Genomic DNA, 72,089 nt, shown 5'->3' on the forward strand with positions numbered 1-72,089 from the left:
ACCGATTTTGATAAACAATGTCTTATTTTAAAAGATAAAGATTTAAGCGAGGAAATAACTTTTTGAATTTTGGAGAAAGCTTTATTAACCCAACTGTAATATTACTGTTATATCCCACGGGCCTCAAAAAAAATATATAAGTTATTGAACTTATCTGAGGTGCTCTTACTCTTGTGAAATTTGTATCCTTTTTGACCGTTACTTGCTATGTGCAGTTCTTGGCACGGGACGGACACCAATACGAGCTTCCATTCCTACGATCTCCTTCGTAATGTAGATCGGTGTTAAGCGATATGGAATTGCTTGGATGAGCTTCACATGAGGATCGGACGGCGATAGTCGATTCGGATAGTAAGTCTTCTTCTCGACCGTGATAGGTCGGTATGAATATTGTTGAAATATAATGAATTATTATTAAAATTTTTTTTAATTTTAATTTTATGAAAATTATGTAATAAACTAGGATAATAAATGTATAAATATTATAGAAGAAATTAAATGATAAATCATTAAATTTAAAAGATTCGACAGTATTTAAGATTTAGACGATAGTATATTTGTATAGTAATTGATAATCCACGATAAGATATACTTAGTTTTAAATTTATTAATATATGTTTTTAATATTTAATTAAGTTAGATAGAATATAATTTATAAAATTTAATAAAGTAAAATAATTCAAATCAAAATATAGTTTAATTAAGATTAATATGGGTTACAGTTAGTTTAATTATTGAATTAAAAAATTTAATTTTTCTATGAAAATGCATTTAAAAGTAAATTTAATAAATTAATTAAATTGAATAATAAATTAAATATGTACAAATTGCCCGTCATTTTCAATAAAATGGAATAAGTCGTAACAAAATCGTGACTTTGATATGAGGCAGGTAAGGTACGGCCTTGTGTTGGTCAGTAGTTACCGTTGGAACAATTCTCAAATCTTTGTGATAACGAACCGAATCGTAAAGCGACGCGAGTAGGTGTAAATGGTACTTTTTACCACCGCGTCATGTTCTCGGCATAAATAAAGGTAAGATTCCAAAATAGGATATATTAACTCGTGCGATTCGTACGCACCACCTAGTAAAAGAATAACTTAAGGTTAAGGATTCACGTCTTATGGAAGGATATCTTTTATTAGCTTTCAACTTGTCGTCTGCACGGTAGAAAGTTCTTGAGACTCGCGAGAATAATTAATGTAACTTGAAAATAGTTTAGAAAAGTTTTCGCGAGGTTTTGTTGGAAGCGCAGCCGAGATTATTTAAGATACATTGACTTTAACTTAACAATATTAATTTATTAATAACTCATAATAAATGTCGGAAATAACTTTCAAAAAAATAACCGAGAATAACCGTCGAAAAAAATATATATATTGAGCAACGAGTGGCGTCATATGTAACGTTAACGTGGTGATAGCGTAACGTTGTCGGTGGTGGGGATAAAGCTACCTACGGGAGCTCTGCCGTGGGGATGAGGCGTTGCCTCGACCTACCGACAATATGGACGTTTGGTGCGTTACATATGGCGTATGTTATGGCTTCCATCCAGTGCGTCACGTGTGTCACGTATCATGGGCTCCGTCCGGTGCGCTACAGATTATGTATTGTAAAAATATTTGATTGTAGATATTTAATAATAATAAATTTAATCTTTCTATTATCATGACTAAGTTCATGTTCGTGCTACATAAGTTACTTGCAATTTTTCTATGAAACTTCTATAATTTCGAAGATGGTGAATGACAAATATTTCATTCCATTCAGGAATACCAACGTCGACTTTCTTCGAATATTTCAAAAAAATATAAGATTATAAGATTGAATCTATCGTCATATGGTCTCACATTTGTGAGATTTATTATATACGATATTGTATCGAATTTGTTGTCATGACACTTAAAATATTAACGTCCCTGTTGTAAGATAATAATGATAATAATGATTCTTTTGATTTTCTTAATAATAATCATATCATAAATTAAAAAAATAAAAAACAAAAAAAATGAAAGAAATAGTAAAATGCTTTCTGTAAACATGGTAGACAGTCACTCAATCATATTGACTTAATTTATTATAATATATGTAAATTTAAAAGAAAATAACAATAATTATTTTATACTAAGCTCCCTTCTTGTTATAACTAAAAGTTTTTGTAATTGTGTAATTGTATAATGTCTGCAAGCGTCCAACGATAATATATCCTAAAGAAATATGTAATTTTACAATAGAAATTCTTGGCGAACAATTTCAATTCAATATTAGTAAATAATTCTTTCTAATTGATTTACTTTAATGATCGTTGAAATATTATTACATTTTTCAGTAAAAGTTATAAAATAGTTATTATCATAGAAAATTTTACCGGCTGCAAATATATAACTTCCCTCGATAATTTTGACTTGCACAACCTAGTACAAAATAGAAAAATGTTTGAATATTTAATTTTTAATGTTATTGAATAAATCATCTAATCAATAATCGTTTCTATTATTACTTTGTATTAATGTGCACGTTATAAATTTATTTTCTAAAATTATTAATAAAGAATGTATTGCATATGAATATCTTCAATAGAAAAAATAAATCTACATTATTTGATATAGATATAAAAGCAATGTAATTTATCGACAGTTGTTATATACTTTTATTTGATAATATAAAACTTGAATTAAAATCTTTGAAATATATCTGTCAAATATATACACTTATCGATTTATATAATATGTATAATATTTTAATGTAATCTAATGAGAAGTCTACAAGAATTTATTAATTACCAAATTTGGTTTCTCCATTTTTCTTATACATTGAAGAATTATCTTATACTTCAATTCGTTAATACGGTCAGTAAAAAAAGGAACTTTAATTAACTATGACACACAATAAATATTAAAAATATCCACATACAAATGGTAATTGCGCTACACTTCTTTACTAACATTCGTAGTTTTTGATTCTCGATGTTATCATAAAGCAAGAATCATGCAGGATTATACGTAGTGGCTTCTGGCCGTTAGTATATTAGATTTGTTAATAAATTTGTATCAAAAGTTACGACCAATCGCGATATAAATAAGCGTCGAAGACAAAAGAGAAGGAGATTATTATTGAGTATTTATATATTGAGTAAGAGTAATGTAAAGAATTAAAATATCGAAACTGTTTCTGATGGAACAATTTGGGAGGAAATAGACGAAGGTTCTAAACCTGAAAGGATACCAGTTCATAATATTTTTAGGGAAGTATCTGATCCGGCAGGATATACTAAACGACATATCATAAAAAGAAAAATAAAGACTGCATTTTCTTTGATCATTGATTACCGTATAATGGAACATATAAGAATGCGTATAGAAGAAGAAGATTTAGAGTATTGGGAATTAAATGAGAACTAAATACAATAAAATAAGATGCATTCATTGTTCTGGTATATGCTCGAAGCGCACATGAACCAACAAATTTAGATCTCATATTAATAGAATAAAAAATGGAATCCCGCATTTTTTTCAAAAACCATGATCAGGAATACATTTACTGGGATTATGAAGTTTATACGATTTGATAAGAGAAGCGAAATTAGTGTTTAGAAACTAATAAATTTGCTATATCTAAAATATGAGACCGATTTATTGAGAATAATCAAAATTCTTATAAACCAGGTGCATACATTATTATTGATGAGCAGTTGTTTCCATTTAAGACTAGGTGTAGATTTACACAGTACATGCAAATCAAACCAGATAAGTTAGGAATAAAATTCTGATTAGCATCTGATAACAGCAAGTATGTAATAAATGGATTTTTTTATTTGGGAAAGGATGAGAGAAGAGAATATTGAATTCCACTTGGAGAGTTCGTTGTTCTCAAGCTGATGAAACCATTCACAAGGTGCGGAAGGAACGAAACAATAGATAGTTTTTTAATAAGTATTTCACTGGCCACAAAATTATTTGCAAAAAGGACTACTATTGTTGGAACCAACCGTGGAAATAAATGAGAATTCCCTAAATTTGCCAAACAACGGAAAAATAATATGACATATTTCTCAAGCAAACTATAAAAATCAAACTATATTTCTCTTATGTAAACTAATCTTTCTTATAGTTTCATTAAAAAATTATTTTTTATATAAATAATTACATAATAAATAATGTAATAATTATATTTGCAGATAGTTAATAAATAACCATCATAATTTAGAATGGAAAGATGAATTTGTTCATTATAATTTACAATATAATATTATTGAGAAACACTTGATACCTTTAAATGGTATTATAAAAATGTACACAACAAATACTGAAAAAATTCATTGATTGTATGAATTTCTGTCAGAGTGACATAACATATTCTTAATAAATAAACGAATAAATATAATAAACATAGAAGATCAAATGCAAAATTTTCAACGAATTAAACAATAATAATTTCCCAAAATGTTTCTTGCATAAAACCGAAAAAGATTTTGTGAATCATGGAAATATTAAAGAAAAATCTAAAGACTTATCAAGAAACACATACAACGGAATAATTTCATTTGTAGCATACCTTCATTTGACCTAAAAAAATGAAAACAATTGTAAATAAATGTTATTGTGTAACTTTTTGGAATTTGATTTCAATAATCTGGAAAAATATAGAATTACCAGTGCAATTTCTAGTTCCAATGCCGAATCGTAAAAAATTGTAAGAATGAACATTGCAGGATAGAAACCCATCTGAATCGAATTTCAATGATTTGTTCCAATATTTCTGATTCCAATGAATTTTAGAGGTTCAAAATATGACAGAACATCTTTTTGGTATCGCCCAATTTTCTTCCACTTTATATATTACTATTTATTCATAAATAAATATTGATATTAATTAATATTAATACTATCAATGATAAAAAAAATACAATATTATCATTTCATATATAGAGATAGCACTTATATCCTTCGTTGCTTTAGGACCGATGATTGGGCCTAATGGAAAAAGCCGTAACATTTTCTTGATCACTTGGTTCAAAAGATTCATATTTTTAATATCATCATGTATTATTGGAACATATTTCGGATCGCTCGAGCCGTAAATTTGATTCAGTACTATAGAATAGTACAATTCAATTAGTATTATTATAATAATAATCAATGATGCAACAAATATCATGATGAATTGAATCAATTGAAAATTATAGACGTAATTCAATTTTTTTAAAAATACTTTTATAATTGTAATAATAATTCTTAAAATTTACGGATACTATGTTGGCAAAGTACAACGACTTCTATTATTCTTGTCTCTTACCAGAAAATGAGGGAGGAAGAAGAAAACGAGGGTTATTTAAAGTATATACGAAGTACGGACTTTGCAGATGTGGTCAGAGCTTATTATTTTACAGAAGCAACAAAAAATTTATCCTGGTAGTACTTCTTTACAAAAAATGCAAAAAAAAAAAATATATATATATATATATAACAGTAAGTAAGATGAGTTTTATCATAGATTGAAAAAGATACTTAAAAAAATTTTCAACTTAATATTCGTACCAGATTCCTCCTATAATTTCCTTTCCACAATAGATAATTGGAAAATAATCGAAAGAGATTTTTTGAACCATTACAGATACCAATCTTATATATATATATATATATATAAGATAACCATTACAGATACCAATCTTCTCTGCTGAAATAATCATGAACGTTATATTCTTCATAATATATGGTTTCATCATTCCATAGTTCAGTCTCACATATTTAAATTCGATAAGATCGTACTGTATTCAATCTTTTTTAGTTTGATCAATTGAATTTCGGATCATTACTTAACACTGATTTTTCCTGCAAATGATTATATTTGAGGTTTCTTTTAACCAAGTTCGAAATCAAATTTTCTTCCCCGACCATCTATATCACATCTCTCCATATTATGTATACGGGCATAGTCATTTGTCTGATTACAAATACAACTGATTACGGTGTATTTCAAGAAGAGGAAAAATACGATTATGACTGAACTTTAAACAAAAGAGATTAATTTAATATAAATGCTGAAACTCATGAATCCAAGATAAAGATGAAACAGCCAAAAGAATTTTTTAATGATTGCCAAATTCGATGATAAATATTTTCTCGGCGTTTAATGTACTAATTGTCGGCAAACCTCACAACGTTGACTTACGTGATTAGAGATCAGTGATCGACCACCAAACTTGTTAATAACATTTTGTTATCATGTTAATAACATGATAATCAATTAGCTAATGAATAAGCTTATACTTTAACATTACAATAAATCAATTCACTCATTCCTTGCAATCGTTTAATTTATCACCATATAAACATCTCGAAGGTGATGTCTGCGTTTCCTACTATAGTTATTATCTATATCAATCCGTTGAATCTTCGATCATCCTTTTGTATGTGAATTCTTTGTTCTTTTAAATTACAAATTTGGTGAAATAAACACCAGAAGCTTTGAGAGTATTAAAATTAATTTTGATCTACAAAGAGCCATCATGTATTCGGATCACTTCATCAGCACAATTTGGAAACTGTAACTGATGGATCCCTAAGATCATTATCTTGTTTTATAGATACTCACATATGCACTGCTCAACGATACATTTACTTGTCGGAGCATCTGCCGCTAAAAGTGAACCATTCAATAGACAAATATCCATTTGAGGATAAATTAGAAAATTGATACAAGAACGTGGTCTACATCTCAAACTTATTCTTCTCTCATCAACAATTGTTCTACCATAATAAAACAAAGCATTTTCCCCATTCAATTAGCAGATCTAAATAATTTCCTTCTAACGAAATTTATCCATAATATGACTAAAAAGTATGATTGCTGGAACAAAAATCCATGACCATTAACAAACAAGCTTCCTTACCACTACTTTCCACAAAATCTTCAACTGCAATTTTCCTTAAGTACCATTTGTAATAAACTGCTTTTCTTCTCCTCTACAATTGTTATTAGGCTATCAGATTCGATAGATAAATTTACTCTGTTTTCATCTCTACATATTTATTGCACCCATATTCATCAGAATGATAAATGTTCTTCGAATGATTCTGATGATCTTTTGAATAGTTCTCTTGTTTTTTTCAATCATTGCATGTACAATGAATCTTCCAATATGACGTATAGACGAGAAACCATCGACTAACTGATGGATACGTACTATCAAACGATATTCCTGAATCCTTAGATATTTTTCTTCCCGATTCTCATACGAATAACAATTTCTTATTCAATGAAAATCCAGTAGTCATGGAGTTTTCTTTGTGAGGACCTAGTTGTTATCAGGGAGAATATAAATCAGAATTAAAATGAAAAAACAGACTCTCGTGACACATAACATTCAAATGCCAGAAAAGATAAAAGGACTTTTATTTTTTAATGAAATTAAATTTAAAAACAAATATTTTACAATGTTAGCTAGTTTAAATAACTTTTTAATCTATTTTATTATTCATTAAACAAATTGGGAGAAACAAAATAATATTTCTTACTTTTTCAGTCAATGTTCCATCTTTGAAAACTAATTCGAACATAGTTCTATTAATAAAAGTGCAGCAGGCTACTTTCACTCTTTTCCAAAATGTGAGCAGTCTTGGAAACTTAAATAGAAAACAAATCCATCTGTAAAAGTAAATGAGATGAACAGCAGCATAGTAATACATTTTTGGATCGACTTCTTTTTGTGTACTTAATTGATCTAACAGATTTTTGATCATCGACGGTTGGACAATTCTGAAACATTGGACATAATATTTATACATTAGCATAAATTGAAAATAAAGAAATATATTTTCTTTAGAAATATTTTACTTGGCATTGTTCTCACTTGATATTTTCTTGTATGGAATAAAAAAAAATTTGAAATTTATAAAAATAATACCACAGGATTATCTTTTTGATAGACATTTATTAAATTTTATCTTGCTTGCTAATAAACTATCTATGAACGCTAATATAATACCAATTAATATGATACTCCTTTCAAAACATTTTCTCAATTCCCTGTACGAATGTAACTCAGATCCATTATCTTTCTTTCTAGAATTATTCTCATGTTCCAAGATTTTAACAATGTCGTCTTCTGGACATTATTCTGATACTCTTTCAATGATGAATATAATTCATTCTCTTGTAACGCTCCTTCATAACAAGAAACCATCATACTAAATGTCCACCTGAAAGACAATTTGTGCTTTGGAAATAATATCTAATAAAAATAATTATTAACAGTAAGTAGTATTATTAAACACAATCAATTAGAATCAATAACATGATAAAAAGCTTCTGATACTTTAGTATCAACTTCTCCAAGTTAATATGCTTTACTGTCAAAATAATTTAAATCGGTTAAGTTTTTGATACGTTAAAAGTTTTCGATTAAACTCATGTTTAGAGGTTAATTTTTAGTATTTATCAACGAATATCTTAATAAATTTTCCATGTGTTAATTTTGGTTTCTAAAGGAAAAACCTATTAGAAGGTTTAGCAAATGAATGACACAAATAAAACATAATATGATATATAAGAAGCATTTACTATATTAATTAAAAATTTTGTTAGAAAACAACACATCATTTTTAAATATTAAAAAAAAACTAACCTAAAAACTACACATCACCTTTCGCCGGAAACGTTTGTGATTTGAGCGACTGGTATGGACAAAATATAAACTACAAGCATAAAACGATCCCCACCAACGGTACAAGATGATGACTGTCCCCACCATGCCGTTTGTGGTATCGATGAAATATGCTTGTTTTATACCTCTCTCTCGCGCATTTTACAATTGGCTTCGAGTAGGTTAGTGTAAATAAAGCTAATTAGCTGTGAACTTTCATATAGATATATTGTGATACTCAGTGGACTTTCATATAGATATATTTTTTTGATGGTAACATGTATCTTGGAGTGTTCTGTGCTAAATACGATGTCGGTACATATTTGTTTCATGCCAAATAATAATAATAAGAATAATAAATATAATTGACGCGTGTAATAACTAGTATATAAAATTGCGACAAAAAACAAAATTTTGTCTAATGTTCTGTTCAACATATAATATTATTTTAATATAAATTAAAATATGAATTCTTTTCCACATTAGAGATAGAAATCCTTTCTTTTTTACGTCTTTTCTTTTACATGGGAAATTTCCATTCTGTACTACTTCAAGTATTACTACTTCAACTATAATTATTACTACTATTACTACTACTACTACTGATAATAATAATAACAATAATAATAATAATAATAATAATAATAATAATAATAATAATAATAATAATAATAATAATAATAATAATAATAATAATAATAATAATAATAATAATAATAATAATAATAATAATAATAATAATAATAATAATAATAATAATAATAAAATAATAATAATAATAATAACAATAATAATAATAATAATAATAATAATAATAATAATAATAATAATAAAATAATAATAATAATAATAACAATAATAATAATAATAATAATAATAAAAACATACTTAAATATTATATACATTATGTATATTATACATTATAATAGTAAAGATAATGATAAGCATGTTGTGTTTTTAAAATACCTGCCGATTCTCAAATTGGAAGATTACGATCTTTACAGGATTTAACACTTTCGGGCAGAAGACATTTGTAATAAATATAAATATGAAAACGACATCAATTATCAGTGAAGGAAATAAATATAAGAAATTGAATAGCAACACTTTATTAAATTATTAAATAAGAAAGAAAAAGAATAAATTTTCATTGTGTGGTTGATTTGTATTTTATGTTAATACAAATATATATATAATAAATAATATAGTATACTATTACTAAACTGATTAATATTAATTATTATTTCAGATCTTTATATTAGAAAATTTTAACACAGGAGACATATAAATTAGTGTTCAATGTAGTTTTTTGTTATTAATAATTAAAATTTATTAATTTATATCTTTATTTAGTTTTTATTAAGAATTTAGTAGTTAATTATAATTGATAATTAAAGCTAGAATTTAAGAAAATTAATCTTATAATATTGTAAAGGAAATATTTTAAGAAAATTCGGCTGTAGTTCCAAAAAGCACAGATGGCTGATCGAATGAATGAAAAATACTAAAAGTATTTTGTTGAAATGAATATTGGTGTGCATTGACGTTGATCATTGAAGCATGTAACTTGTCGATAGAGTTATTAAAAAGAGATATATTGGTCTATCTATTAAACTTTATGTATTCGATATAAGTATTCTGATTTCGAAAGCGAGAAAGAGAAAAAATACAACCATTCATAATTACATTATCTCAAGACAAGTTTCCACAAGTAATAGGTACTATACTCATAGCCAGGAACCCTTAGAAGAAACAAAAATGGATATCAATCATCGATTATTATATATATAATTATAACAATTTTTATATGCTGATCGTATGGACGTCTCTCTTTTCCTGTTCCTCTTATTTCATGTCTCTTCCTCTCTTTCTCATTCTGTCTTTCTCTTTTCCTCTCTTTCTCACTTTGTCTCTCTTCCTCACCACTATCATCTTTCTTTTCCTCACATTTTTTCCCGTTCTTTAACTGCAATGGAACATTTATATAAAAAATATATCTATATTAGCGAGTACCGATAAAACAGTAGTTTAACCTATCGTTCATTGAGAATGTACTTCTATTTAAAGATATAAGTATTAATTTAAATTAAAATCATGATAATGTATCTATCAATTATATACGCCTTTCAGCACACACACACAAGTAAACTAAGAAAATATTCAAGGTACGACGACGCTCACAACCAGAAGCATCGAGAAAGAAAACAGCTCAATAATAAACATAACTTATTGTATACATAATTGAAACAATTTTGATATGCTGATAATATGTATCTCCTTTTTTCCTGTCAATTTTTTTTTAAATCACTCTCTCTCTCTCTCTCTCTCTCTCTCTCTCTCTCTCTCTCTCTTTTGCCTACCTACCTCATCAACCTTCTCTTCCTGTTTCTTTCTCTTTTTCTCCTTTTCATTCTTCAATTGAGCAATTAAACTTATTAGTGTTGCCAAATTTACAGGATGACTTTATTAAATCATTAGGTTTCTTTTTAATGATCTCTCTAATTCTCTGTTAAAAATTATAATATATAATATAGAATATTATTAAAAGTATAATATACAATATTATACCATATTGTATAATATATAATACGAGGTTTTTTTTTCACAAATAGTTTCTGTTGTATCGATTTCAATATCTTTTTATGGACCATATACTATTTGAAAAAAAGATCAATATCCAGATATTATAATATTAAGATATCGCCATTCACGTTGTATTCGATAGTATAATGCTAATGTCTCATTACGAATTGAATGCTAGTATTGCTCTTTCAGTTAATGATCATTTAGATCGTTTGATTTCAGTCATTCCAATATTCCTTATATCAATACCAGAAAATTAATACATTGCCCCACGGCATATCGTACGTAGAAAAACGTAATTAAAAGAAGAGTACAGAAAAGAATACTTAGATGGATACATTTTTTAATTTTTACTAATCTATAAAAATATTAATTTATAAGAATTTTGAAGTCAGCAATAAGAATTATCTTCAAGTTGTTTAATAACTATGTATTAATTATATCAAATTATATGATATAATGAGATCCTAGTAGACTATGTTTGTAGAGTTTTTATTTTTACAGGCAATAAATTGTTTCTGCTGCGGATTGTATAATATTACTCATAGAATACGTATATTTTAGTTATAATATTTATACATAATCCATAGATATGCTTTAATTAATTTCTTTTTTCAAATTTTGTTTTTATTGATCCCGCCGGTTTTAGAAAATTAATCGAATTATTTTTCTTTGGTGAAAACCTATCCGGATCGAATTCTAAAGTCGGTGGTCAATATTTCCAATTCCGATGAAAAATTCTACCAATTTTTCTTTACGTATAATATAACTTTTTGTTACTTCATATAATTAATAAATAAATATTACTATTAAATAATATATTAATATTATTAATTATTATAAATATAAAAGTATTGACGAGTACGAGGGCGAAACCGATGACGCGATTCGGGCGCTCGTCGGCAACAGTCGCTGGGTGATTACTCGTTCAGAGTCGATTAGTCACTTCAATAATTCGGAGATAGATAATAATTCTTCCTAATTGATTACCAATAAATGTCAAAATAAATTTCACTCGTTTGAAAAACTGTAAAGAAAATAATATCACTGAAAATTTTACCGGCAAAAGATACATAATCTCAATCGTTAGTACTGAATTATACCATGTAGTACAAAGTAGTGAAGGTCTCAATAATTAATTATTACTGTTCCTATGTGAATTATATAATCTATAATTGTTTCTATTATTACTTTGCATGAATAGTATATGCATATTATGAATTTTTTTCTTATAATTATTAAAAACGAATATTCTGCGTAAACACGCAACTTTATTATTTAATATGCACGTTAGCTTAATAAATAATTAAAATTATCTGTTATAGACGCAACAGACTTCTATCCTATCAATAGTTGTTGAATGTATCTCAGTTTAAATATATGAATATTAACTTGAATAAAAATCCTTGTAATATATTTGTCGAATAAACACCTCTTGATATATACGAACATACCACACACACACCCAACAATATCGTATTAATGAAATCTGGAATCAATTTATGAGTATTTAATTTCCAAAATTGGTTTTCCATTTTTCTTATACGATGCAAAATTGTCTTATATTTTAATTTGATAATATCTGCATTCTATTGTAACTACATATAAATATTCTTCTGCAAATCTGAAATTCATGATAAGAAAAACGTTAACTAACGATGAAACCAATAAAAATTAATAGGATTCATCTACTTCGTAGTTACCTTGCAAATCATCGGTATGAGCTATTATCTCAAAAAATATTGATATATTGGAGAATGATATATTGAAATGAAAAGGTTTGGATATGAATGAATTTATTAATTGAATAAGATTTTTAATTTGGTTTTAGGATGATCTTGCAAAGACCTGTTAAGGTCATCAAAAAAATCTTAAATGAAAACACCAGTTTCTTAAACGAAAATATCAATAGCCGAAATCATGATATTTCCATAGTACTGTAATAAAATATTTTTTCGTTACTCATTTTTCTATTTATAAGATTTTACAGTAACACCGGCATTAATATTACAAACGACGTTCGAACATAGAAGTTGCACAATCGATTTTTCTACATAGCGGCCCGTCAACATTGATTTAGGCATGAAAGTAATGAGTTAGTATCATTTTGGAAATATATTCTATTCAACTACAAAAATATAAGATATTATATGAGGGATTCCGTATATGACATTGATCGGTCTTTTCAAACACGTGTTTAATATGCTGATATTTTCTGAGATTTGTTTTTTTGATGAATTTATGAGAATCTTTTGGACTGTTTCGGAATTTTATCCACTTACTATATAAAAGAATTTTTTTTGTCATCATCGCCTTTTTCTAACACTTATCTTATGCATATTTTATCTTACATACATGTTTCTCTTTCTCTTTCTCTCTCTCTCTCTCTCTCTCTCTCTCTCTCTCTCTCTCTCTCTCTTTTCTGTCTCTCTCTATCACTCTTATACTTACATCTTTCTCACCCGCTCCATCATTACCTCAATCTTTCTTTTTTTCCCTCTTTGTTTCTCACTTTTTCATTCTACCAATGATCGATTAGATTTGGATGATGTTGCGCACATACTTCTAGCAAAACTTCATTAATTCATCAGGTTACTTCTTAACGATTTCTTTAATTGACCATTAAAAAGAAAAGTATATAAACAAGACGAAATTCTTTTTTACAGACGGATTCTGTTGTATCGGTCACAATAAATATAAAATAATGTTATGGGCCATATACTTTTTAAAAAAACGTTTTTATGGAGATTTTATATTATAAATTTATCGTCAAACGCATCGAATATAGTAGCTTTAACGTAACATTCATTCTTAACAAAATTTCTTCAATTGTTTTTGACTGATCTATTTTAATAATAAATCTTCTTATCAAAGCAGCTATTATTACCTTCGTTTCTTGCATAACGAATATTTGACCTAAAAAAATAAAATCAATGTTTATATGCATTTTATATAACTTTATGGAATGCAATTTCAATAAAGTGCGAGAAAGCACATCAGTTCTTTTACTTCGGCAATATCGACCATCGAGTGTCGAGCGAATGAACAGATGAAAGTTTGTGTGGTCCATTACGATATAAATAAATTGAGAGTTGTTCACCGTTGAACTGTACGACATTGAACGTGTAATTAAAAAATAATTTTTTAAAGGTACGTTAAACACTTCCTACCGTATGCAAGTATTTTCATTTCTTATACTATAGGTAGATAAAGTTTTAACCTGTCAAGATATTGATACTGGAGGATTTGGCGATAGACGTAATGGTATCGCTGATACTATTTATACATTATTTGGACTTGCTACATTATTGTTAATGCATACTGATTATCCATTGAATGAAGTAGATCCGATTTATTGTTTACCACAATATATAGTAAATCGTTTAGGACTGTAGTAACACGAGAGGACATAAGATTCCATACGTATATACATTATACAATTTAGAAATAAGTTTAAATTATGAAACATTTAATTATATTACATTTATGTATTACAAATCATAATGGAATATGAAATATAATATTTTGTGTACGATATTATCTTTTCTCTTTCCTATAGAATAATAAATTTTATTCAAAGAAAAGAGAAATGAAGTAGATTATTAATAAAACGAGTTTATGTCATGAATTATACAATATTTGTCCGATTTTGGTTAACAAAGACTCATTCGAAAGATAAGGTTATTTTACACGAGATTATTTCATCAGATTTTTGGAAAATGTTTTATTCTTTGCAAAAATCATGTGTGATAATAAATAATTTTCCAGAGTAGTTTTATTATACTTATCTAAATCTTTCAAGTGCATGCACTACTTATTTGGGATTGATCGCTTCCATAATTAAATGGATAGATTTAAGCATATTCTGTTTTAGTAGTTTAAAATAATATATTATTATCTTTTATTATCTGTGCGAACACTAAAATGGTTTTCTATAATTATCAAATATATGTACTTGTTAATAAAAAATTATAGTTATTTTATCCCGTCACCTGCTCAAAAAATAAAACGAAGGAAAATTAAACAGATCCTACAGTGACAGACTTTTCTCACACCTAATAAAAGAGTTATCTTAATATAGAATGATGGCAAAACAAGAATTTACATCAACGATTTATGGTATGAAGTAAACTACTTAACCGAAGGTCACCAAAAAAATCTTCAGTACAGGTTGGTGGTTAAATAGGGATCTACTTTGCTGACTGTTGATAAAGTAAGTATCTAATTAACCATTAGTCAGTAGCAAAGGGCTGTGATTACGACCATCGTTCAAAAGGAGACTTCTTGGTTGTTGATTGATACTTTATCATCAATCGATAACGAATAACTGTTTCATCATTACTCTATTATAAAAAAAAAAAAAAAAGAGATCTACTTCATCGAGAATCGGTAAATAATAATCTTCATTAGTGACCCCTGGTATAACGGGTAACCATTATACAGATTGTCGGTTAACGGCAGGCATTTAATTAGAGACATTTTTGCGATTATTAGAACGGCCAGTGATGACTGTCGATTTCCGCGAAATATCACTCAACGCGTAATAATCAACGCGTAATTAATGGAAGAACACAATTCCTTGGAAGGATCCTGTAGAGATCATAAGATAAATGCGCGCTAAAATTTACTTCGTGATTTTAATCTGTAACGATGTATTTCATGTAATTTAATAATTTATAACGATGTATTGAGATGAAAAGGTTGCGATATACGTGTTTCATTCTTGTGATAGCTGCCTCCGAGTGAGGAGGCATGAACAGCGTTGCTACTAACACTTGATTATCTTAATATATTGCAGGCGGGTTAAATATCAGCCACCTAAAGCCTGAATGCCTTTCTCACTTGCTTGTCTCTAAAAAATTCAAGTGAGAAAGCGCAGGTAAAGGAAAGTAATGATGTTTATTGATTGTAAGCGTGTTAGGATAGTTCATATATACATGTATATATAACAATATTGTATTAGTGGAATCTGGAATCAGCCTATGAAGATATAATTTCCGAATTTGGTTTTCCATTTTTCTGATAAATTGTAGAATTATCTTATGCTTCAGTTCGCTTATTAACGCAAATTCGATTAAATAAACGAAAAAGGCGTTGCATTCTGTTTATTGAATGAACTTTAGCACGACGATAATATCGTATCATCGATCATACAAAATGTGCAAAAAAGATGGTTCAATTTGAATGAAAACATTAAAAAAGGTTATATAGACATTAAAGATAACTGAAATATGTGAGACAATGCAAAATGAACGATTATCAGTACAACTTGAACAAAAAACCAATAATTTATGTGATGCGGCAAAGTATCAATCGTTACATTCATTCACTGGTTAACTTATCAATTAATTATTAATTATATCAAATCATATCAAATAATGAGATCTTGGTGAATGGTTTCGCTCTTATAGACTTTCTGCGTATTTATTTTAGCTACATATTATCTATTATTACGCACAAAATTCGTTATTATTAATAGAAATATAAAATATAAAAAATATTCAATAGAAGAATAAAAATTTTAAAATATATGATTATGCTTATAAAACTGAAAACTTTCTTATAACGTAGTTATGTCCAATATTACTATCTACGATTCTAGTTCTATAATTTAGAAGCATTTTTTTATTACAACCGGTTTTAAACTGATAGCCCTCTGCGTGCCATTGAGCCATAGCAATTAATAAAAAACTTGAGGTGATTTTCAAATCATTCGATGGACAAGCCTTCCAGAATGTTTTAATGGCAGTTTCATATAATTAATATGGGTAAAAGAATTAATAAAAATATATGATTTGTTTTTTAAATTCTTTATTCAAATTTTTCCATTTATTAATGTTATATTTGTTAACAATGCGCTCTGATCAATAAAAGAAGCTATCGAATAAAGCAATCGGAAGGAGAAATCACTTATGTCACGAACGAGAAAGAATGACAAGGAGAAAGGGAGAATGGTTGATGATAGGAAAAAGTGGTAGTGAAAGAAGGAAAGAGAAGAGAAGAGAGAGAAAGAGAGAGAGAGAGAGAGAGAGAGAGAGAGAGAGAGAGAGAGAGAGAACGAAGATGTGCGTATCCAAGTATGTGGATTCCATTTGTTAAATAGTCGACTAGAATTTTGGATTTGGATATACGTATTACGAGTGCAACATGTAACGCTATTTGTTACTTTTGCTCGTTTCCTTTTATTGATTTTCTTTTATCATAAATATTCCAACAAGGAAAAAGGATAATTTTTGAAAATTAAAAAGTTTTAATTGTATTCCCTACCGGTATTGTATCGTATCTTAATAAAGTCAACTTTTTATTTTTCTAATATTTTAACGATTGACAATTTTGGTTTCAACCCAGTAAATGGTTTATTTCGCAATATGTTATGAAACTACGCACTGTTTATGCCGCAATGCTGTCGTTATTTTTGAAATGGTAATAGAGTTGATTTTATATCGTTCCTGCGAACAAGCTCTATGATCTCAGAGATTGATGATATCAGAGATCAGTAAGTAAGGCCAGAATAATTTGATTAGTACAATCGAAGAATTTATAGTTTACTGAAGTATATTCAAGTAAATTCAATAAATATCTCACGAAAAGATATAAATTTATATATGTTTAACGTGTAAATAAAAATATATTTTCTTAATAAACATTTATATAACAGTTTAAGAAAAGTCCTCAAAGTAATATGACGTAACAGTATATATGATATTAGCATTGTGACAATTACTTTTTTGTATTTTTGTGAATAATTCATTACAACGAATATACGTGAGAAAAAAGACATCGTATAGGAATACTATCGTTTCTCTACACTGTATATAATATAAAATTATAATAATGGAAATTGTTAATAATAATATTACTCTATTCATTTCCAAAATTCTTTTTACGATAAAAATAATGGTATTCGAACTTATTTGCTATTGTAGATATATGGTATTAGCTTTACTCATATCGAACTGTGCGTACACAAATATAACGATGCTATAATTTAAATACATTAGTCAATATAAATAATTCTGTTATTTATATCTAAAAAATATTGCGTACAAGTGACATTGTTTATTAACTTCATTTACTTTTATCAACTAAAATTCATCTCGTTCTAGTTCGATGAAAATTAAGTTATGAAAAATAATCTATCTAATAGTATTTAGACCAATCAAAAAGTAAGATCGAATATTCATGATATTCATAAAATTCAAAGTTTCTACTTTAAAGTAGATTGATTGATAAACAGTCTTGTAGATAAGACAAAAAAATTTTAATTTATTTAAAGAAATAAGTAAAACTAGCTAGGATGAATGAATTAATTTTAATTAAAGACGCAATGCATAGAATTTTCATCCGATACGCAACAGGATTAATTGCAAGAAAATATTGACAGTGATGTGAAATTTACGCACCATAAACGAAAAATGACCTTTGATAAGTATAAAATTTTAGTAATTTTCAACAAATTTATTACTACTTGACTGATGAGATCACAGAGAGCATATTTAATGCATCAGTGTATTTTTGGCAATCTATGTTAATCATTACCGGACCTATATTTTTCTACATATATTTTTAATATTTTTAATAACAGCATTTATTAGAAATATATATATATATATATATATATATATATATATATATATATATACACACACATATTACATATATAATGTGTGTGTGTGTGTGCGTACTATAAATAATATATACCGAAGAACTTTCAATTCGACATCGCTTTGAACAATCAATTTAGAAATGAATTTATCGAAATCAAGAATTTGGACACAATTTGAATCACGTAAATTGACGGAAGTTAAGAAAAACTACATTTCCAAAAAAATATCTGTCCAAAAAAATCTTTGTCATTTATTATTGTAAATATTTACATTTTACTATTCAAAATAAAACGATAATCATGTTATTACCTATCCATAAAAAAGAAATCTCATTTTTTATTTATTCATTACTTCTAACACCAACTAAAGAGATCGTTAAGAAGAAAACTGATGAATTAATAAAATGCTTCTATAAGAATCATTTCGAATTATTTTTCTTACATTAGTTATTTATATCGATTCGACGTATTACAGGTTGTAATTCAACAGATTTATGCAATAATGAATCCTTGTCTACTTACTATTATAATAATATTGTTATCTTACGCATCCTTTTCCTTTCTCTCAAAAATCGGTGTGAAGACGAATTGCACAACAAAACTATTGCAAATCATAAACATCCAGGACGACTAATTTATCTCATTTTAATAATTCTATCGACGCGTTATACATTATATATTGTATTTACTAATCGTTAAAATAAAATACTTTTAATAACAGAAAAAGATCATACATAAGGACACAAAAACAAGAAGAAAAATAAAATGATAAAAATGGAAAGATATCGGTCATCCTATGTAACCTAAATACATACACAGAGTGTTCAAACGAAAAGTGTCCACTAGGATTATTATAAAATCTAATGACCTTTTCAAAAAACATCAGATCTGGTCAATATTGGTCCTGATCATAATCAATTCATTTTTCTTTAGTCTAACTCCCAAGGGAATGACAACCACCTGAAAAATCTTAAATAGCAAAAAGAGCCGAGAGGCAAATCATTTGAAATCAGAGTCGTATCATTTTCTTCATTTTAAGTCGATAGATATTGAAGAAATGCGATTTTAAGCTTCTGGTTGATAACAACTTTTATTTTATTAAATGTTAAAAAGGTTCAAATGTTAATAAAACTAATTCTTATTTTGTTCCTAACGACTGGACAAATCATACACGTTAAATTGAACCTTCAGCTGACTCTTTAATTCATACTTCCTTCAAACATTTGAGAATACAATCCGGCAATCATCTATTCGCTTACTTCTTTTAATTCGAAAAAAATAATTGTCGAATTCGCTGATGAAAATTTTCTCAGCGTTTAATGCTATAGATATTATAACGATGACTTACGTATTCAGTGATCGAACTTTTATTCATAATATGATAAATAATTAGTTAATGAAAAACCTGACAATAAATTTAATCACTTTTTAGTTCCAATCGTTCAATTTATCGCCAAATAAAAATTTCAAATAAGCCAATGCTTTGGTTTACGCTTCCTACTATCGTTATTGTAGATATCAATCTCTCGAACCTTCGATGATGCTATAGCATGTGGACTTTTTGTTCTTTTCCATAAAAAGCTTGGAAACTGAAAATACAGAAACTTTAACTGATGGATCCCTAAGATGATTATTTTCTTTTTCAGATATCCACATATTTGCACTGCTCGACGATACATTTACTTACCGAAGCGTCTACTGCTAAATTGATCCATTGAATAGATAAACGTACGTGTGAGGATAAATTGCCATAGCAAGATTGATACAAGAACGTGGTCGACATCTTATCCTTCTTTCATCAACGATCATTCTTCTACCACCATGAAACAAACCAATTTCCACATTCAATTACCAGAAAATATGTTCCGTATGATAGATAAAACAAAATTCCATGACAGTTAATCAATATGAGCTATCTTATCATTGGTTTCCGCACAATCTTCAGTGACATTTTCTTTAAGCATCATTTGTAATAAACTGCTTTTCTCCTCTTCTACGATTGTTATAAGGCTAGCAAATTCGATAAATAAATTTACTCTGTCTTCATCTGTATGTTCTTCAATATCCTTTCAGATGATTCCGATGATCTCTTGGATAGTTCTCTTGCTTTTCTCAATCTTCGCATACATAATGAATCTTTCGGTAGAGAATATAATGAATCTTTCGACGAGAAACCATCGATTAACTGACGAATACATATTATCGAATAATATCCCTGAACCTTAAGATATTTTTCTTTTCTATTTTCATACAAATAATAATCGTTCTTATTCAATGAAAATCTAGTAGTCATGGAGGATTGAACAGTTTGTTGAGGCATGATCTTATCGTGGCGACATTCTTGTTCAGGATCTAATAATTACCAGCGAGAACAGAATCGAGATGAAAATACAGATTCTTGGTATATACCAATTGAAAGCCAATCCAAACTATTGCACAATGGAATATTCCTTTGTTGCGTTCATTTCCTTAGCATAGTAATAATCCAGTGCATAATGATACATTTCTGGATCGACGTCATCATCTTTTATTCTTAAATGAAGTAACAGATTGCTGAGCATCAATGGTTGGCCAATTCTGGAACGTTGTACATTATATTAGTCATACATTGACATAATTTGAAAGTAAAGAAAAAATACACTTTTGATGCAAATATTTCATTTAATAATAATAATAATAAAGTCATTATCATCTCATATTTTCTTACCAGGAATGAAAGAAAAAACTTGCGGTTTACAAAAATCATAACAGAATTATTTATTTGATGGAATATTTATTAAATTCTATTTTGCTTCCTGATAAACTGTATACCAATACTATAATATTATCAATTAACAGAATACTTCTTTTAAAATATTTTGTCAATTCTCTGATTGACGATTGTGACTCAGATCCGTTATTATTCTTTCTAAAAATCTTCTGTCCTTCCCACATTTTAACAATATGGTCTTCCAGACTTTATTTTTATCCTCTTTCAATGATAAATATAGTATATTCCCTTGTAAGACACTGCTTCATACCAAGTAAAAACGTCTTATTAAATGTCGATCTGAAATAAAATGTATTTTGGATATAATAATAGCTAATAAAAATAATTGTTAAGAATAAGTAGTACTATTAATAAAACCAATTAATTACAACGAATAATATAACGGAAAGGTTCCAGTATCAACTTCTTCAAGTTATTATGCTTTACTTTAAAAATAATTTGATCCACTTTATTTCTTGACGCGTTAAAATCTTTCAATTAAACTCATATTTAGAGGTTAGTTTTTAATTTCTACAAACGAATATCATTTAATAAACTTTCAACGTGCTAATTTTGGTTTCAAGGCCGAAAATTTATTGAAAGATTCATTAAATGAATGGCATAAATAATGCATAATATGACATATAAGAAGCAATTAGTACCTTAACTAAAGACTTTGTAAGAATACGCCATTCGACAAATATAAAAAGAAATACTAACCTTAAAAACCTATCTCATCTTTCTCAAGAGCGTGCGTGATTGCGGCGACAAGTATGGACAAAATATCAACTACAAGTGAAAACGACTGTCCCCACCATGCATCCAATAATTGTATAAGCTTGCATTGGTCATAACATATCAATGGGTTTCGTTTGGGTGGAGTAGGTAATATTAGTTAAAAATGTGTCCTCATATTTTTCAGTCTCTCATATGTAGATCTTTTTTACATGGTCATAGAGGTCTCACAGTGATCCGAATTAAATACGATGTTGATACACATTTGTCTCAAAATTGCATAAAGAATAATAAATATAATTGATACATATAATAATTAGTATATAAATATACGATAAAAAATAAGATTTTGTGGAATATTTTGTCAAAAATAATTGATGAAGACTTATATATTATATTATTTTAATATACATTAAAACATGAATTCATTTTCGCACTACTTATGAGCGTTATCTTTTCACGTGGTTTCCCTTTCACGGTTATTCCACTATATACTATTTCAACTGTACTTCTACTGCTACTACTACTACTGATTATATAATAATAAAAATATTTCGTACATTATTTTATATTATAATAGTAAAAGCAATGATAACACGTTGCTATTTCAAAATACTTGATTGAACGTCGTAAGCGTGTTAATCGCTAATAAAATATACGCCGAATTACGAATCGGAAGATAACAAACTTTACGGGAATAAACTATTTCGGACGGAGAACACACATAGTAAATATATATATATATATTCTTTTATTTTTTCTTCCTCTTATTATTATATTTTTATATTATGTATATTTATGTATATTATGTATATTATATAGATATATTTATATGTACACATATAATTAATTTGCCATTTATAAGATTTGACTTTTACGGTAACATTGGCATTAATATTACAAGCGGTGTTCGAATATAGAAGTTGCACGGTTGATTATTCTACATAACGGCCCATCTACTTTGATTTGAGCAATAGAGTAGCGAGTTCGTATCATTTTGGAAATATCTTCTATTTACCTACAAGAATATGAGATATTAAATGTGGAATTTCATATATGACATTGACCGGTCTTTTCGAACACGCTTTTAATATACCGATATTTTCTTATATAAGATAATCTTTTTGACTCTTTCAGAATTTTATCCACTTATTTTGTAAGAGACATTTATCTTTGTCTTCGTCGCCTTCTAGCATTTATCTTTTACATAATATATTTTCTACATATTTCTCTTTCTCTCCCTCTCTCTCTTCCTCTAACTTTCTCGTTCTTCCCTGATATACCGCTATACTTTTTTTCACTCTTCTACGTGTCTCACCTACGTGTTCATGTATGTGTACATCAATCAGTAGACATTACTATGATTCGTTTGCATTGATTTTGATAGTAAAATTAACGGCTAATTCCGATTCTATGAACGTGATACGAAATTTACGTTAAATAAAATATGATCGTTAGTGAATATCCAAAGTGAACTAGTACCTAAGTTTCGGTTACTTTATAGTAAAAAACGCAATTACGAAGCAAATATATGAATATTTGCTAATTTTCCATTATCAATGTTTAGAGTACTCAATTGAGTATCAAAGATGTATATTTACGTGCCCTTGCTTCAGTCGTATCATTATGAAAAAATATAGACTGGAAAAAGTTGCGAAAGCGTAAACAATATTTCATAGCCATGTCAAAGTGACGAAAAGGATTACGCCGAACAATCCTATGATTTGCATGATTTTCATATATTTCAATCCGATATTGGTTTCGATTGATGACGCACTTATTGAATTCTTTCATTAAATCTTCTAATAGAATCACTTATTAGATCAAGTATTTAATAAACACGAATATCCAATAAAAAAATCTAGATGATGATCGATGCATTGGGCTTGTGCCAAATGTATAATGTAAAATATTATTTTCAATGTAATGGTCAGTTTGTAGGAATGTCTGTTTCGGCAAATAAAAAAATTTAATCTGCTGCTATGAGTGTGAGAGAGAAATAGAATGAGGGAGATATGAAATAAGAAGAAGAAGAAGCAATGATACCATGATAATTAAATATGCAATTACCGACGATTGCAACAAATCATATCGAATAGTTTCTCTTTTCGTGGATTTTGTTTATTGCAGTATAGCTTTCACACAAATGGCAGCTGTAATCGATCTATCAGAAGCTTAATACGCGGCTGTTTCATTCAGGATTTACCGACCCGTCCAGTTCAAAGAATTATATAATTTAATTGTTCACAAAATTTAACCACTATCTAATAACGAATGCTTAGCATTCTATCTCTTTTTTTATTGCGATGATCGAAATACTGAAATAGCATATGCGGAATTATTTTAGAAAACATAAAAATCATGTTGACCAATTTATCTGATTTTAATTATGGTATACATACGTTCTATATTTTAATGAATTGTATGTAGAATGCAACATAAAACGATAATTATTTCCTATAATTCTTTAAACTGGACGGACCGATAAATCCTAAATGAAATAGTTGCGTATTAAGCTTCTGATAGATTGATTACAGTAGCCATTTGCGACAGTCAATTGTTGACATAGAAGGTTCATTATATAAGTCATTTTTAAGGCTTCCTCCGACTTTTGCCCGAAGAGTGTTGTGGCAACCTGAAATTCTTGAATTTAATCACGATCCGATCAAATCATTACCGTATGAATTTGTCTATTTTTTTTCGATTCGTTTCGTTAACTGGACTATTTGTAATTATATTTTTCCATACTAAAAGTATTTTGTCGACATAAATTTTGGTAAATATTATAATATAATATAAATGAATATTATAATTATAGCAACATCTAAAATGTGGTTAGATCCAAAAAAAAGATATAGTGATCATATTACCTATGTGTTTCAATAAAAAAATTTATGTATTCGACCTGAGTGTTCTGATTTGAGAGAGAGAGAGAAACAAAGAAAGAGAGAAATAATACAAAAATTCAGAATTATTTTAATTCAAGACAAGTTTCCACGAATAATAGGCACTACTCTCATTGCCAGAATCCCTGACAAGGAAAACAACTAGATATCAATCATTGATACATAATTGTAATTATTTTGATATTCTGGTCATTTGTACATCTTTTTTTTTTATTATTCTTATTTCATCACTCTCTCTCTCTCTCTCTCTCTCACTCTCTCCCTCTCCCTCGCTCTCTCTCTCTCTCTTCCTTGCTCTCTCCCTCTCCCACGCTCTCTCTCTCTCCCTCGTTCACTCCCTCTCCCTCGCTCTCTCCCTCGCCTCTCTTTTTCTCTCTCTCTCTCTCTCTCAGTTTCACTCTCTCTATCATTCCCACTACCTCACTCAATCGCTTCATCATCACCTAAGTCTTTCTCTTTCTCCCTCTTTATCTCACTCTATTCTTCGATTGCGCGATTAGAGTTGTATAACGTTGCGCATATTTTTACTGAGATTTTAATGAGATTCATTAATTCATCAGATTTCTGCTTAATGACTTTTTTAACCGGCGGTTAAAAAGTAAGATATGTAAACATGACGAAATCTTTTTTATAAACGAATTTAGTTGTATCGTTCACAATAAATATGAAATAACCTTGTGGAACGTATACTTCTTAAAAAAAGTCTTTATGGAGATATTTTAATATAAATTTACCAACAATAACATCAAATGTAGTATTATAAGGTTGAAATATCAGCTCGTACTAATACTTTAAGGCTTGCTTCAATTTCTGCCCGAAGAGTGAATTAAAATATATAATCCATGGTAAACGCGGCTTCTACAATTTATGGCATATAATTTATATAATATACATATAAATACAAGAAAATTCAAGGCATATAATTTGTATAATATATAAATATAAATATAAGAAATAAATGAAAACTGGTCCATTGCAATATACATAAATTGAGAGTTATTCACCGTTAAACTGTACAGCATTGAATGTATAATTAAAAAATAATTTTTTAAAGGTACGTTGCATTTCTCCTACCGTGACCAGTGATGACGGACAATTTGCATAGAGAATATTTTCTTAATTCTACATGTAATTATTATATATAGTTTTTCATATATATTGTTATTATTTCCAAAATCAGTGTTATAACTATGTATATAAAAAATATATTTATGAATGAAAATAGAAAATAATTGCTTTTTTCATAATGAACGTTTTAATTATTGTTTATTACGCCAAAATTAGAAATTAAAGTAGAAATATATATTCAAATATCAAGCTAACAGAAAAGATGATTTTCATAGCATATTCGTATAATTTATAATATATTCTCTATTCTAATAAAGAATTAATTAACAATCGGTTTATAAAACAATATTCAGTTACAGCATTTTTTGTGAAAGTAAGAGGAGGCGACAAGGAGGATATAATTCATTTTTGGATCCCCTCCTATTTCCTCCTCGCCTAATTGAATAAGAATTTTCTTACGTAAGCACTGATCACGTGAGCATAGTCCGTACTGCGTATAAATATCCCTCGTTGTCATCTTCCGTCCTCACTTTCCATTAAGACACGAGGATAGTAAGAGTTGTACTGTGTAAGCGGAGTGTTTGTAAATCACAAAAATTATTGCTACAATCATTAAACTACTTTTATTTTAATTAAATTATTTCTATAGCTTTCAATAGCTGCAAATCATTATAAAATTCACTGCAATATTAACTATTATTACAATAATACTAGTTGAATTATTCTATAATATATTACAATATATTTTAAATAAATTACACCAATATAATACGATCAAGAGTATACCGGTTCCGAAATCATACCCAATAATTGGAAATGCTCATTTGTTTCTTGGCGATAACGAAGGTATATTTGTAATTGATATATTTTATATTTAAACGCTTTACCCAGTTTTCATTTATAATTTCTTTTTTTTAGATTTAATAGCTCAACTTTCAAACATAGATATAATACTCCAATATTTCATAAATATTGGTTGAAATTATGAATCATTGTGACGTATATGGCTAGGAACGAAATTACTTGTAATCGTACATAATCCAAAATACATCAAGGTAAGATCTATTAATTATATTTTAATCATTCGTAGTAAATTTATATTTTTTTCTTTACTTTTCTAGGAGGTATTAAATAATCCAAATATTAATGAGAAGAGCGAGGAATATAAATGACATGAATATATGGAATCGATTATCGGCAGTGGATTGTTTTCTGCTTTAGGTAAAGTATACATATTTTACATTGTTTAACCCTTTCGCTCCGGAGCGCTTGCGCCACAATGTGGTCGCTGTGAACGAACCGCATTACTGAGTAGTTGATACTGAAGTACAGAATACTACAAAGTAATTAGAAATCGTTTCTTATTCTCTAAATTTTACAATGACATTTATTATATTCAGTAATATCATCTTACTTTCTAAAATATAAAAATGTATAATTAAAATTTATTTTTTTTTAATATTTTATTATAATGTTCATGTAATATTTTTAATACAACGAAATTACTAAAGTATTTAAAGCCGAACATAAATCATGTCTCCTCTCACTCGCGAAAAATATTCTCTTAAATTTTCTTTTCCCCATGTTTTGATAATGGGTCTAAAAAATTAAATATTTTAAAACTCAACATATTATCACAAAAGCAGAAATTGAATATTTATGGTATATATTCGTCGCTGGCAATGTTCTAAAGAAGACTGAAACTGTGAATCGTTAAAACGAAACACAATATCGTTTTGTCGTTAGTGTTTTATTTCATGATAGTTAATTGCTTTTAAGGCATGCAGCGTTGACAGATACTCGATTAACAAAAGTATCTCATGTAAAGTATGAAATCAAAGTATATATGGTATGAACGTATATGTACGCTCTTCGTACCCGAGCGCCCACTTTTTCAGAGCGTATATATATGCTTTTCGTACATGAATGGTCATTCTTCGAAGGCGTATATATACGCCCGTCGGAGCGAAAGGGTTAATATTGTGTAATTATTTATATTACGAATTATATATAGATACATATATATATTCATTCGAATATTAACTTATGCAAAATTAAAAGATAAAATATTTTTTCTTCTGGATAGATATATACAAATTAATGTATTATAAAAAAGTGTAGCGAATCTTCTCTCGCTCTTCCTCTCATTTTCTTTTTAAAGAGAAAAATAAATAAAAAATATAAATTAAGTCTTGCTTTCCTTACAATTTGCAGCAAAATTGTGGAATTATCATAGAAAAATATTAAATGAAGTCTTTCTTAAAAAATATCTAATGTTCCATATGGATGTATTCGTTAATCATTTTGTCGCTTTAATGGAAAAATTGGAAACTTTAGTTGGAGAAGAAATAGACGTTTGCCATGACGCCTTTCGTTGTACATTGGACATAATATATGGTAATATTTCGAAATTTCTAAACGTTTATAAAACTTATATTCATTTCTATGAATTTATAATATTTTTGTTACATTGCTTATTCAAAGATTGTCTGCATCAAACTCCACTAAATTCGCAGACCGATGAGAATTACAAACTAGATGAATTTATTCTTTGATAATATTATTGAATTTTATACTATATCAAATACTTTATTTTTCATTTATAATTCGTGTTTTGTTTCCTTCCTCAGTTTGATGGATATAGCTGCGCGAAGGATATTCAAAACATGGTTACATCCGAATATAATTTTTTGTAATACTGCTATGGGGAGGAAATTTCAAACATGTTCATCCTACCTGAATAACGTTACAAGGAATGTATATTTAAAAGATATATTTCGTTAATTCATCTTATTTCTTTTTAACAATTTAAAATTTAAGTATTATGTTGTCTTTATTAATATATATCATTTTTTGTTTGGAAAGACAATCAAAGAGAAAAAGTAATCTAGGTTAAGAAGCGTAATTAAACAAGATTTGGTTAGGTCTTACTTTGATATATTCCGGATTATGTACGATTACAAGTAATTTCGTTCCTAGTCATATACGCCACAATGATTCATAATTTCAACCAATATTTATGAAATGTTGCACTATTATATATATAAAAAGAATTATAAATGAAAACTAGGTAAATCTTCGTTATCGTCAAGAAACAAATGAGCATTTCCAATCATTGGGTATGCTTTCGAAACCGGTATACTCTTGATCGTATTATATTGGTGTAATTTATTTAAAATGTATTGTAATATATTATAGAATAATTCAACTAGTATTATTGTAATAATAGTTAATATTGCAGTGAATTTTATGATGATTTGCAGCTATTGAAAGCTATAGAAATAATTTAATTAGAATAAATGTAGTCTAATGATTGTAGTAATAATTTTTGTAATTTACAAACACTCCGCTTACATAGTACAACTCTTATTATCCTTGTGTCTTAATAGAAAGTGAGGACGGAAAATGACAACGAAGAATATTTATATAATACGCAGTACGGACTACGTTCACATAATCAGAGTTTACATAAGAAAATTTTTATTCGATTAGGCGAGAAGGAAATAGGAGGGGATCCAAAAATGAATTATCTCCTCCTTGTCGCCTCCTCTTACTTTCACAAAAAATGCTATAACTGAATATTATTTTATAAACCGATTGTTAATTAATTTTTTATTAGAATAGAGAATATATTATAAATTATACGAATATGCTATGAAAATCATCTTTTCTGTTAGCTTGATATTTGAATATATATTTCTACTTTAATTTCTAATTTTGGCGTAATAAACAATAATTAAAACGTTCATTATGAAAAAAGCAATTATTTTCTATTTTCATTCATAAATATATTTTTTATATACATAGTTATAACACTGATTTTGGAAATAATAACAATATATATGAAAAACTATATATAATAATTACATGTAGAATTAAGAAAATATTCTCTATGCAAATTGTCCGTCATCACTGGTCACGGTAGGAGAAATGCAACGTACCTTTAAAAAATTATTTTTTAATTACACGTTTAATACCGTACAGTTCAACGGTGAACAACTTTCAATTTATTTATATCGCAATGGACCACATAAACTTTCATCTGTTCATTCGCTCGACACTCGATGGTCGATATTGCCGAAGTAAAACAACTTTCTCGCACTCATATCTAGTGTTTTATATATTATGTAATCGTGCGTTTTTCTCTTTCAATCGTTCATTATAGCTTTCTGTCATACACATGTACATTTTTTCAAAGTACGGACCAATGAACTTCGTCTAATCCAAGACCGCTTGGAAGTCACACGTGAACTAATACTCATTCTGATCGCTATCATAGTTTATATTTATTTCTTATATTTATATTTATATATTATACAAATTATATGCTATAAATTGTAGAAGCCGCATGTACCATGGATTTTATATTCTAAAATTAATAAATAGCAATGCTAGAAATGAAGATAATAATTTGCACTTTGTTAATAACTTACATCATTAAAATAAATCAGTTAGTAATAGTTGAAAAAATTCTGATAAAAATGAATGTTATGTTAAAGCCGGCTAGATCTGTAAGACTAAATTTTGGAAGAAGGATTAAATTGTATAATATATATAAATGTAATAAATATATAATTAACATATTATGTTTTTATACGTAATAAATTCCGTACGTGATAGCAGATCTATAGCAGATATAAATTATGAATTGTACAATCTAGGAACTGTAAAAAAAACTGTCTCGTGCTATTTTATATAAAAAACTCATGCAATATTATATAATAAGTAATCAAAGGATGAAGACCTTGATGATCATTCTTACTGTTAATTTCTAAATTCTTATAAATTAGTTTTTCTAGAAATTAGTAAAACTTCAGTAATGCATTTTTATAGATTTTCTTGTACATGTTCGATATTTGATACCAAATAACCCTTATTCTACGTATAACATGTCGTCGGGCAATGTATTAATTTTCATTTAATGAAATTTGAAATATTGGAATGAGTGAAGAGTAACGATGTAAACGATCATTCGTGGAAACAGCAATACGAGCATTCAATTCGTACTGTTCATTATCCCTAGTTTTACAATGGTTTACGTCAATAATGAGAACAGACGTATTTTTTGGTCAATTTTGATAAACAAGGATCCATTTTAAAGGAGAAAATTTAAGGTAGAACTCACTTTTCCGAATTTTTGAAAAAGCTTGAAATTATCTTTGAAAAAAATGATCTTTTTTCGAGAATAGTTCATGCAGAAATATGAAGCTTTTTCAAAAATTTCAAACAGTGGGATCCTAGATTAAACCTTCATTTCCAAAATGAGGCTTTGATTAAGAAATATGTTTATCATTGTTCAATTGCTGTTTTTGACATTTTTTACAAAGAAAAAATGTTGTACACTGTTGTCCCTGTGAAATCTGCGGCAAAAAAGAAGAAGTTCGTGTCTGCACTACTGATTTTCATATCTACACTAGAATTATTTGTTTCGGCTTAGTAAACGACTGATCGCTTGTATGTTTGCGTAAACTGATAATACTAAGATTTTCTGAATGCTAAGAAATACGTTTTACGATGCTCTCACGGAGAAACAATGGACATTTTCATGAACTTTGAACAAATGATTTTACAGCGAAAATAAGAAAATGCATGTCCAATCGTTTATGTCAATGGATCAGAATTTTTAAGATATTGTTAAATTTTAGAAAATTTTGTAGTTCCTTTTATATTTTATAAATTAAAAACATTTTAAAAGAGTTTTTATAAGCAATATGTAGAACGTTGACAAACATCTAGATTAGTCATTCTGGAATCGTAGATTCTCTGAGGCTGAATGATTTCGTTCTTTCTTTTTCAATTTTTGTTGTATCGATGTAAAAGAAAATAATCGACAAATTTATTCTTTGATTTTTTTTTTATTTGATACTTTAATAGGACGTTCCTATTCAATATCTTATATTTACTTCCCCCCATTAAGAGTTGATGTGAGTAACATGTAATCTATGTTGAATAGGACGTAATAGCATTAATATTTTGTTTGATGACCAATGCATATAAAATATATACATTTGTTAATTGATTTTCCAAAAATAATAATAATTAGTGATAGATAAAAGATCAAAGTACGAGTTCGTTTCCACATTATCTACAGGGTTTATCTCTCAGCGTTATTTTTTTATGGATTTCTCTGTCTTTGTATCATTACTATTACTACTACTATTATTATAATAATACATAATATAAAATATAATATACATAATATACATAATATAATATACATAAATATACTATATAAAATATACATAATATAAATATAAATATATGTATACATATAAATTATGTATATTATATATGTGTACATATAAATATATGTATATAATATACATAATATACATAAATATACATAATATAAAAATATAATAATAAGAGGAAGAAAAAATAAAAGAATATATATATATATATTTACTATGTGTGTTCTCCGTCCGAAATAGTTTATTCCCGTAAAGTTTGTTATCTTCCGATTCGTAATTCGGCGTATATTTTATTAGCGATTAACACGCTTACGACGTTCAATCAAGTATTTTGAAATAGCAACGTGTTATCATTGCTTTTACTATTATAATATAAAATAATGTACGAAATATTTTTATTATTATATAATCAGTAGTAGTAGTAGCAGTAGAAGTACAGTTGAAATAGTATATAGTGGAATAACCGTGAAAGGGAAACCACGTGAAAAGATAACGCTCATAAGTAGTGCGAAAATGAATTCATGTTTTAATGTATATTAAAATAATATAATATATAAGTCTTCATCAATTATTTTTGACAAAATATTCCACAAAATCTTATTTTTTATCGTATATTTATATACTAATTATTATATGTATCAATTATATTTATTATTCTTTATGCAATTTTGAGACAAATGTGTATCAACATCGTATTTAATTCGGATCACTGTGAGACCTCTATGACCATGTAAAAAAGATCTACATATGAGAGACTGAAAAATATGAGGACACATTTTTAACTAATATTACCTACTCCACCCAAACGAAACCCATTGATATGTTATGACCAATGCAAGCTTATACAATTATTGGATGCATGGTGGGGACAGTCGTTTTCACTTGTAGTTGATATTTTGTCCATACTTGTCGCCGCAATCACGCACGCTCTTGAGAAAGATGAGATAGGTTTTTAAGGTTAGTATTTCTTTTTATATTTGTCGAATGGCGTATTCTTACAAAGTCTTTAGTTAAGGTACTAATTGCTTCTTATATGTCATATTATGCATTATTTATGCCATTCATTTAATGAATCTTTCAATAAATTTTCGGCCTTGAAACCAAAATTAGCACGTTGAAAGTTTATTAAATGATATTCGTTTGTAGAAATTAAAAACTAACCTCTAAATATGAGTTTAATTGAAAGATTTTAACGCGTCAAGAAATAAAGTGGATCAAATTATTTTTAAAGTAAAGCATAATAACTTGAAGAAGTTGATACTGGAACCTTTCCGTTATATTATTCGTTGTAATTAATTGGTTTTATTAATAGTACTACTTATTCTTAACAATTATTTTTATTAGCTATTATTATATCCAAAATACATTTTATTTCAGATCGACATTTAATAAGACGTTTTTACTTGGTATGAAGCAGTGTCTTACAAGGGAATATACTATATTTATCATTGAAAGAGGATAAAAATAAAGTCTGGAAGACCATATTGTTAAAATGTGGGAAGGACAGAAGATTTTTAGAAAGAATAATAACGGATCTGAGTCACAATCGTCAATCAGAGAATTGACAAAATATTTTAAAAGAAGTATTCTGTTAATTGATAATATTATAGTATTGGTATACAGTTTATCAGGAAGCAAAATAGAATTTAATAAATATTCCATCAAATAAATAATTCTGTTATGATTTTTGTAAACCGCAAGTTTTTTCTTTCATTCCTGGTAAGAAAATATGAGATGATAATGACTTTATTATTATTATTATTAAATGAAATATTTGCATCAAAAGTGTATTTTTTCTTTACTTTCAAATTATGTCAATGTATGACTAATATAATGTACAACGTTCCAGAATTGGCCAACCATTGATGCTCAGCAATCTGTTACTTCATTTAAGAATAAAAGATGATGACGTCGATCCAGAAATGTATCATTATGCACTGGATTATTACTATGCTAAGGAAATGAACGCAACAAAGGAATATTCCATTGTGCAATAGTTTGGATTGGCTTTCAATTGGTATATACCAAGAATCTGTATTTTCATCTCGATTCTGTTCTCGCTGGTAATTATTAGATCCTGAACAAGAATGTCGCCACGATAAGATCATGCCTCAACAAACTGTTCAATCCTCCATGACTACTAGATTTTCATTGAATAAGAACGATTATTATTTGTATGAAAATAGAAAAGAAAAATATCTTAAGGTTCAGGGATATTATTCGATAATATGTATTCGTCAGTTAATCGATGGTTTCTCGTCGAAAGATTCATTATATTCTCTACCGAAAGATTCATTATGTATGCGAAGATTGAGAAAAGCAAGAGAACTATCCAAGAGATCATCGGAATCATCTGAAAGGATATTGAAGAACATACAGATGAAGACAGAGTAAATTTATTTATCGAATTTGCTAGCCTTATAACAATCGTAGAAGAGGAGAAAAGCAGTTTATTACAAATGATGCTTAAAGAAAATGTCACTGAAGATTGTGCGGAAACCAATGATAAGATAGCTCATATTGATTAACTGTCATGGAATTTTGTTTTATCTATCATACGGAACATATTTTCTGGTAATTGAATGTGGAAATTGGTTTGTTTCATGGTGGTAGAAGAATGATCGTTGATGAAAGAAGGATAAGATGTCGACCACGTTCTTGTATCAATCTTGCTATGGCAATTTATCCTCACACGTACGTTTATCTATTCAATGGATCAATTTAGCAGTAGACGCTTCGGTAAGTAAATGTATCGTCGAGCAGTGCAAATATGTGGATATCTGAAAAAGAAAATAATCATCTTAGGGATCCATCAGTTAAAGTTTCTGTATTTTCAGTTTCCAAGCTTTTTATGGAAAAGAACAAAAAGTCCACATGCTATAGCATCATCGAAGGTTCGAGAGATTGATATCTACAATAACGATAGTAGGAAGCGTAAACCAAAGCATTGGCTTATTTGAAATTTTTATTTGGCGATAAATTGAACGATTGGAACTAAAAAGTGATTAAATTTATTGTCAGGTTTTTCATTAACTAATTATTTATCATATTATGAATAAAAGTTCGATCACTGAATACGTAAGTCATCGTTATAATATCTATAGCATTAAACGCTGAGAAAATTTTCATCAGCGAATTCGACAATTATTTTTTTCGAATTAAAAGAAGTAAGCGAATAGATGATTGCCGGATTGTATTCTCAAATGTTTGAAGGAAGTATGAATTAAAGAGTCAGCTGAAGGTTCAATTTAACGTGTATGATTTGTCCAGTCGTTAGGAACAAAATAAGAATTAGTTTTATTAACATTTGAACCTTTTTAACATTTAATAAAATAAAAGTTGTTATCAACCAGAAGCTTAAAATCGCATTTCTTCAATATCTATCGACTTAAAATGAAGAAAATGATACGACTCTGATTTCAAATGATTTGCCTCTCGGCTCTTTTTGCTATTTAAGATTTTTCAGGTGGTTGTCATTCCCTTGGGAGTTAGACTAAAGAAAAATGAATTGATTATGATCAGGACCAATATTGACCAGATCTGATGTTTTTTGAAAAGGTCATTAGATTTTATAATAATCCTAGTGGACACTTTTCGTTTGAACACTCTGTGTATGTATTTAGGTTACATAGGATGACCGATATCTTTCCATTTTTATCATTTTATTTTTCTTCTTGTTTTTGTGTCCTTATGTATGATCTTTTTCTGTTATTAAAAGTATTTTATTTTAACGATTAGTAAATACAATATATAATGTATAACGCGTCGATAGAATTATTAAAATGAGATAAATTAGTCGTCCTGGATGTTTATGATTTGCAATAGTTTTGTTGTGCAATTCGTCTTCACACCGATTTTTGAGAGAAAGGAAAAGGATGCGTAAGATAACAATATTATTATAATAGTAAGTAGACAAGGATTCATTATTGCATAAATCTGTTGAATTACAACCTGTAATACGTCGAATCGATATAAATAACTAATGTAAGAAAAATAATTCGAAATGATTCTTATAGAAGCATTTTATTAATTCATCAGTTTTCTTCTTAACGATCTCTTTAGTTGGTGTTAGAAGTAATGAATAAATAAAAAATGAGATTTCTTTTTTATGGATAGGTAATAACATGATTATCGTTTTATTTTGAATAGTAAAATGTAAATATTTACAATAATAAATGACAAAGATTTTTTTGGACAGATATTTTTTTGGAAATGTAGTTTTTCTTAACTTCCGTCAATTTACGTGATTCAAATTGTGTCCAAATTCTTGATTTCGATAAATTCATTTCTAAATTGATTGTTCAAAGCGATGTCGAATTGAAAGTTCTTCGGTATATATTATTTATAGTACGCACACACACACACACATTATATATGTAATATGTGTGTGTATATATATATATATATATATATATATATATATATATATATATATTTCTAATAAATGCTGTTATTAAAAATATTAAAAATATATGTAGAAAAATATAGGTCCGGTAATGATTAACATAGATTGCCAAAAATACACTGATGCATTAAATATGCTCTCTGTGATCTCATCAGTCAAGTAGTAATAAATTTGTTGAAAATTACTAAAATTTTATACTTATCAAAGGTCATTTTTCGTTTATGGTGCGTAAATTTCACATCACTGTCAATATTTTCTTGCAATTAATCCTGTTGCGTATCGGATGAAAATTCTATGCATTGCGTCTTTAATTAAAATTAATTCATTCATCCTAGCTAGTTTTACTTATTTCTTTAAATAAATTAAAATTTTTTTGTCTTATCTACAAGACTGTTTATCAATCAATCTACTTTAAAGTAGAAACTTTGAATTTTATGAATATCATGAATATTCGATCTTACTTTTTGATTGGTCTAAATACTATTAGATAGATTATTTTTCATAACTTAATTTTCATCGAACTAGAACGAGATGAATTTTAGTTGATAAAAGTAAATGAAGTTAATAAACAATGTCACTTGTACGCAATATTTTTTAGATATAAATAACAGAATTATTTATATTGACTAATGTATTTAAATTATAGCATCGTTATATTTGTGTACGCACAGTTCGATATGAGTAAAGCTAATACCATATATCTACAATAGCAAATAAGTTCGAATACCATTATTTTTATCGTAAAAAGAATTTTGGAAATGAATAGAGTAATATTATTATTAACAATTTCCATTATTATAATTTTATATTATATACAGTGTAGAGAAACGATAGTATTCCTATACGATGTCTTTTTTCTCACGTATATTCGTTGTAATGAATTATTCACAAAAATACAAAAAAGTAATTGTCACAATGCTAATATCATATATACTGTTACGTCATATTACTTTGAGGACTTTTCTTAAACTGTTATATAAATGTTTATTAAGAAAATATATTTTTATTTACACGTTAAACATATATAAATTTATATCTTTTCGTGAGATATTTATTGAATTTACTTGAATATACTTCAGTAAACTATAAATTCTTCGATTGTACTAATCAAATTATTCTGGCCTTACTTACTGATCTCTGATATCATCAATCTCTGAGATCATAGAGCTTGTTCGCAGGAACGATATAAAATCAACTCTATTACCATTTCAAAAATAACGACAGCATTGCGGCATAAACAGTGCGTAGTTTCATAACATATTGCGAAATAAACCATTTACTGGGTTGAAACCAAAATTGTCAATCGTTAAAATATTAGAAAAATAAAAAGTTGACTTTATTAAGATACGATACAATACCGGTAGGGAATACAATTAAAACTTTTTAATTTTCAAAAATTATCCTTTTTCCTTGTTGGAATATTTATGATAAAAGAAAATCAATAAAAGGAAACGAGCAAAAGTAACAAATAGCGTTACATGTTGCACTCGTAATACGTATATCCAAATCCAAAATTCTAGTCGACTATTTAACAAATGGAATCCACATACTTGGATACGCACATCTTCGTTCTCTCTCTCTCTCTCTCTCTCTCTCTCTCTCTCTCTTTCTCTCTCTTCTCTTCTCTTTCCTTCTTTCACTACCACTTTTTCCTATCATCAACCATTCTCCCTTTCTCCTTGTCATTCTTTCTCGTTCGTGACATAAGTGATTTCTCCTTCCGATTGCTTTATTCGATAGCTTCTTTTATTGATCAGAGCGCATTGTTAACAAATATAACATTAATAAATGGAAAAATTTGAATAAAGAATTTAAAAAACAAATCATATATTTTTATTAATTCTTTTACCCATATTAATTATATGAAACTGCCATTAAAACATTCTGGAAGGCTTGTCCATCGAATGATTTGAAAATCACCTCAAGTTTTTTATTAATTGCTATGGCTCAATGGCACGCAGAGGGCTATCAGTTTAAAACCGGTTGTAATAAAAAAATGCTTCTAAATTATAGAACTAGAATCGTAGATAGTAATATTGGACATAACTACGTTATAAGAAAGTTTTCAGTTTTATAAGCATAATCATATATTTTAAAATTTTTATTCTTCTATTGAATATTTTTTATATTTTATATTTCTATTAATAATAACGAATTTTGTGCGTAATAATAGATAATATGTAGCTAAAATAAATACGCAGAAAGTCTATAAGAGCGAAACCATTCACCAAGATCTCATTATTTGATATGATTTGATATAATTAATAATTAATTGATAAGTTAACCAGTGAATGAATGTAACGATTGATACTTTGCCGCATCACATAAATTATTGGTTTTTTGTTCAAGTTGTACTGATAATCGTTCATTTTGCATTGTCTCACATATTTCAGTTATCTTTAATGTCTATATAACCTTTTTTAATGTTTTCATTCAAATTGAACCATCTTTTTTGCACATTTTGTATGATCGATGATACGATATTATCGTCGTGCTAAAGTTCATTCAATAAACAGAATGCAACGCCTTTTTCGTTTATTTAATCGAATTTGCGTTAATAAGCGAACTGAAGCATAAGATAATTCTACAATTTATCAGAAGAATGGAAAACCAAATTCGGAAATTATATCTTCATAGGCTGATTCCAGATTCCACTAATACAATATTGTTATATATACATGTATATATGAACTATCCTAACACGCTTACAATCAATAAACATCATTACTTTCCTTTACCTGCGCTTTCTCACTTGAATTTTTTAGAGACAAGCAAGTGAGAAAGGCATTCAGGCTTTAGGTGGCTGATATTTAACCCGCCTGCAATATATTAAGATAATCAAGTGTTAGTAGCAACGCTGTTCATGCCTCCTCACTCGGAGGCAGCTATCACAAGAATGAAACACGTATATCGCAACCTTTTCATCTCAATACATCGTTATAAATTATTAAATTACATGAAATACATCGTTACAGATTAAAATCACGAAGTAAATTTTAGCGCGCATTTATCTTATGATCTCTACAGGATCCTTCCAAGGAATTGTGTTCTTCCATTAATTACGCGTTGATTATTACGCGTTGAGTGATATTTCGCGGAAATCGACAGTCATCACTGGCCGTTCTAATAATCGCAAAAATGTCTCTAATTAAATGCCTGCCGTTAACCGACAATCTGTATAATGGTTACCCGTTATACCAGGGGTCACTAATGAAGATTATTATTTACCGATTCTCGATGAAGTAGATCTCTTTTTTTTTTTTTTATAATAGAGTAATGATGAAACAGTTATTCGTTATCGATTGATGATAAAGTATCAATCAACAACCAAGAAGTCTCCTTTTGAACGATGGTCGTAATCACAGCCCTTTGCTACTGACTAATGGTTAATTAGATACTTACTTTATCAACAGTCAGCAAAGTAGATCCCTATTTAACCACCAACCTGTACTGAAGATTTTTTTGGTGACCTTCGGTTAAGTAGTTTACTTCATACCATAAATCGTTGATGTAAATTCTTGTTTTGCCATCATTCTATATTAAGATAACTCTTTTATTAGGTGTGAGAAAAGTCTGTCACTGTAGGATCTGTTTAATTTTCCTTCGTTTTATTTTTTGAGCAGGTGACGGGATAAAATAACTATAATTTTTTATTAACAAGTACATATATTTGATAATTATAGAAAACCATTTTAGTGTTCGCACAGATAATAAAAGATAATAATATATTATTTTAAACTACTAAAACAGAATATGCTTAAATCTATCCATTTAATTATGGAAGCGATCAATCCCAAATAAGTAGTGCATGCACTTGAAAGATTTAGATAAGTATAATAAAACTACTCTGGAAAATTATTTATTATCACACATGATTTTTGCAAAGAATAAAACATTTTCCAAAAATCTGATGAAATAATCTCGTGTAAAATAACCTTATCTTTCGAATGAGTCTTTGTTAACCAAAATCGGACAAATATTGTATAATTCATGACATAAACTCGTTTTATTAATAATCTACTTCATTTCTCTTTTCTTTGAATAAAATTTATTATTCTATAGGAAAGAGAAAAGATAATATCGTACACAAAATATTATATTTCATATTCCATTATGATTTGTAATACATAAATGTAATATAATTAAATGTTTCATAATTTAAACTTATTTCTAAATTGTATAATGTATATACGTATGGAATCTTATGTCCTCTCGTGTTACTACAGTCCTAAACGATTTACTATATATTGTGGTAAACAATAAATCGGATCTACTTCATTCAATGGATAATCAGTATGCATTAACAATAATGTAGCAAGTCCAAATAATGTATAAATAGTATCAGCGATACCATTACGTCTATCGCCAAATCCTCCAGTATCAATATCTTGACAGGTTAAAACTTTATCTACCTATAGTATAAGAAATGAAAATACTTGCATACGGTAGGAAGTGTTTAACGTACCTTTAAAAAATTATTTTTTAATTACACGTTCAATGTCGTACAGTTCAACGGTGAACAACTCTCAATTTATTTATATCGTAATGGACCACACAAACTTTCATCTGTTCATTCGCTCGACACTCGATGGTCGATATTGCCGAAGTAAAAGAACTGATGTGCTTTCTCGCACTTTATTGAAATTGCATTCCATAAAGTTATATAAAATGCATATAAACATTGATTTTATTTTTTTAGGTCAAATATTCGTTATGCAAGAAACGAAGGTAATAATAGCTGCTTTGATAAGAAGATTTATTATTAAAATAGATCAGTCAAAAACAATTGAAGAAATTTTGTTAAGAATGAATGTTACGTTAAAGCTACTATATTCGATGCGTTTGACGATAAATTTATAATATAAAATCTCCATAAAAACGTTTTTTTAAAAAGTATATGGCCCATAACATTATTTTATATTTATTGTGACCGATACAACAGAATCCGTCTGTAAAAAAGAATTTCGTCTTGTTTATATACTTTTCTTTTTAATGGTCAATTAAAGAAATCGTTAAGAAGTAACCTGATGAATTAATGAAGTTTTGCTAGAAGTATGTGCGCAACATCATCCAAATCTAATCGATCATTGGTAGAATGAAAAAGTGAGAAACAAAGAGGGAAAAAAAGAAAGATTGAGGTAATGATGGAGCGGGTGAGAAAGATGTAAGTATAAGAGTGATAGAGAGAGACAGAAAAGAGAGAGAGAGAGAGAGAGAGAGAGAGAGAGAGAGAGAGAGAGAGAGAAAGAGAAAGAGAAACATGTATGTAAGATAAAATATGCATAAGATAAGTGTTAGAAAAAGGCGATGATGACAAAAAAAATTCTTTTATATAGTAAGTGGATAAAATTCCGAAACAGTCCAAAAGATTCTCATAAATTCATCAAAAAAACAAATCTCAGAAAATATCAGCATATTAAACACGTGTTTGAAAAGACCGATCAATGTCATATACGGAATCCCTCATATAATATCTTATATTTTTGTAGTTGAATAGAATATATTTCCAAAATGATACTAACTCATTACTTTCATGCCTAAATCAATGTTGACGGGCCGCTATGTAGAAAAATCGATTGTGCAACTTCTATGTTCGAACGTCGTTTGTAATATTAATGCCGGTGTTACTGTAAAATCTTATAAATAGAAAAATGAGTAACGAAAAAATATTTTATTACAGTACTATGGAAATATCATGATTTCGGCTATTGATATTTTCGTTTAAGAAACTGGTGTTTTCATTTAAGATTTTTTTGATGACCTTAACAGGTCTTTGCAAGATCATCCTAAAACCAAATTAAAAATCTTATTCAATTAATAAATTCATTCATATCCAAACCTTTTCATTTCAATATATCATTCTCCAATATATCAATATTTTTTGAGATAATAGCTCATACCGATGATTTGCAAGGTAACTACGAAGTAGATGAATCCTATTAATTTTTATTGGTTTCATCGTTAGTTAACGTTTTTCTTATCATGAATTTCAGATTTGCAGAAGAATATTTATATGTAGTTACAATAGAATGCAGATATTATCAAATTAAAATATAAGACAATTTTGCATCGTATAAGAAAAATGGAAAACCAATTTTGGAAATTAAATACTCATAAATTGATTCCAGATTTCATTAATACGATATTGTTGGGTGTGTGTGTGGTATGTTCGTATATATCAAGAGGTGTTTATTCGACAAATATATTACAAGGATTTTTATTCAAGTTAATATTCATATATTTAAACTGAGATACATTCAACAACTATTGATAGGATAGAAGTCTGTTGCGTCTATAACAGATAATTTTAATTATTTATTAAGCTAACGTGCATATTAAATAATAAAGTTGCGTGTTTACGCAGAATATTCGTTTTTAATAATTATAAGAAAAAATTCATAATATGCATATACTATTCATGCAAAGTAATAATAGAAACAATTATAGATTATATAATTCACATAGGAACAGTAATAATTAATTATTGAGACCTTCACTACTTTGTACTACATGGTATAATTCAGTACTAACGATTGAGATTATGTATCTTTTGCCGGTAAAATTTTCAGTGATATTATTTTCTTTACAGTTTTTCAAACGAGTGAAATTTATTTTGACATTTATTGGTAATCAATTAGGAAGAATTATTATCTATCTCCGAATTATTGAAGTGACTAATCGACTCTGAACGAGTAATCACCCAGCGACTGTTGCCGACGAGCGCCCGAATCGCGTCATCGGTTTCGCCCTCGTACTCGTCAATACTTTTATATTTATAATAATTAATAATATTAATATATTATTTAATAGTAATATTTATTTATTAATTATATGAAGTAACAAAAAGTTATATTATACGTAAAGAAAAATTGGTAGAATTTTTCATCGGAATTGGAAATATTGACCACCGACTTTAGAATTCGATCCGGATAGGTTTTCACCAAAGAAAAATAATTCGATTAATTTTCTAAAACCGGCGGGATCAATAAAAACAAAATTTGAAAAAAGAAATTAATTAAAGCATATCTATGGATTATGTATAAATATTATAACTAAAATATACGTATTCTATGAGTAATATTATACAATCCGCAGCAGAAACAATTTATTGCCTGTAAAAATAAAAACTCTACAAACATAGTCTACTAGGATCTCATTATATCATATAATTTGATATAATTAATACATAGTTATTAAACAACTTGAAGATAATTCTTATTGCTGACTTCAAAATTCTTATAAATTAATATTTTTATAGATTAGTAAAAATTAAAAAATGTATCCATCTAAGTATTCTTTTCTGTACTCTTCTTTTAATTACGTTTTTCTACGTACGATATGCCGTGGGGCAATGTATTAATTTTCTGGTATTGATATAAGGAATATTGGAATGACTGAAATCAAACGATCTAAATGATCATTAACTGAAAGAGCAATACTAGCATTCAATTCGTAATGAGACATTAGCATTATACTATCGAATACAACGTGAATGGCGATATCTTAATATTATAATATCTGGATATTGATCTTTTTTTCAAATAGTATATGGTCCATAAAAAGATATTGAAATCGATACAACAGAAACTATTTGTGAAAAAAAAACCTCGTATTATATATTATACAATATGGTATAATATTGTATATTATACTTTTAATAATATTCTATATTATATATTATAATTTTTAACAGAGAATTAGAGAGATCATTAAAAAGAAACCTAATGATTTAATAAAGTCATCCTGTAAATTTGGCAACACTAATAAGTTTAATTGCTCAATTGAAGAATGAAAAGGAGAAAAAGAGAAAGAAACAGGAAGAGAAGGTTGATGAGGTAGGTAGGCAAAAGAGAGAGAGAGAGAGAGAGAGAGAGAGAGAGAGAGAGAGAGAGAGTGATTTAAAAAAAAATTGACAGGAAAAAAGGAGATACATATTATCAGCATATCAAAATTGTTTCAATTATGTATACAATAAGTTATGTTTATTATTGAGCTGTTTTCTTTCTCGATGCTTCTGGTTGTGAGCGTCGTCGTACCTTGAATATTTTCTTAGTTTACTTGTGTGTGTGTGCTGAAAGGCGTATATAATTGATAGATACATTATCATGATTTTAATTTAAATTAATACTTATATCTTTAAATAGAAGTACATTCTCAATGAACGATAGGTTAAACTACTGTTTTATCGGTACTCGCTAATATAGATATATTTTTTATATAAATGTTCCATTGCAGTTAAAGAACGGGAAAAAATGTGAGGAAAAGAAAGATGATAGTGGTGAGGAAGAGAGACAAAGTGAGAAAGAGAGGAAAAGAGAAAGACAGAATGAGAAAGAGAGGAAGAGACATGAAATAAGAGGAACAGGAAAAGAGAGACGTCCATACGATCAGCATATAAAAATTGTTATAATTATATATATAATAATCGATGATTGATATCCATTTTTGTTTCTTCTAAGGGTTCCTGGCTATGAGTATAGTACCTATTACTTGTGGAAACTTGTCTTGAGATAATGTAATTATGAATGGTTGTATTTTTTCTCTTTCTCGCTTTCGAAATCAGAATACTTATATCGAATACATAAAGTTTAATAGATAGACCAATATATCTCTTTTTAATAACTCTATCGACAAGTTACATGCTTCAATGATCAACGTCAATGCACACCAATATTCATTTCAACAAAATACTTTTAGTATTTTTCATTCATTCGATCAGCCATCTGTGCTTTTTGGAACTACAGCCGAATTTTCTTAAAATATTTCCTTTACAATATTATAAGATTAATTTTCTTAAATTCTAGCTTTAATTATCAATTATAATTAACTACTAAATTCTTAATAAAAACTAAATAAAGATATAAATTAATAAATTTTAATTATTAATAACAAAAAACTACATTGAACACTAATTTATATGTCTCCTGTGTTAAAATTTTCTAATATAAAGATCTGAAATAATAATTAATATTAATCAGTTTAGTAATAGTATACTATATTATTTATTATATATATATTTGTATTAACATAAAATACAAATCAACCACACAATGAAAATTTATTCTTTTTCTTTCTTATTTAATAATTTAATAAAGTGTTGCTATTCAATTTCTTATATTTATTTCCTTCACTGATAATTGATGTCGTTTTCATATTTATATTTATTACAAATGTCTTCTGCCCGAAAGTGTTAAATCCTGTAAAGATCGTAATCTTCCAATTTGAGAATCGGCAGGTATTTTAAAAACACAACATGCTTATCATTATCTTTACTATTATAATGTATAATATACATAATGTATATAATATTTAAGTATGTTTTTATTATTATTATTATTATTATTATTGTTATTATTATTATTATTATTTTATTATTATTATTATTATTATTATTATTATTATTATTATTATTATTGTTATTATTATTATTATTATTTTATTATTATTATTATTATTATTATTATTATTATTATTATTATTATTATTATTATTATTATTATTATTATTATTATTATTATTATTATTATTATTATTATTATTATTATTATTATTATTATTATTATTATTATTATTATTATTATTGTTATTATTATTATCAGTAGTAGTAGTAGTAATAGTAGTAATAATTATAGTTGAAGTAGTAATACTTGAAGTAGTACAGAATGGAAATTTCCCATGTAAAAGAAAAGACGTAAAAAAGAAAGGATTTCTATCTCTAATGTGGAAAAGAATTCATATTTTAATTTATATTAAAATAATATTATATGTTGAACAGAACATTAGACAAAATTTTGTTTTTTGTCGCAATTTTATATACTAGTTATTACACGCGTCAATTATATTTATTATTCTTATTATTATTATTTGGCATGAAACAAATATGTACCGACATCGTATTTAGCACAGAACACTCCAAGATACATGTTACCATCAAAAAAATATATCTATATGAAAGTCCACTGAGTATCACAATATATCTATATGAAAGTTCACAGCTAATTAGCTTTATTTACACTAACCTACTCGAAGCCAATTGTAAAATGCGCGAGAGAGAGGTATAAAACAAGCATATTTCATCGATACCACAAACGGCATGGTGGGGACAGTCATCATCTTGTACCGTTGGTGGGGATCGTTTTATGCTTGTAGTTTATATTTTGTCCATACCAGTCGCTCAAATCACAAACGTTTCCGGCGAAAGGTGATGTGTAGTTTTTAGGTTAGTTTTTTTTTAATATTTAAAAATGATGTGTTGTTTTCTAACAAAATTTTTAATTAATATAGTAAATGCTTCTTATATATCATATTATGTTTTATTTGTGTCATTCATTTGCTAAACCTTCTAATAGGTTTTTCCTTTAGAAACCAAAATTAACACATGGAAAATTTATTAAGATATTCGTTGATAAATACTAAAAATTAACCTCTAAACATGAGTTTAATCGAAAACTTTTAACGTATCAAAAACTTAACCGATTTAAATTATTTTGACAGTAAAGCATATTAACTTGGAGAAGTTGATACTAAAGTATCAGAAGCTTTTTATCATGTTATTGATTCTAATTGATTGTGTTTAATAATACTACTTACTGTTAATAATTATTTTTATTAGATATTATTTCCAAAGCACAAATTGTCTTTCAGGTGGACATTTAGTATGATGGTTTCTTGTTATGAAGGAGCGTTACAAGAGAATGAATTATATTCATCATTGAAAGAGTATCAGAATAATGTCCAGAAGACGACATTGTTAAAATCTTGGAACATGAGAATAATTCTAGAAAGAAAGATAATGGATCTGAGTTACATTCGTACAGGGAATTGAGAAAATGTTTTGAAAGGAGTATCATATTAATTGGTATTATATTAGCGTTCATAGATAGTTTATTAGCAAGCAAGATAAAATTTAATAAATGTCTATCAAAAAGATAATCCTGTGGTATTATTTTTATAAATTTCAAATTTTTTTTTATTCCATACAAGAAAATATCAAGTGAGAACAATGCCAAGTAAAATATTTCTAAAGAAAATATATTTCTTTATTTTCAATTTATGCTAATGTATAAATATTATGTCCAATGTTTCAGAATTGTCCAACCGTCGATGATCAAAAATCTGTTAGATCAATTAAGTACACAAAAAGAAGTCGATCCAAAAATGTATTACTATGCTGCTGTTCATCTCATTTACTTTTACAGATGGATTTGTTTTCTATTTAAGTTTCCAAGACTGCTCACATTTTGGAAAAGAGTGAAAGTAGCCTGCTGCACTTTTATTAATAGAACTATGTTCGAATTAGTTTTCAAAGATGGAACATTGACTGAAAAAGTAAGAAATATTATTTTGTTTCTCCCAATTTGTTTAATGAATAATAAAATAGATTAAAAAGTTATTTAAACTAGCTAACATTGTAAAATATTTGTTTTTAAATTTAATTTCATTAAAAAATAAAAGTCCTTTTATCTTTTCTGGCATTTGAATGTTATGTGTCACGAGAGTCTGTTTTTTCATTTTAATTCTGATTTATATTCTCCCTGATAACAACTAGGTCCTCACAAAGAAAACTCCATGACTACTGGATTTTCATTGAATAAGAAATTGTTATTCGTATGAGAATCGGGAAGAAAAATATCTAAGGATTCAGGAATATCGTTTGATAGTACGTATCCATCAGTTAGTCGATGGTTTCTCGTCTATACGTCATATTGGAAGATTCATTGTACATGCAATGATTGAAAAAAACAAGAGAACTATTCAAAAGATCATCAGAATCATTCGAAGAACATTTATCATTCTGATGAATATGGGTGCAATAAATATGTAGAGATGAAAACAGAGTAAATTTATCTATCGAATCTGATAGCCTAATAACAATTGTAGAGGAGAAGAAAAGCAGTTTATTACAAATGGTACTTAAGGAAAATTGCAGTTGAAGATTTTGTGGAAAGTAGTGGTAAGGAAGCTTGTTTGTTAATGGTCATGGATTTTTGTTCCAGCAATCATACTTTTTAGTCATATTATGGATAAATTTCGTTAGAAGGAAATTATTTAGATCTGCTAATTGAATGGGGAAAATGCTTTGTTTTATTATGGTAGAACAATTGTTGATGAGAGAAGAATAAGTTTGAGATGTAGACCACGTTCTTGTATCAATTTTCTAATTTATCCTCAAATGGATATTTGTCTATTGAATGGTTCACTTTTAGCGGCAGATGCTCCGACAAGTAAATGTATCGTTGAGCAGTGCATATGTGAGTATCTATAAAACAAGATAATGATCTTAGGGATCCATCAGTTACAGTTTCCAAATTGTGCTGATGAAGTGATCCGAATACATGATGGCTCTTTGTAGATCAAAATTAATTTTAATACTCTCAAAGCTTCTGGTGTTTATTTCACCAAATTTGTAATTTAAAAGAACAAAGAATTCACATACAAAAGGATGATCGAAGATTCAACGGATTGATATAGATAATAACTATAGTAGGAAACGCAGACATCACCTTCGAGATGTTTATATGGTGATAAATTAAACGATTGCAAGGAATGAGTGAATTGATTTATTGTAATGTTAAAGTATAAGCTTATTCATTAGCTAATTGATTATCATGTTATTAACATGATAACAAAATGTTATTAACAAGTTTGGTGGTCGATCACTGATCTCTAATCACGTAAGTCAACGTTGTGAGGTTTGCCGACAATTAGTACATTAAACGCCGAGAAAATATTTATCATCGAATTTGGCAATCATTAAAAAATTCTTTTGGCTGTTTCATCTTTATCTTGGATTCATGAGTTTCAGCATTTATATTAAATTAATCTCTTTTGTTTAAAGTTCAGTCATAATCGTATTTTTCCTCTTCTTGAAATACACCGTAATCAGTTGTATTTGTAATCAGACAAATGACTATGCCCGTATACATAATATGGAGAGATGTGATATAGATGGTCGGGGAAGAAAATTTGATTTCGAACTTGGTTAAAAGAAACCTCAAATATAATCATTTGCAGGAAAAATCAGTGTTAAGTAATGATCCGAAATTCAATTGATCAAACTAAAAAAGATTGAATACAGTACGATCTTATCGAATTTAAATATGTGAGACTGAACTATGGAATGATGAAACCATATATTATGAAGAATATAACGTTCATGATTATTTCAGCAGAGAAGATTGGTATCTGTAATGGTTATCTTATATATATATATATATATATAAGATTGGTATCTGTAATGGTTCAAAAAATCTCTTTCGATTATTTTCCAATTATCTATTGTGGAAAGGAAATTATAGGAGGAATCTGGTACGAATATTAAGTTGAAAATTTTTTTTAAGTATCTTTTTCAATCTATGATAAAACTCATCTTACTTACTGTTATATATATATATATATATTTTTTTTTTTTGCATTTTTTGTAAAGAAGTACTACCAGGATAAATTTTTTGTTGCTTCTGTAAAATAATAAGCTCTGACCACATCTGCAAAGTCCGTACTTCGTATATACTTTAAATAACCCTCGTTTTCTTCTTCCTCCCTCATTTTCTGGTAAGAGACAAGAATAATAGAAGTCGTTGTACTTTGCCAACATAGTATCCGTAAATTTTAAGAATTATTATTACAATTATAAAAGTATTTTTAAAAAAATTGAATTACGTCTATAATTTTCAATTGATTCAATTCATCATGATATTTGTTGCATCATTGATTATTATTATAATAATACTAATTGAATTGTACTATTCTATAGTACTGAATCAAATTTACGGCTCGAGCGATCCGAAATATGTTCCAATAATACATGATGATATTAAAAATATGAATCTTTTGAACCAAGTGATCAAGAAAATGTTACGGCTTTTTCCATTAGGCCCAATCATCGGTCCTAAAGCAACGAAGGATATAAGTGCTATCTCTATATATGAAATGATAATATTGTATTTTTTTTATCATTGATAGTATTAATATTAATTAATATCAATATTTATTTATGAATAAATAGTAATATATAAAGTGGAAGAAAATTGGGCGATACCAAAAAGATGTTCTGTCATATTTTGAACCTCTAAAATTCATTGGAATCAGAAATATTGGAACAAATCATTGAAATTCGATTCAGATGGGTTTCTATCCTGCAATGTTCATTCTTACAATTTTTTACGATTCGGCATTGGAACTAGAAATTGCACTGGTAATTCTATATTTTTCCAGATTATTGAAATCAAATTCCAAAAAGTTACACAATAACATTTATTTACAATTGTTTTCATTTTTTTAGGTCAAATGAAGGTATGCTACAAATGAAATTATTCCGTTGTATGTGTTTCTTGATAAGTCTTTAGATTTTTCTTTAATATTTCCATGATTCACAAAATCTTTTTCGGTTTTATGCAAGAAACATTTTGGGAAATTATTATTGTTTAATTCGTTGAAAATTTTGCATTTGATCTTCTATGTTTATTATATTTATTCGTTTATTTATTAAGAATATGTTATGTCACTCTGACAGAAATTCATACAATCAATGAATTTTTTCAGTATTTGTTGTGTACATTTTTATAATACCATTTAAAGGTATCAAGTGTTTCTCAATAATATTATATTGTAAATTATAATGAACAAATTCATCTTTCCATTCTAAATTATGATGGTTATTTATTAACTATCTGCAAATATAATTATTACATTATTTATTATGTAATTATTTATATAAAAAATAATTTTTTAATGAAACTATAAGAAAGATTAGTTTACATAAGAGAAATATAGTTTGATTTTTATAGTTTGCTTGAGAAATATGTCATATTATTTTTCCGTTGTTTGGCAAATTTAGGGAATTCTCATTTATTTCCACGGTTGGTTCCAACAATAGTAGTCCTTTTTGCAAATAATTTTGTGGCCAGTGAAATACTTATTAAAAAACTATCTATTGTTTCGTTCCTTCCGCACCTTGTGAATGGTTTCATCAGCTTGAGAACAACGAACTCTCCAAGTGGAATTCAATATTCTCTTCTCTCATCCTTTCCCAAATAAAAAAATCCATTTATTACATACTTGCTGTTATCAGATGCTAATCAGAATTTTATTCCTAACTTATCTGGTTTGATTTGCATGTACTGTGTAAATCTACACCTAGTCTTAAATGGAAACAACTGCTCATCAATAATAATGTATGCACCTGGTTTATAAGAATTTTGATTATTCTCAATAAATCGGTCTCATATTTTAGATATAGCAAATTTATTAGTTTCTAAACACTAATTTCGCTTCTCTTATCAAATCGTATAAACTTCATAATCCCAGTAAATGTATTCCTGATCATGGTTTTTGAAAAAAATGCGGGATTCCATTTTTTATTCTATTAATATGAGATCTAAATTTGTTGGTTCATGTGCGCTTCGAGCATATACCAGAACAATGAATGCATCTTATTTTATTGTATTTAGTTCTCATTTAATTCCCAATACTCTAAATCTTCTTCTTCTATACGCATTCTTATATGTTCCATTATACGGTAATCAATGATCAAAGAAAATGCAGTCTTTATTTTTCTTTTTATGATATGTCGTTTAGTATATCCTGCCGGATCAGATACTTCCCTAAAAATATTATGAACTGGTATCCTTTCAGGTTTAGAACCTTCGTCTATTTCCTCCCAAATTGTTCCATCAGAAACAGTTTCGATATTTTAATTCTTTACATTACTCTTACTCAATATATAAATACTCAATAATAATCTCCTTCTCTTTTGTCTTCGACGCTTATTTATATCGCGATTGGTCGTAACTTTTGATACAAATTTATTAACAAATCTAATATACTAACGGCCAGAAGCCACTACGTATAATCCTGCATGATTCTTGCTTTATGATAACATCGAGAATCAAAAACTACGAATGTTAGTAAAGAAGTGTAGCGCAATTACCATTTGTATGTGGATATTTTTAATATTTATTGTGTGTCATAGTTAATTAAAGTTCCTTTTTTTACTGACCGTATTAACGAATTGAAGTATAAGATAATTCTTCAATGTATAAGAAAAATGGAGAAACCAAATTTGGTAATTAATAAATTCTTGTAGACTTCTCATTAGATTACATTAAAATATTATACATATTATATAAATCGATAAGTGTATATATTTGACAGATATATTTCAAAGATTTTAATTCAAGTTTTATATTATCAAATAAAAGTATATAACAACTGTCGATAAATTACATTGCTTTTATATCTATATCAAATAATGTAGATTTATTTTTTCTATTGAAGATATTCATATGCAATACATTCTTTATTAATAATTTTAGAAAATAAATTTATAACGTGCACATTAATACAAAGTAATAATAGAAACGATTATTGATTAGATGATTTATTCAATAACATTAAAAATTAAATATTCAAACATTTTTCTATTTTGTACTAGGTTGTGCAAGTCAAAATTATCGAGGGAAGTTATATATTTGCAGCCGGTAAAATTTTCTATGATAATAACTATTTTATAACTTTTACTGAAAAATGTAATAATATTTCAACGATCATTAAAGTAAATCAATTAGAAAGAATTATTTACTAATATTGAATTGAAATTGTTCGCCAAGAATTTCTATTGTAAAATTACATATTTCTTTAGGATATATTATCGTTGGACGCTTGCAGACATTATACAATTACACAATTACAAAAACTTTTAGTTATAACAAGAAGGGAGCTTAGTATAAAATAATTATTGTTATTTTCTTTTAAATTTACATATATTATAATAAATTAAGTCAATATGATTGAGTGACTGTCTACCATGTTTACAGAAAGCATTTTACTATTTCTTTCATTTTTTTTGTTTTTTATTTTTTTAATTTATGATATGATTATTATTAAGAAAATCAAAAGAATCATTATTATCATTATTATCTTACAACAGGGACGTTAATATTTTAAGTGTCATGACAACAAATTCGATACAATATCGTATATAATAAATCTCACAAATGTGAGACCATATGACGATAGATTCAATCTTATAATCTTATATTTTTTTGAAATATTCGAAGAAAGTCGACGTTGGTATTCCTGAATGGAATGAAATATTTGTCATTCACCATCTTCGAAATTATAGAAGTTTCATAGAAAAATTGCAAGTAACTTATGTAGCACGAACATGAACTTAGTCATGATAATAGAAAGATTAAATTTATTATTATTAAATATCTACAATCAAATATTTTTACAATACATAATCTGTAGCGCACCGGACGGAGCCCATGATACGTGACACACGTGACGCACTGGATGGAAGCCATAACATACGCCATATGTAACGCACCAAACGTCCATATTGTCGGTAGGTCGAGGCAACGCCTCATCCCCACGGCAGAGCTCCCGTAGGTAGCTTTATCCCCACCACCGACAACGTTACGCTATCACCACGTTAACGTTACATATGACGCCACTCGTTGCTCAATATATATATTTTTTTCGACGGTTATTCTCGGTTATTTTTTTGAAAGTTATTTCCGACATTTATTATGAGTTATTAATAAATTAATATTGTTAAGTTAAAGTCAATGTATCTTAAATAATCTCGGCTGCGCTTCCAACAAAACCTCGCGAAAACTTTTCTAAACTATTTTCAAGTTACATTAATTATTCTCGCGAGTCTCAAGAACTTTCTACCGTGCAGACGACAAGTTGAAAGCTAATAAAAGATATCCTTCCATAAGACGTGAATCCTTAACCTTAAGTTATTCTTTTACTAGGTGGTGCGTACGAATCGCACGAGTTAATATATCCTATTTTGGAATCTTACCTTTATTTATGCCGAGAACATGACGCGGTGGTAAAAAGTACCATTTACACCTACTCGCGTCGCTTTACGATTCGGTTCGTTATCACAAAGATTTGAGAATTGTTCCAACGGTAACTACTGACCAACACAAGGCCGTACCTTACCTGCCTCATATCAAAGTCACGATTTTGTTACGACTTATTCCATTTTATTGAAAATGACGGGCAATTTGTACATATTTAATTTATTATTCAATTTAATTAATTTATTAAATTTACTTTTAAATGCATTTTCATAGAAAAATTAAATTTTTTAATTCAATAATTAAACTAACTGTAACCCATATTAATCTTAATTAAACTATATTTTGATTTGAATTATTTTACTTTATTAAATTTTATAAATTATATTCTATCTAACTTAATTAAATATTAAAAACATATATTAATAAATTTAAAACTAAGTATATCTTATCGTGGATTATCAATTACTATACAAATATACTATCGTCTAAATCTTAAATACTGTCGAATCTTTTAAATTTAATGATTTATCATTTAATTTCTTCTATAATATTTATACATTTATTATCCTAGTTTATTACATAATTTTCATAAAATTAAAATTAAAAAAAATTTTAATAATAATTCATTATATTTCAACAATATTCATACCGACCTATCACGGTCGAGAAGAAGACTTACTATCCGAATCGACTATCGCCGTCCGATCCTCATGTGAAGCTCATCCAAGCAATTCCATATCGCTTAACACCGATCTACATTACGAAGGAGATCGTAGGAATGGAAGCTCGTATTGGTGTCCGTCCCGTGCCAAGAACTGCACATAGCAAGTAACGGTCAAAAAGGATACAAATTTCACAAGAGTAAGAGCACCTCAGATAAGTTCAATAACTTATATATTTTTTTTGAGGCCCGTGGGATATAACAGTAATATTACAGTTGGGTTAATAAAGCTTTCTCCAAAATTCAAAAAGTTATTTCCTCGCTTAAATCTTTATCTTTTAAAATAAGACATTGTTTATCAAAATCGGTCAAAATTACGCTTGGGCTCACTTTGTTCGTGTAAGTCATTATAAAATAAGAGATCATGAACAGTCTTAATTACTAGTTTTAAAGAATGGTTCTTTTTATATATGCATAGTTTATTATCGTCTTAGAATTTTTATTTATAATTAGTATTTATTGTTTGAAAAAGTCTAAGATATTTCATATTTTCCTCCCTTTTGTTGTCAATGAGTCACCCTTCCTCAATTCCATATATGACAGCTCATCACAAATGAGTTCTCCTACCACGTTTTCTCAGAAAGTTCCTAATCGATCTGGAACTATTATCGAATCGTTTCTTGTTGCTAAATTGAGTTTTTCTCACTCTTCTCTCTCTCTCTCTCTCTCTCTCTCTCTCTCTCTCTCTTTCTCTCTCTTATTCTGAGACATATATGTGCCAACTGAACAAATCGAGATTTTATTAAACAAAATTTTATATCCTTCAGATTTTCTTGAAAAAAATTTATCTTTAATATCATGCGAATATACATAAAATAAATTTTTCTTTTTCTTTTATGTAAGATACATTTCGTTGAGATACAATATTTATTTCGGAGTATAAGGAGCGAGATTTTGTTACTTTCGAAATGGTTTTCATTTCTTCTGAATTATTGGTTTACTTGATTCCAAGTTATTACCGAATCATTTATTGTTGACACCATAATCTCTCTTTCTCTCTTTCCCTCTCTTTTTCTCCTTCTCTCATTCTTTCGCATCATATGACTTCCAATTGACGATTGATGCAGATCGTATCGAATGATTTCTCTTTTCGTAGATGTCTGTTGTTGCATCGTAGCTATCACATGTGGAAATTTAACTATTATTTAATAACGAATACTTGGTGTTCTTTCTCATTCTTTCTTACGATGTTCGAAATACTGAAATCCCACATGTGGAGTTTCTTTAAGAAATATGAATATCATGTTGATTAATTTATCTAATTTTAATAATAGTATCCATACATTATATATTGTAATGATTTATATAGAATGCAACATATAACGACAATCATTTCCGTAAAATACCTTTAGTAAGAAAAAGGTAATTATATTTATACATATAATTCTTTGAACGTTTAACAACCAATTTAGGTTATCCGAAGGATTTTTTGAAATCTCAAGTGCATGATCGCTATTAATAGTTATGTGTATTAAGTTATATTTATCGTGTTTCTATTATTTTATTGGTGTTTCTACTTTTATAATCTCCTTTCACTGCATAAAAAGATTAAGAACTGTACGTCGGAGAATTTATGTTTCCTATGTTTTGTTCTGGAACTTAACGAATTCGAGTTCTCTTATCTTACAAATTGGTTTTAAGAGAATTTTTGATATACATTTTGAACAACGATTTTAATATTTTTCTAGGTGTATGTCTGTTTATTCCTCGTTATTTTCTTTTCTCTATTTCTCGAAAGATTTAATATACGCATCGTGTATCTGTCCTCATTATTAGTATTCTCGTTTATAGAATTTTTCTTTATTAGTTTTTAAGTTTATTATAGTTCTTTTATTTATTAAACTAAGTGAGATTTCGCTCTCCTCGACAAACAATCCATTAGGTCTTGGCCTATCAAGTAAATCTACTTGTTTTAAACTTTCTATTGGTAAAGGAAAACTTATTTCTTTTTCGTTGGAATTTAAGGTGTAAATATATATTAACCCGTTGTTATTTTTAACTAATGCTCCTTCTAATATACGTTTATATTTATTGTTCGAGTTTATTTGCGATACAATATTCTATGTTGTTAGAAACATATTATCGCGCCTTATAACCTTTAAAAAAGTTTGTACCTTAAATACCGTTTTCTTCCTTCGGAAATGTATTCGAAACATATGAAAGGTATGTTCTTTGTTATTTGCAAATACCATGTTTTTTTATCAATAATATAATTGTTTCTATTGCTATACACATCAATTATATTATTTTATTTGTCACAACAGGTAATATGGTTTCAATTTTAACAAAATATACTTTATCTCTAAAATCTATTAACAACTTTGCTTCCTCATATCGAAATTATTTGGATTGTATAATTATAGTTATTATTGAAATATCATTTTTATTTAATTTGACGTTCAAATTATCAAATTCGTTTTTTAATTTGTCGAGAGTTTGTATTTGTTTATAGTTTGCAATTTTTATACGACAATCTCGAACTTTTATGACCGTGAATGCGCAGAATTTCTTATTCTTCGTTATTATGTACGATTAGAAAATTTCTAAAAGATATATGATAGATATGTTTTGTGTGTGGATACATGCTAGATGTGTCTATTTCATCATAAACGGTTTGGGTATTATTCTGATCCCTTGAATTCTTTTGTGCTACTCCCTTTTGCTTGAATATAATAAAAGGATCCCGTCAGTACTTTGGTTTCTCTGTATCGTATAATTTCCGTCCAAAGTAACAAAATTCAGTATTCCACGTATGTTCGTCTAAGGCGACAGATTGTGAATATAATATTTGTGAAGAAAATGAAAAAGTGAATAAAAAGTATAAGAAATTAGATAATAGTGGACTATCCTCAGCATCGAAGCGAAAATTAAGAGTTCAAATTACAATATAACCACTTGGAAAAATTCCAACTTTAAATTTTTATGAAATTATGAAATGATCTTTATGAATTTTATGAATGATCTTGATGTACCAAGAAAGTGAGTTCGATGCGCAGTTATTCAAAAAAGTGTGTTTACCAGTTGGTACTAATTGTTTGTATTTCTTGTCATTGTTAATGATAGATATATAATTTAATACTTCACTAATTGTAAGAATTAAAAATACACAAGTATTCTTTGTGAAATCATTTGCAAAATCTATTTCGCTATTTTTTAAGATGTATTCATAATACTTCTACGAAATAATCGATATATATATATATATAACGATATATATTATATAGAACGAAGTATCGATATATATATATATATATATATATATATATATAAATAAATAAATAAATAATGAATGTTTTTTTATTACAATTATAAGAAAGTAATCATACATGTTTTAAATAAAAAGAGGAAAGGAAAATTATATAATACTTATGGTAAAACAAAAAATTTATCCGTTATATTCTTAGTAAAAAGAAATATGAGCTCAGCTTCATGAATATTACAACTGAAATGAAGAATTTTTTATGGTATTTACGAAATTTATCTACACATATGTATGTATATATATGAATGTATAAATAACTTTTTATAGAATGAATGTATGAAATGGATTATTAACAATAATATCTCTGTTCATATTCTTTTATTTTTTTTTAAATTGCGCAATTACATATAGTGATTTATATGATAATTAAATTAGATAGGAAAAAAAAACTATTATTGAGATCATGTATTAGAAATATTAAAATATTTTATTTTATCTTAGTCTTCTATCCAATTACAATTATTAATACAGGATATTTTTATTCATATCGACATAAATATATATAATAATCTTAGTAATATTAGTAAAGGAGCTTAGGCAGTACACAAAGATTGCTTGTATTTTGTCTGAGGTTAGTCAGCTAATGGGAATTTTTATGATAAGTGATTAAATAATTTTATAATTTACATCAGTTACTCTTATTTACTGATATGCGTGCCCTGAGATATCTTGTTACTATATGAAATTTTTCCTCTATGTTGTTCGATTTATACTTTAAAACATTTTTCTTATATCATGCTTTTTTTTATAAATATATTTTTATACAATTAATTAATTTTTGTAAAATGGATATTATTCCGTTGTATGTGTTTCTTGATAAGCTATTAGTTTTCTTTTTAATATTTGCACGATTTTTAGAGCACAACATTTTTTGCTTTTGTGGAAGAAACATTTCGAATAATTGTTATTGTCTAGTTCATTTGAAATGAGGTATTGCATTTGATATTCTACGTTTATTATATTTATTCGTTTATTTATAAAGAGTATATTAGGTCGCTCTGACACAAATTCGTACAACCACTGAATTTTTTCAGTACCCTTCATATAAATTTTTATAATATCAGATAAAGGTATAAAATGTTGCTCGAAAATATCGTATCTTAATTTATAGTGTATATATCCATCTTTCCATTCTAAACCATGACGGTTATCTGTTAAACATCATTAAAATATAATTATTATATTATTTATTATTTAATTATTTATATAAAAAACAAATTTATAATGAAATAAAATAAAAGATTAGTTTACGTACCTCACTCCTATTCTGTCCTTTTGTGATAATTTCAATTCAACGAATGGTGCTAGAAAAATATAATTTTTTATTAATTTTTCTTTTAAATCATCAATGGAAAATTCTTTTAAAACAAATAAATTATTTTCTATTTTGAAGCCTTCTGAAGGATTTGTAAATTTACAAATAATGACTTTTCAATGAAATTAGTGTCAGACATATTACGAGTGTAAGTGCACTGTCTAAGTCTTTTAGACATAATAAAGATGGAGTAACGAAATGTACCTTCCGTGGGCTTTTTGGGAAATGTGGGTAGAAAATGACTGTGGAGGAGAAAATTGGGATAGAAAAGAGAAAAGCCCTCTGAAAAATGGGGATAGACACTTGCGCCTGCTCAAGATTTCACCATATGACAATGGTAATTATAGCAATAATAGTAATAATAATGAAAATGATAAAAATAACGATAATAATAGTAATATAATAATTCAAATAAAAATAATATAAAATAATATGTGTAGGGAAGATGGAGTAACAATTGAACGGTTATTGATTTTTGTTATACTTATAGTTTTCCTTGTATCTACTATATTTTCACGCTTTTTTTATTTTAATATTTTAATATTTTACATATTACTATAATATTTTATATCCGTTAATTTATATCTATGAAGATACAGGATTACGATAGTTTATTTCCTTTTATATATTATTATAATATTCTTCGTAACTATGTAATTCATATATATAAAGAGGAGACAGAAAAATACTCTTGGTTATACTTTTCGTTTTCATTTTATCAAACATTCGGTTAATAAAAAATTCTGCTAATAAAAATGAATAAAAAGAAAGGAAAAATGAATAAGTAAATAAATATAAATATTATTAATTTTCGTATTTATTTTTTACATTATCGCGTTACTTTGTTCGATTTTACATCTCACGTGATTGAAAGAAAAAAGACAAATATTAAATTGTAAGAGATGTGTAAGAAATAAAAAAAAAGAGATAAGCTCCAATGAAATACGGAGGTTTCCTTCCTTTACTTTCGTTGCTTGGTGTATCTATTATGTTCATTCACAGATGGAGCAGCAGGAATAGATAGCTAATGCCGTCGATAAATAATTGTAGCATTTATAATTTATCGATAGATGGTCATGAATTTTATTTAATTATTAATCCGTATAGAGAAGAAATAAAAAACGAGGAGGAAAATTAAAAAGAATGCGAAAGAACAAATGGAATAATAAAAAGATAAGAGAAAGAAAACTTAAAATTTAATAGAACTTTATCAATCGATGGAATAATAGTAATTAGCTAATTCTTATTTACTAATCTTCCTTGAAATGGTGGCGTTATCAAAAGAAGGCAGTATAGATACATAATTTAAATGATGCTAAAATTAGGAAATATTAATTAATTATTTCACTTTTTTCGAATATCTTAGACCGTTTAAAGAATTGTCGATGTGTTTTGGATTAATTGTTAAAATCGTTTAAAATTGTACACTTTATCAACGATTGAATAAGTGTGAATGTTTCTCAATTTGCTTGTAACATTTCTTAAACAAAATAAAACGAGAAATGAACTATAAGATACATCGAGTAGCAAAGAATGTAAGAAAAAAATATCTCTAACGCTAAGGTGAGATTTCGTCTCAAAAAATAGAAAGAATGATTATCGATTTATAATAAAGAAAGAGAAAAAGAATTCTTTCAATCATATGTGAATTCAAAATATAATGCCAGTGATAATTTGTTCCTGCTCGTGAATAAATGTACGTTAACATCAAATTCTATACTGTCGCCATCATTTCGGTTTGATATCGAAAATGTAATATTTTTTCGTTCTTTAGAATTTTTTCTCTCGGAACATACAAATATAGACATAAATGAAACAAAAATTGAGAAATAAACCTGATGAGAATAATCGATTTAAATATCACTAGAAATCTTGAGTAAGATTCCTGAATTATTAGCATTGAAATATATTTGCATAATTCCAATGCAAACGCTTCTTTAGGAAACAATGATATAATACAAATTTCAATAGAACAAAATGTAATGTTTTTGTTAAATCAAAAATGTTAAATATTAAATATATATATATTTATTAATTAACTGTTAATGTTAATTAAAATGTTAAATGTTAAATATATATATTTAATAATTATTATGAAATATATATATATATATTTAATAATAATTAATAATTATATTTAATAGTTTAATTAATATAGTTAAATATATATATACATATTATTTAATAATTAAATATTTAATAAATAAACATTTAGCATATATATATATATATATATATATATATGTATATTTAATGCTAAATATTTATTTTAATGCACAAATTGATTCGTTTTAAAATATAAAATATTCGCTTTAATTCATATATTATTTAAAATAATTTCCTATTAAATTGTATCCAAATAAAAATATTAAACATTAATTTTCATGATAAACTAGAAACAAACTTTAAGGCCAACCTAATACTAATAGTCGGATCGATACCGATACTAATGATGACATTTCATCATTCAATATCAAAGAGTATAATTCAATACTCAATGGAAAATATTGATACATATTGAAATTTTAGGTACTTGGTATCAATTTTCGATACTGATATTTCTTGAATCGATATCAAATCGAAAGTACTTATATCGAATTAATATCCGTTTGAAAATTCATGAAAGTATCGATATCAATTTGATATCTTTGCCGGTGTATTGATAAACAAACGAAAAGTGATTCTGTAGACTAACAAATAAAATTTTAAGAGGCAGAAAAGAAAAAAAAGACAAAAAATTGCTCGCATTTAAATTTTCATAAAAATATCAAATGAGTATCGATATTTTTCATATCTTAATGTTATTCGACTTAAATGCTATTCAATACGGCATCACAATTTACGATAAAAATAAAAAGAAAGCAGTCTGGATAGCTATTTGTTGAAATTTTTCGAATAATTTTGATAAAAAAAATTTTTGGAAGGTCACTAAAAGTTTAAAAAGCGTACTTTGCATGCAATGACAAAGGTACATCAAAATATATTTTGAATGTAGCAATGCACAAGAGCATGCGACACCGCATACGGCACCCTGTCGAAGCAATTGCCTGTGTTTATTATTTGTGCTGTGGAATACACGAATTTCATGTTTTTGCGTCACTTTTGATATTTAACTTTTGATATTCAACTTCTAACATAAGAAATTAAAAAACATCGCAAAATTTTCGGATAATTTTAATGAAAATGTCTAAATTTTCTGAATATATTTCCGTAGATATTTATTTCATATATTTTAGATATTTATCACATATTTATTTCTGTAGATCACGTTAATAATCGAAAAAACGGTACGTGAACGTGTAGCATGAAAAATAACAAACAAATTAAACTGATCGCATAAAGGAATTTCAAGAAATTAAATAACAGATGAATTAGTCAAGCAAACCATTGAAATAATACCTAACGAACACATTTGGATATCTAGAGTCTTTATAAAGAGGTACAAGTTTAACATAAGGAAATGGACTAAAAAGTCAATCATAATCCAAGATCTAACTAGAGTTAAAGTTTACTTATAAAAATTTCATGAACCAGGAAGCTAATCCTAGTTTTTTTTCGAAAAAATATGTCCAAAGAAATTATTTTTTGGGTAAACAAAACGAGGATTAATCATTATAATCTGACTACTTCGCTGGTCAGGATCAACATAACAATCATTGCATCCTGTGAATACGATGAAAAACAAAATGATCATGGAAATGTCCTGTATACAGCAATAGACGAAACATAACAATAAATAAACTGCGCAAATAGAAATGAAAATATCGAACGTCACGATATCGATAAGTTTCTAATATGAGTAAATATAATAGCAATAAGAATTATCAATAATTTCTTTATTAATTAAATTATTTAAGAATCTAACTAGACTGAACTGTAGTTCCTATAATTTATCATCGCATTCTTTATTGTTATTGTTGACAGTTATATTACAATGTTGTGTGCAATATTATCGTCCAAAGTATTTGAACTACATACATAAATAAGTTAGGTTAAATTACGGTTAATTATTTTTCTAAGATTAATGTAATCAAAGTTATTAAACGAACAGTATTTTTTATGATAATTTTATGTTTTATAATGTTTTATAAAATCAAAGATAGGAAAATCTGTGGGCCTTAAAATTGATTTATTTTTAAGTTAAAAAAAACAAAAGGATATGTGAATGCAACGCAGATTTGTACTGTTTGCGGTAAGACACCGTGTACGCAACGACAACGGTACAATACTTATAGCTGTCAGTGTTCGATTCGTTCGCTAAGAACGGTTTCTTTACCCCTCCCAGGGGAAGGGACTGGTCCCGCCTACAGACATCTGGTTGATTTGGGCTCACTGTTCTAAGGAAAATGTAGTAGTGAAAGAGAGAAAGAGAAGAGGAAACGAGAGACGAGATTTCATTCTTGTTTAGTCGTGACATTCTCCACGATTGCTCACGATTTATTGATAACGATTCATGGTAACTTTTGGACATGCATGACTCACAATTCGTCCATTTATCCGCCAATAATCCTCTCGAAACAAACTAATATGGCATTTAACCACCATATAATTATAAATTTTTCTAGATTTAGCCATTGCGATAACCAGTCATAGTATATTTCAAGTAACATCCTTAAACCAATCAGGGTACAATTCAGCCGTATCATTAAAATCCTTTTAACAATCTAGAAGTAAAAATAAAGAAAGAGGGTGTAGGAGAAAAGTGAGAAAGAAGGAGGAAAGAGATAGGAAAGAGATAAGAGAAGAGAAAAAAGAGAGATTGTGCAAGATCTAGTAGCAATACATACATGATAATAAATCCTTCGAAACTTACGAATTTATAATATAATTTATAATATTTTACGATAATAAATGACCTCATATGGCTTTTTGTTAAATTCGTTTCTATAAATGCCATCGAAAAGAAAAATATATAATTCCATTAAAAAAATGAATTTAGATTTTGAAATTTTTCTCACATTTCATTATTTGACCTGCAAAAAAAATTAGCACCATACAATGTACTCCTTCATATCAAATAAATTTGTAAAAAATGTTTTTGATAGGTTCAGTTTCTCATGAGATATTTCAATTTTTTAGATATAGAAGAGATATTATAATATATAATATTATATAATAGAAATATAGAGGAGATTTCAAAATCATTTTTTTTTAAGTGAGATTTTTTGTTTATCGTTGTGTAATATTTTTACAAATAATGGAAATATTTCGAGTGCACAAAGTTTTTGCTACGCCCTGCATATTAATTATCGTCATTAATAGCAGATCCAAATATGCTCTACGACATAAAACTATATTTACCATCCTTATTTGATGGGACGGAAAATTGAGGATATCTATTGCCATCCCCTCTTTCGATTCTCCCCTTTTTGACCTTTTGAGATCAGAGAAAAGTTCACAAAGACAAAATGACATGACCACTTCCTAAACAATCACTATCCTCTCTCTTTTACTATTCTCATTTTCTTAGAAAGCGATGACTAATTCATTAAGTTTCTTTTCTCTCTCTCTCTCTCTCTCTCTCTCTCTCTCTCTTTCCCTCCCTCTTGCTGTAACTTCCTATGATTTTCTGAATTTGAACTTGCGCTAGTGAATCTTCCTTTTTTTTTTATGAGAAGGAATATTCTCATGAACATTCAGCCAAGCTAACGAAAAATTTTTCTTCTCGTTTATTTGATTCGATTGAATTCCATTAAATATAAAAATGACTCGTAAACAGTAAAAAGTTAGTGATAAAAGATTTTATCATTATGTTTATTGTTCTAAGAAATATCTTTTTCGTCCTATATTAATTAATAATATTAATTCCGTCCCATCGAATAAGGATGGTAAATATGGTTTTAAGTCGTAGAGCATATTTGGATCTGCTATTGATGACGATGATTAATATGCAGGGCGTAGCAAAAATTTTGTACACTCGAAATATTTCCATTATTTGTAAAAATATCACACAACGATAAATAAAAAATCTCACTTAAAAAAAAATGATTTTGAAATCTCCTTTATATTTCTATCTCCTCTATATTTCAAAAATTGAAATATCTCATGAGGAACTGAACCTATATTAATTAAAATAATTAATTAATATAATATAAAATAAATTTTCAAACAGAGGAAAGTTTTTAATTTTCTTTATCATCAAACTATTAAACTTTTTTCAAACTCTTACTCTTTCTTTTTCTTTCTTCATTAATAAATTGAGTACTAAACCGATTTTGTAGGTAAAAAATAAAAGAAGGATTTATTGTAAAGGATTTTAAGTAGCTCAATAATACCGTTTGAACTCGATTTGCATTAAGAACAAGCATTTTTATAATAATAAAAAAGTTTTCAAAATATAATAATAAATAATATTAAATATATTTATGACAAACAATGTGTATATAAAAAAAAATAGATTAATATTGGAAGTATAATTTTTAATTTAATTTTTTAGATTTATAAAATACAAGAAAACAAAAAGAAATAATTTTACTATTCGTTTTCGTCATTCAAGTTAGATTTAAATTCTACAATACTGAAAAGCAAGGTGTAATTGCTCTTACCCATCGCTTTTACATAATCAAGATATGGTGATATGAAAGTGTAGTACCATTATAGAAGATTAAAAAAAAACTTCAGAATGAATTCACTTTTCTCCCTTCAATTTATTTTCTTTTGAGTTTCAAATTGGAGCATCTCGACTTCTTTACATAGACAAAATTTAAAACAATAATAAATATTATTCTGAATAATTTATTTATTTATTAAAAAAAACAAATTATTAAAATTTTAAATATAAAATTATTGATTGTAATATAATTAGAATGTTATCATTTGTTAAATCAACTTAGTTGTGATTGATTTGCAATAAGAAAAAGTGTAAAGATCATAGTAGTAGTAATACAAATAACATGATATAATAATGATAATACAAACGAATCTTTATGTAAAATTATATGAAGTAGAATTTTATAAATCTTTAATGTCTTCATCAATTTATCAATTATTTCCTTTATATTAATCACTTAAGGGCGTAATGTTTACAACTTTTACTTTGTGATTTAGTTTCAATTTCAATTCTAATAAAACATCCAATTGTTCAAATTTTTCTGCATTATGGCAAATCTAAAATATCACTAAAATGTACATAGATAAAATACATAACAGCATATGTGTAATAAATAATACAATTATGTATGAGTGATAAAATATTATGATTAACGTATCTTAAAATATTACCATTCTTAATTTATGTTCTATAGCACCATTAGTTTCTGCATGTTTCCTTTTTTTGGGAAAATTCCTTAACGTTAAATCCAAAAAATCTTTCTATAATCTAAAAAAAAGTAGAAACATATTAATAAATATATTTAAACTTTCTTCTAAAATATATAATACTGCTATTTTATCAGAGATTGTTACTTTTAATTGCTAATAAGAATTTTTTCTAAATAATTTTTCAAATGTAGTAAATTGTTCTTGTACTATTAAAACGTTTTAAATTATTTCTTTTATCATTTTTTCAATTACATAACAAATAAAGGTAAAATTTTCACTTTTTTGCTTCTATAAAGACAGAAAATCTTTTTACATTATTTTCTTGATTTCATATTTCTTTGATCATACTTTCTTTGAAATACAACGTATTTTTGATCAATTAATAAATGATGGTTACATTAATGCCTAAAATACAAATATTACATTTTATAGACAATTCTGTCTATGTTATTATATATTAATATTTGCTGAAAATATTAAATCGTACTATAGATCTTTTATCTCCAATTTTTTTTTAACGATCAACTTGTGCATTAGATGATGTTTTATTTGTATTAATGCTATATGTTTTAAGTTTAATATTTCGAAGGAATTTTTGCCTTTTATGGAATTAACGTTTCGCAAAAATGATTTACTTAGTTGAAAATTTCATTTCATATAAAATTTTTTATTATTTTTTACTGAATCTTTTTTTCTAAAGCTTCTGGAACATCAACATCATCAAATTTAAAATCATCCATTGAAAAAACATGTCACTTTGTATTTTAATATTCTCTTTTCAACTGCTAACAGAGCTTTCACTACTATCATATCATCTCTCATATTCTGATCATTATCTTCTTTAAATAATACTCGAGATTCTTTTTTTTTGTTATTGATAATTGTACATGAGATAAACGCAATAAATTGATTTTCATTTATTATTTCTAACAATTTATTACCTGTATCGAAAGTTTCAGTAATATTATTCTTTTTATGTTTGTCATTCTGTTTTGATGGATCTTTTGGATAAATAAAATTTTGTTATTTAATATTTTTTGTACTAGACAAGTTATTCTAGTTAGTCTATTTATTCTAATCTATTTAGTATATTTATAGCATATGTTATCTATCTCTTGACTTCATTGCTCAATTTGTGTAATTTCTTCCAAATTGATTTCAAAATCATCTTCAAAGAAATCATTTGTAGCAAGTGGTCTTTCATTATCTTCTAACCTTTATTATATAGAAGTCTGTATTTTCTGAACAGTTTCTGGAATATTCAAATACTTAAAAATATTATAAATATAAATAATATATTCTCATTGATTATTTTAAAAACTTACAAAGTTCAAGTTAGAACATTTTCTAATGCATTGATGACGGATAAATTTTTTATTTCTCCGTCAATTTCTCTAAATTTACTTTCTTTTAATAAAATAATACCTCCTCTGTATATCATAAGTCCAGTAATCATTACTTTATATCCAGGTAGTCCTATCAAATTATAATATTATTAATCCTTTTATAAATTAATGTAATTATTTAAAACTAAAATAAATTATTTAAAACTATAATATATCTCTGTAATAAAATCGTACTTACAAAAGTATATTAAGAGTAAAATGATTCTGACAGTGCTAATATCTTACCATTTGTTAAATGTAATAGAAGTATCCATCTTGTTTTTGGCACTTATAATTAAAGTTTTATATTTTTTTACTTTAATATTTGGAATAATATTTCCAATTCCTTATATTTTGAAGTTGATATGTAATACATTTTTTTCCATCTATATTAATGTTAGAAAATAAAATACTATTAAAATAAGATATTATGTATAAAATATGATATACAAATAAGATATTATATATAAAAATGCAAATAAAAAATATATACATATATTGCATATATAAAATTTTGTATAAATATACCTGGAGGATATCAGTTCCATGTAATATTGTACATATTTGTTAATTAAGATCACTTGGTAAATATCCATTGTCATTATTTATCTCACGTAAATCATTTAATTACAATTGCGTTTTTACAAATTTTGTTATTTTAGTATACATTCAACATCCTTTTTTACTTCTTTATATTTTTTTATTCTTAATTTCTCTGAGGATTAATTTATTTATTTATTGAATATATTGCATAAGAATAAAATAAAAGAATTTTTTGTTTGTTTTTCTTTTTTTTATTCGATAAAGTATGGTATGCATATATCTTGTATGTATATCATTTTATAGCTAAATGATTAAATAAGTAGTTAATTATAGAACACAAAAAATAAAATCATTTTTTTTCATTTAGCTCATAAAATCATTCTCTTTATTTAGCTCATAAAATCATACAAGTTAGTTGTAACAGTATATTAGAATTTTAATCTGTGCGGATATTGACTGCTTCGCAAACCAAACATAGCTGACAGATAGGTGAATAATAGTTTCTTGTCTGGATTTGTTTTAATTTTTTCTATTATAAATTTATCTAAAGTTTTCTGATCCAATTTTCTTTGATTGCTTGGTTTGTATTCATCCATCTTTTTACTGAAAATATCGCCTTCCTCCTTTTTTAATCGTTTTTCACGTTTTCTTTTGAAATATTCATCATTTATGTGTTCTGGCAATTTGAGTCCAGAAAGATCAATGCGTGTAGAAGTTGCTATGACATAATTCTGATTTATTCTACGCAGTGGACAACCATTGATCAGAAATGGACCTAAGACATAAAGGTTTATATTTATTAAATCTTGCAGAAATAATAAAAATGATAGATAATATTAATCGACGAGTAATTACATTTCTTTTTATTCCTATATATATGTGTGTGTGTGTGTAAACACATATTTATATATACTAAATATGATTTTGATTTCAAATGATCACTACTGCATTATAAGTATAAAAAAGGATATTATTTAAAATAACTATGTTGATCTTCATAACTCAGGAAGATCACGGATAAAATAATTGTTTGTATGCACAAATTTTTTTTTATTAAACTTTATTTTTATATTTTGATATATATCCGAAATTGATTCAGACATTTATGAATCGATACTCTGCATACATAACTCATTATTTATATATGTTTTCATGGATAGAATTAGCAAAAATATATTAAAACCAACCTGTAACTAACAGTAATCCAGTTTTCAGCTGTTTCAAGAAAACAACACGTTTCCCTTTGTGAGACCCAGCTAATAAAATGCAAATAGTTCCTGGAACTAAAGTAGATCTTAAATATCGACGATGTTCACGGAAGCATTTTTTGGCATGCTTCTTTGTAATAGGATCTGCTGTAGGATAATTGGCCCTTCTTTTCTTTAATAGAACAATTCGTTTTTCTCCATTCTTATCACCGCCTATTTCTTTTTCGCTCGTCAATGGTTTTTTAAGTTTTACCTATAAAAAAAAATGTTCATACATTTTTTCCAATGTTTTATAAATAGATCTTATTATATTACTTACGATTTTAGGTGTTTTTTTATCTAGAAACTTATAAATGGCTTTTTTGTGGTACATGCGTGAACGACTAAATCTATAAACACCATTTCCTAGATCATAATTTCTTGGTTTCTTAGATTTCTTCTTGGCTTTCTTTTCGGTTGAAATTGTAACTGCTGGCGCAGTATTTTCCAGTGATATTGTTTTTGTATCCGACATCTGTGAAAACATCGAAAATTTTTATAAGCAGGTTACTATAACCATAGTTTATAAAATCTATTATCAAAGTTTAATCTTAGGTTAAGTTTATCCACATTGGATTATAAAGTTAAATAAATAGCGTAAGATAAAACGTAAGATTAACATTCCGGCAAGGTATTTTTACAAAATTGCTTTGGAACAAAAAGATATATTCCAAATTATAAAAAAACGTTATAAAAAGTAGAATTTTTTCAGTTAATAATTGAAACACTTACGTTAGAATTATAGAATTTCTTGAATAATTTTTGATTCACATCTGAGTCACATTCTTAGCATACGTCGAAAAGTTAAGAGATCCAGCATTACTCCATCTATCGGGCCTTCAATGAATGAAAAATTTAAATATCGATATCTATAATATATCGAGAATTCTTAAATATCTTTGCAAAAAAGAGCGGGAAAAGCATTATACTTAATAGAAAAACATGATTATTTTCAAATTTAGATTTTATATAAAATGTAAATGAACTATAACAATGTATTGTGTACACAATAACAAACTAAATAATAATCAATGTACTTCAGCTGAAGTCAAGGAAATATTTTTACGAATTTCTATACTTTATAAGTTTAATAGTTTTAAACTTTAAATTTAAAAAAAGTTAATATATATATATGGTTTATATATAATTATGAATTTTTCTAATTGAAGAAATTAAAAAACCGCGAAATTTGGGATGTTACAAGAGAAGATTATCGCGATAAAAATAAAAAAATAGGAGTTTCCTATAAAAAAATAGGAGATGGCTATACCTTGAAAATTTTCGAATAATTTTAATGAAAAATATTTCGATATATCTTAATTTTTGGTATATTTCGATATAATTTAAATATTTTGAAGATTCATATTCATTCCCGATGACGATGAAGATCGAAAAAACGTTATGTAGGCGCAACGGTCCTTCCTGTACTATTCGTTTGCAGTAACGCATCGTGCACTCAAGAACGTAGTATCGCTCCAATGCATTACTATATTAAAAATATATATCCGCTGCAATGCACGTTCAACGAACAACAAAACGTCCAGGACATATAAACATGTATCTATTCACTGATATCATCAATTTTCAGTAAAAACACAAATGATGTAAATTTTCATTTATACGTATGATAAAGTACTAGTTCATTCTAAGTTA

General features: G+C 27.1%; 4 protein-coding genes and 1 long non-coding RNA gene across 14 annotated transcripts; 3 read left to right on the forward strand and 2 right to left on the reverse strand.

Annotated features, from left to right (window-relative positions):
- Positions 1 to 17,057: 17,057 nt before the first annotated feature.
- Positions 17,058 to 23,014, reverse strand: LOC118450881 (uncharacterized). Of its 4 annotated transcripts, none has more exons than XM_085663323.1 (5): positions 22,303 to 23,014; positions 21,541 to 21,882; positions 20,870 to 21,410; positions 20,521 to 20,646; positions 17,058 to 20,422 (listed from the first exon to the last, which is right to left on the reverse strand). In XM_085663323.1, exons 3-4 carry the CDS (start codon positions 21,151 to 21,153, stop codon positions 20,535 to 20,537), a joined length of 396 nt encoding a protein of 131 aa, XP_085519449.1. In that variant the 5' UTR covers positions 21,154 to 21,410; positions 21,541 to 21,882; positions 22,303 to 23,014; the 3' UTR covers positions 17,058 to 20,422; positions 20,521 to 20,534. The 4 variants fall into 4 exon arrangements, with proteins under 4 accessions (XP_085519449.1, XP_085519452.1, XP_085519450.1 ...); XM_085663326.1 differs by lacking the exon at positions 22,303 to 23,014 and adding an exon at positions 22,245 to 22,299; XM_085663324.1 differs by lacking the exon at positions 22,303 to 23,014 and adding an exon at positions 21,972 to 22,173.
- A 4,195-nt stretch (positions 23,015 to 27,209) lies between these two features.
- On the forward strand, positions 27,210 to 32,424 carry LOC118449108 (cytochrome P450 4C1-like). Its single transcript, XM_085663411.1, has 4 exons — positions 27,210 to 27,346; positions 27,413 to 27,512; positions 28,506 to 28,688; positions 28,922 to 32,424. The coding sequence occupies exons 2-4, from the start codon at positions 27,473 to 27,475 to the stop codon at positions 28,924 to 28,926; spliced, it is 228 nt and encodes a 75-aa protein (XP_085519537.1). The 5' UTR covers positions 27,210 to 27,346; positions 27,413 to 27,472; the 3' UTR covers positions 28,927 to 32,424.
- A 295-nt stretch (positions 32,425 to 32,719) lies between these two features.
- LOC118450883 (uncharacterized) lies at positions 32,720 to 38,674 on the forward strand. 4 transcript variants are annotated; one of them, XM_085663407.1, is made up of 5 exons: positions 32,720 to 33,439; positions 33,860 to 34,201; positions 34,332 to 34,872; positions 35,096 to 35,221; positions 35,320 to 38,674. In XM_085663407.1, the coding sequence occupies exons 3-4, from the start codon at positions 34,589 to 34,591 to the stop codon at positions 35,205 to 35,207; spliced, it is 396 nt and encodes a 131-aa protein (XP_085519533.1). In that variant the 5' UTR covers positions 32,720 to 33,439; positions 33,860 to 34,201; positions 34,332 to 34,588; the 3' UTR covers positions 35,208 to 35,221; positions 35,320 to 38,674. The 4 variants fall into 4 exon arrangements, with proteins under 4 accessions (XP_085519533.1, XP_085519536.1, XP_085519535.1 ...); XM_085663410.1 differs by lacking the exon at positions 32,720 to 33,439 and adding an exon at positions 33,443 to 33,497; XM_085663408.1 differs by lacking the exon at positions 32,720 to 33,439 and adding an exon at positions 33,569 to 33,770.
- An 8,264-nt stretch (positions 38,675 to 46,938) lies between these two features.
- LOC118450890 (uncharacterized) lies at positions 46,939 to 51,309 on the forward strand. Of its 4 annotated transcripts, none has more exons than XR_014983477.1 (7): positions 46,939 to 47,106; positions 47,532 to 47,745; positions 47,975 to 48,215; positions 48,436 to 48,796; positions 48,884 to 49,138; positions 49,240 to 51,081; positions 51,169 to 51,309. It is a non-coding gene; the product is annotated as an uncharacterized LOC118450890 (long non-coding RNA). The 4 variants fall into 4 exon arrangements; XR_014983476.1 differs by having other exon boundaries at positions 46,940 to 47,106; positions 48,884 to 50,195; positions 50,314 to 51,081; positions 51,169 to 51,308; XR_014983478.1 differs by lacking the exon at positions 46,939 to 47,106 and adding an exon at positions 47,112 to 47,170 and having other exon boundaries at positions 48,884 to 51,081.
- Positions 51,310 to 69,540: 18,231 nt separating this feature from the next.
- LOC118450876 (large ribosomal subunit protein eL6-like) lies at positions 69,541 to 71,273 on the reverse strand. The gene is made up of 4 exons (XM_035886875.2): positions 71,169 to 71,273; positions 70,717 to 70,911; positions 70,377 to 70,650; positions 69,541 to 69,964 (listed from the first exon to the last, which is right to left on the reverse strand). Exons 2-4 carry the CDS (start codon positions 70,909 to 70,911, stop codon positions 69,618 to 69,620), a joined length of 816 nt encoding a protein of 271 aa, XP_035742768.1. The 5' UTR covers positions 71,169 to 71,273; the 3' UTR covers positions 69,541 to 69,617.
- Positions 71,274 to 72,089: the final 816 nt, after the last annotated feature.

This window comes from Vespa mandarinia, chromosome 21, assembly GCF_050613455.1.
Source record: "Vespa mandarinia isolate Hongniang chromosome 21, ASM5061345v1, whole genome shotgun sequence".
Taxonomy (NCBI): domain Eukaryota; kingdom Metazoa; phylum Arthropoda; class Insecta; order Hymenoptera; family Vespidae; genus Vespa; species Vespa mandarinia.

Bases quoted from the DNA above. Each gene is read 5' to 3' on its own strand.
- LOC118450881 (XM_085663323.1), bottom strand. From the start codon at position 21,153: ATGCCTCAACAAACTGTTCAATCCTCCATGACTACTAGATTTTCATTG. The intron at 20,647-20,869 runs GTAAATTTATTT...TCATGGTGGTAG, and splicing joins AACATACAGATGAAGACAGA to AAGAATGATCGTTGATGAAA.
- LOC118450883 (XM_085663407.1), top strand. From the start codon at position 34,589: ATGCCTCAACAAACTGTTCAATCCTCCATGACTACTAGATTTTCATTG. The intron at 34,873-35,095 runs GTAAATTTATTT...TCATGGTGGTAG, and splicing joins AACATACAGATGAAGACAGA to AAGAATGATCGTTGATGAAA.
- LOC118450876 (XM_035886875.2), bottom strand. From the start codon at position 70,911: ATGTCGGATACAAAAACAATATCACTGGAAAATACTGCGCCAGCAGTT. The intron at 70,651-70,716 runs GTAAGTAATATA...TTTTTTTTATAG, and splicing joins ATAAAAAAACACCTAAAATC to GTAAAACTTAAAAAACCATT. The intron at 69,965-70,376 runs GTTGGTTTTAAT...TTTATGTCTTAG, and splicing joins TGGATTACTGTTAGTTACAG to GTCCATTTCTGATCAATGGT.
- LOC118449108 (XM_085663411.1), top strand. From the start codon at position 27,473: ATGGAATCGATTATCGGCAGTGGATTGTTTTCTGCTTTAG. The intron at 27,513-28,505 runs GTAAAGTATACA...TACAATTTGCAG, and splicing joins TGGATTGTTTTCTGCTTTAG to CAAAATTGTGGAATTATCAT.